Below are 72,089 nucleotides of genomic sequence, written 5' to 3'. Positions count from 1 at the left end.
TTATGTAATTTAAATTGCATGTCTATTATTAATAAACTAAATGTTTTATTCATGATATTTAGATTTCAAGTAGACCTGATTTCGCTAGGATACCTTCTACTTACAATGATTGTAGGCTTAAGATGGATGAGAATGTGTTAGCTAATATGCTATTAATTCTAGAATATCGAAATTTTCTAGTGACAGAACGAAGGAGAGCTGAATATCAATTGAAATGCAATTAAATAGCATTTGTCATCAAGTAACACTTTTCCACCTATACTGAAGTACGATATAACTATTAATATTTACTAAAGTGGATTGGGCAATTAATGACTTACAAAGATTTTAAGTTCGTGCATTTGTCAAAAGCTTTGCCATCAATAATGTTGACATCAATTTTGCGGAACATGCTACGTCAACATGAAGATTGGATTATGAAGAAAATTTATTAAATATTATTAAATTTTAAGCAGTCATTATATAGTAATCAGCAGTACAAATCGGAGTTCTGAAATTTAGAGCAAATGCAGTATTGCAATTACCGTTGCATTTTCCGTGGCATCAAACATACGAAAACAGTATTAATACTTACATAGATTGATAGCAGTGACAGGAACTGATCGTATCCAAATAGTTTAATTTCACATTCTGAATCATTCTAGATGTAAGTTATAGGTTTAATATCATTAAGTAATTTAATTGTTCACGGAATGTAATTTCATATTTAGCAAAGCCAACGAGTAATTTTAGACTATCACAACAAAAGGATAAAAAAACGTAGTAATGTTTGACACTAGAATTAATGGTATTTCCATCTGGTATTGCATAATATACTCTAGCTATATAATACTGAAAGATTATTATATTAAAAACAAGGTAAAAAATTACTTAAACTATGCCTGAACATTCTTGCTAAGCGTATTTAAATGTTCGCTGATAAACTTGTGTATCTAAAAACTTACAAATGAAGTAAGGTATCCGCGTTAGAGATATTTCTTCCTGCATCAGAATTGTTCAAAGGTAGAATATTCTGACATATTAAATTATTTCCATCTCTGCAGCATTTATTTTTATTCGTGGAAACTGACTTGCACTGGTCGTGACCATAAGTGACTATAAAAAAGAGGAATTAGATAGATTGATCCCAACTTAATTCGAAATCTGAAATAAGCAATTCGAAGTTATGGTCCAGTTTAATCGGTAGCCATGGCACGAATACTTTAATGCTAGATAACGAGGATAGCCTTGCCGTTTGTAATTTGTATCATAATTTTTAAAGTTTGCAATATCAATTTTGTTTATTCAGCAATACTTAAATATTCAGCATGTAATAAGGTTACCAATTAGTTACAATTTCCAGGGTATATACTTGTATACTCGTACGGTGGACTCATAGCAAATCTACAAAGATCTGCGAATGAATAATTACCACAAACCAACTCTACGATTACATAGCGAAAAAGTGAAATCTATAAATAAATTTTCTCCTTAAATTATTGTACTTGTCAGGGCATTAAAGTATATCTAAAAGTCAGTTGGGAGCACTTATCCCTAATTCAGTACATTCTCAGTGATTGGTACGCCTTTAATTTTACGTTAATTAAATACTACAATGAAGGTAAACTTTATTGTAAAAACAGTTGAGCTTATGTATGGTACCTTATTTTTGCGGTAGTTAGAACTTACAATTAGTATCGATAGCATTTATGTAATTAGGAAGTGAATTTATACCCTAAGACCTAATTAATATCATACGAGGCAATTTGATTACAATATGCTTACTCTCAAGATCGCCAAGCCATAATATACAATTGTTAAAGAGCTATGCTCCGAAATATTAATTGTTATATTAATTAAAATATCTCATTTAAATTATTGTTTGCTCCAGTAGCTTGTCAGATATTAATGTTTATTAATAAGTACTTCTTATTGCCAAGATATCAGAAAGTTCAATATTGTTGACGTGTCGGAGCTACCACGCTTAGTCAGTAAACGTTAATTAATAACACCTTAAGTGTAAAGTCAATTACTTTGTAGAGCCTTGAGGCTCTAGTTGCTATGCTAGGATATGTATACTGTACAGTGTAAGTCGCTATGTCAAGAATATTCACAAGTGCACCATCGGCGTTGGACGAGACTATAAAAAGCCGAACACTAGCTTAGCTGTTTAGTTCCAGTTGGTCACTTGCAGGATCTTTTGACTATTATTGCTAAGAATATTCGTACGTTTTTCTTTAGTACATTTTACGACTAAGTTTAACGAAAACAAAGTGAAGTATTTAAATCTATTACTCATTAGTAGCTTATTTGTGTAGCTGAGAGTTAGTTTAACTACGATAGGTCCCTAAGTTAGTTGGGAACACGAGTACTAGTGAAGACAGTCTTTAAGACCCGGTTTCTTGTTACAAAGGAGATTTTTAACAATAATCGAATATGAATTAGTCACGTACAATATTACATCACTAGACGTATTAGCTAAGAAATTATAATTAAGCACTTTTATTAGTACAATTAGCACAATAAGTGTCTTTTAATAATTAACTATAATTCCAAATTAGTTGGAATTAGTTACGATTACGTATTACAGTACAAGGCGTTTAAAGTATAAAATGTTTTGTAATGTAATAAGTAAACTATTTCGCTAAGCATCGCGCATTGCGGTGAGATAGTATCGGCGTAACAATCTACTTGTTAAAGTGGGAATTGATCAACAGTAATAAAAAGTTTGCAGCAACAGATGCGAAAGCATCCGTTGTATAAGTTTCACTAGAATTAGTAAGTTGATTTTACAGCCTTTTGAGAGATTCAACGCTGTATCCGTATGCATAAGTCAACATATTTTACTAGTATTAAGAAATTGGTTAATTAAATGGTAAAAGTTTGATTTCTCTGCAGAGATTGCCTAACAGTTTTAACGCTAAAATTAAATCTAGGGAAGGTATCTCAGATTAGGTAACGTACAGCTGGATGAAATATCTTTCTTGAGCAACTCTTAGATCTGATGCACTAAGGTATTAATTAATTTTACTATAAACCCTGAGATTAATTTTAAGATTGTGACTATGTCGGTATTGTTTTGCTTCAAGGTATTCCATGATTTCATCATGAAAGCCAAAGTTAAGTCAAATAATTGCGACTATCTCGACATTGTTTGCTATAAGATATTGAAAAATTTTACCCTAGATACTTAGATTAGGTTTACGAACGTGACTACGAATGTATCGCCATTGTTTGGTTTTTTGAAGGGTATTTTAATAATTTAGCTGTAAATATGGAGTTTTAGTCTACAATTGAGACTATTTCAGCTTGCTCGCTAACCAAAATAACCTTATTACCTATTCCATAATTACCTTTAGGAGCGAATTTACAGGTACAGTGTCTTATTACTCACTTGTCACTGTACGCGTATTTTAATCTTACTTTATTCAACACGTCTTAAAAATAATTTTCTTTTAAGTTCAGAAAATCATTGTGAAGAATCAATATCAGATTAAGGACTGTCGCTAAGGCATTAATGCCTATTTATATCAGATGAGAGAATGTTGAAAGTTGTCACTTTAGCTTCTAATGTTAGACTGATTCTATTTTCGGCTGTTGATAATGAAATTTCAGCAAAGAATTGAAATAGTCAAAAATAAAACAAACGAGACATTTCATCGGAGAATAATGCTTCAAGATGATAATTTAACCGAAGTTCTGGTAATTGTACCTCTTATAATTGCAGTTTAATACAGACAAAATCAATTGACCGGGGTTATTCACCAAAAATGTTTCTAAAATTAAAAGTATTATTAACGTATCAATATGTTCGGGAGGACTTTGTTATTTCCAGGTATTCACTGCGCAGTATCATTAATATATAAGAATTCATTATTGGCGATATTGACTACGATATAGCAGATAAACCCGCAGTGAAGGTGACGGAGATAGCTACCAGTATTTCTAAAAATTTACAATCCGTAGAATCGATAAAAATGTTATTCATCAGTTACTATTTAAATATGGAGGAAAAAATTTTTGTTTTACGGTAATTAAAGACCTGAATATAAAAACTAGTAATTTGTTTGCGGATTAAATGGTCCAAATAGATTTAGTTTAAATAACCTGAATTAGCGATTGTGTTTGTCTAGAATCGACGTTCTAGTAACTGCTACACTTCCTAACTTTAGTAATTTACAACATTACCGTATGGACGTCTTTGTCACTCTATATTTTATCGCCATGAATGAGAACCGTTTAAAGACTATACTTGTAGAACAAATTATTAAAAATTCATGTGGAATCAACTTAGACGAATTTTTCTTGAATTATGACAGTGATATCGATATGATATTTTATAACGAGATAGATAGAACATTAAGTATGATGATGCTATATATGGTGTCTAATTATACTAGGCGATAAGAGTTTTAAGAGTTTAGGATGCAAAATGAAAATTTCTTCATGATGACTCTATTTCTTGGAAAATGTATCTTATGATAGATGTTAATACATAATTTGATTCAGCGATTTACGGTAAACGCCTTTAAGCTCGAGTATGCTTCATAAATGCGAATAAAAATCAGCGAGATTAAAATGGAAGTAGTTAGTACAATAGAATCGAAACTTAAAATGGCGCAGAATTTATTTCATAAAATCAAAATGGATAAATTTTCTAAATTATACGTATTAAAGATATTATAATAAAATTGTAACAAAATTAAATCAATTAAAGTCAGCATTAGAGGTAATCATTATCATGGCTGATCGAATCTCCTAAATAGTTGAAGCCGAAGGCATTGACATCAGCATAACATTTTATTATTTTGCGAGATGATTATTATAATACTCCATTCATTAATAAATAACCAATTTCGAATGATAGAACAATTGTTAGAGAGGCAGTAAGGTTTAGAGTCCCTGAAGCATGGTGTATTAATTTCTTCAAGATAAAGGCACTAAAAGTTTTTGTTCACGCAAGGTCTAAAACGGAAAGTATTTGAAACTTATACTATTATTTCGCTGTCTGCAATTTTGTTCATAGGCAAAAATCATTTCGTGCCGTATTCTTTATGCAAGACTAGGCTATTACCTATGTGAAATGAATATTTCATGTTCCTCCTATTAATAACATTCACTACAATGATCCTGTTATGTTTTGGTGTCCGAGTCTGGGGCCCGATTGCTTCCTTACAAGATAATGACTTACAAAACATTTTACCAGGAAATAAATTTCATTTTAGACATATTTTTCTCAGTTGTTATTTTTAAAAGCCTTGAAGTATGTTAAATTTTAAAAGGTCATTGAATTATGAGAGACTTGTCTAAGAAGAAGACATAAAGCATATGGATCTTTTTTTCTCAATATTTACTGGTTGATGGTAGTCTTTCACCAAGCTACTGTAAAGCTTAATTTAGTCGCTCTTCCTATACTTTAATTTGAACGGCGATTTGAAAGAACCATACGGTTGATAGAAATGTATGTTAAGTGCACAAAACGTAGTTAAAGCTATTAGAACATTAAGTTGTTCCGATGTTATTAGCAAGAAAACACTTTTAAAATAATTTTAAATTAAATGAGGATATTATAATTCGAGAAGGAAAGAAAAAATTATTTAAAATGTTGTCTGTATACCAAGACTAACAATAGTACTGATTTAGATATTTTAAGCCATTAATAAAATATACAAACTAGTAATTTATCTAGTGGAATTCAAAATTAATGTGAATACTCCTGCCTGTGAGTTATTACCTTATTCAGTTAATGATTTAGTAAGCGATATTGGCTTATCAATTACAATTTACAGCCGATTGGCTCAAGCCTAAGAAAAACTTTGGTGATAGATTCTCAGAGTAGTCAGAGAGAGAGCTAGATATCAAATGCTTAGACAATACTGAAAATTAAATTTATTATATTACAATAGAGCAAAGTTTAATAAATAAAAACATAATTATTTTTTTCTTCGTATTAATTTCATCTTATTATAACTCGAAACCTATCACAGTAAATATTAACTTCGAATTGAATATTTTCTGCATTCGAAAGGAAAAGCTATACGTTAGACCTATATTTTGTTGACTGTATTGTAAATTCGAGAAATATAATTTTACTTAACTTGAAAATTAATCAGGGAATCTTTAGTAGAAATACATATGCTGATTTTGATTGATACTTATATCATAATTAAGTGTTATCGGGAACCATTGCTACCTATACCTTTAACTGTAAGCGTTGGAATTCCCCTAAGGTTTTAGTGGGTCTTAATAATGCTCACAAAATATGGCAGAACATTTCAGTTTGAGCACTTATAACAACTACCTTGCCTATTGGAAATAAACTTATCTATGTTGCGATTTTAAATGTTATGTAATAGATATGATCATTTACAATAAGCACAAGTAAGCTGCTGTGGAGCATAAACAAATTTAAAATTATTCTTTCGAGAGCTTTAACTAATAGATCTGGAATAACTTCATTACGGTATCTGCATAACGGAAATAGTTTTTTATTTCCATTCTTAATATCAGAATTTTGCGTCAGATAGTTTCTCTATTAGCGTCTCAAAAGCATTTATCGTAAAGATATCTACAATATTTTAGAAATATAAAGAAGACTGAAAAGCATGTTATGTATCTTTAATAATTAACTCAATCTTTAGTAAAATATTCGGTATTCTATCGTAAATCTTCAATTGTAGCACCATATTTTGAAGTATATTACCGGAACATCCAGCTTACAACTATTGTGTTTTCCACACTATGAAAGCAATTCTAGAGTATTTATCTTGTCATATACTTCTAATACCTACGTGATACGGTTACACGCACGTTTTACTTTTATTTTAACATAGTTATTTGACTAGAACAAATCGTTTGTTTAGCCGTATCCTAAAATGGTTTTTCTAACGCTAACTATAATAAATATTACTATTTCCTTATTAATAATTAATCATTTGTATGTTCTTGCCGTTATAACGGGCTCCTAATCTTCCGAAACGTCAGAATTTTACGACAATACGATTTGTACGTTGCTATTGGTTCTGGTTATTTACCTTAGTATTCATCGATAATTTTCATCATTCGTTTGTTGTAGAATAGTAAGATATAGTATATACTTAAGTAAAGCCAAACTTAATAGACTGCTATTGGTGATATTGGTAATTACTTATTAAATGTACTATCAACTACATGTAGTTTAAGATATAATTTAATTTCTTGCTTTGTTAAGACTTTTGTAAGGTTGTGAAAGTGTATTAACTTTGTCTAACTCAACTGTTATTATCAAATTGATTTATTATACAGAAAAAGAATACCCCATATATATACATAATGGATGAATGGTTAACGAAAAATTAAATGTTTAAAATGATCCCAATGAGTTTAAAGTTATCAATAATTCATAGTAAATATTCATAGATGCGTAACAGCATTATACGATATGATTATTTTACTTAGTAGTACCTCTACAGCTTAATTGATGTAATTATTATTTTTTTAAGTGGCAGTATGCAATTCTTACTATAACTAAATAATTGAAAATAGATAAATGTTCCAATAATTACTAAACGTAACTTTTAATCAAGATACAATTACTTTATAGGTAAACAAGCTCCATCGAATTTAATTTAGAATAGGAGTATCTCAAATAAGATAGATTGGGAAATTAATTAACTAATGTATTGTCACAAACTAGCTTCGAGACAAAGATAACGTAAAACAAATCTCTAAATTACTGTAGTCTCCGGGATTCAGTATCCCTTAACTATCTCACAAGAATTTAGGCGCCTTTCTTTCTACGTTAGGCAACTATAGAAATCTGCTTTATTTAACTATCTGCCGAGCTTAAATACCCTTCGGCAGCTGCTATCATGCATGAGTCATGACAGTTCATGAAATTTAGTTCATATTGGATAGCTAAATTAATACAGAAATTATTCATAATCTTAGATATGTACTGAACGATTCTAGATAATTAGATTACAGTATGTCCATACACAGAATTATATATAGTATCTTCTGTAATTGAATATCTTCAGGATATTTATCATAAGCGTTACAAGACGTAACACTATAATCAATTAACATTAGTTACCTTATGAGAACTCTTTCTACAGTGTAGCATAATTTACTGTAATAAAATACTAACTACCGTACTTCTTACTGTTAGTCATTATTAGTTATCTCCATATATAAATGTTAAACACTAAATTTAGTCATTTACTCTTCACGGTAGTTTGCACTGTGACAGGTATTAATGATTGTTAAAAAAATTTGTTTTAGTTACTTAAAGCCAGTGGTATGTATCGCGTATAATCGAGCGAATTAGATAGTTATAGGTCCATGCCCGATAGTCCCTTTATTATAGTGAATAATTTTAGCTATGGATTAAGGTAACTTTTTCTCCTTTTTTGACTACTTCAAGGTATGTTATGAGCTTAACGCAAGTGCACGTAAATTGGGTAATTTAATTTTTTTAGGCAAACATTATTTTGATCACGTTACCTACGTAGCTTCTACTATCGGCGCTTAAGCTGTAATCGAAATAATGAGCTCATACCCAGGTTTAATGAATTAATAAATTTTTTAAATTTTTGAAGCCCTAAATATTTTTCAGTATATTTTTTCCTTGCAGAATCTTACGGAATAGAACAGATGCTAATTCAATTTTCTTATTTATTAATAAATATAAAGCCGAATACTACTGGTGCAAAATATTCTATGTTAACAAGCTCATTAATTGCTGGGTACATGAATTAAAGTGAGGATTGGTTAAGATACCTTCGAATTAAAAATATCTTTCAGATGTTATTAAGAGTAATAAATGAGCACAGTGATTAATTATCAATAGTTTTGAAAGCTAATATTTAAGGATGTTAATGAAAAATAATTAAATGCAGAAAAAGCAGCTCGAATTATCTTCAAAATTCCTGATTGTATCTAAATTGTTGGAATTTATAGTCTAATGTCGATCTTAAGGCTAACGCTCATTAAACATAATGTAGTCTGCCCATGATTTATCAATATACCAAAATTCACTGGCAGGTCTTCTCAAATTAACTTTAGATAGTAAAAGCGGGGAAAAATTTCTAAAGTGTGTCAGTTTTCAAGAAATGTTGTTACGAATATTACTAGAAATTGATAAAGTCTATTGTAAAATAAATAAATTTTTAATAAGTCGATATTAATTGCAAAAGTCGAATCTGACCAAAACAGCTGCTTCTATAATGAGCTACTAGTAATAGCAACAGATTAATTTAGTGCATCAAACTAACCGTAAAAGAAAAGATAGCACAGCAAGAAAGTTTGGACTGGATTTTGTTGCGAAGTCATCTTTAACACACTTGCGAGGATTTTGCATGCGGTTGCTGGTAAAGATTCTAACGATAAGAGTTAATTTAACAGTATTGTGGATTTAAATGAAAAGAAATAGCTCAAATATCAAGATACAATGACAAGCTGACAGAAAGAGTCTAAATTAAAATATGAATAGATCTCAGACCTTTTCAAAATTTTGGAAGACTATTGATAATTACAGCATTCTGCTTCTCCTAGAGTTTAACCATGAAGCGACTGTTTTAATTTAATATCAACTAATTACTTCGTATTTTTAATTTTAGCTTCCTGTGACGAGGAATAAATAATTTTGCATTCAGATCTAATTCTATTCAGAACTTAGACTGTAAAAAACAAGAAAATTCGGCTCGAACAATAGCACTATCAATAACAGTTTATTGTTTTTACTTTATTGATTTCATTCAATTCAATAATTTTAGATTGTGATATATACCGATCACGAAATTCCAAATTTTAGAAAAATAAGGGCTTTATTGAATCTTAAACAAAGATTAACTACACACAGCTCTACTCTAGCCGAATACTACCACTAAAGACTTCTACAACGAACTAACAGAATAATCTAAAGTTGCATGCTTTCATACTTTTCGTAGCATTTGCAGCTATAATCCGCACGACAACCTTTTACCTTATTTTACACATAGTTAAATTATTCTTACTAACACTATTCTACTGCAGACCATCATTAATCTGATATGAATACGACTACAGCATTTACGTAGACATTATTCACACCAGCCAAAGTACAATGAATTAACAATATCCTAATATATGATTTACGGTTCTATTTTTACCTATAACCTTATTAGTAACTCAACACCTTACTGTATATAGTCATCTGTAGTCGAGTATAGAGTCTATATCACTACAGTCTATAGTTATAGCTACCAAATATCTTTTAGGATAAATATAGAAGTTACGCTACCGTACATTATACTGAACATGGCGAACACTCTACAATCACAATACTAAGTTACATTACATAGATATTCATAATTTTATTGGTAATCAATTCTTCGTACTTAAGTAAAGGCCATCAATAAGGTCCAAAAATCAACATAGGATATTAGACCAGTATTACATCATAATAAGTAGTTAAGGCAACTTAAATAGAATGATCGTATTGTTTTAGTGAATATAAATTTATGAATTGCGGTAAATTAACTATCCAAATCACTTTCTAAAATACAAAAGGAATAGTAACAAAATTGCTCTTACTTGTATAACTATATTTGTCCTGAGTCGATTGGTTTTTTGTAATAAAATTGATTTTCTTCTTAACGAGTAATTTTTGATTGCAATTTTATCCGAGTATTATCACATGCGATTAATTTGGCTCCCTGATATCGATTTATAATTCAGAGATACGCGTAAAAGAACACTACGATAATAAATATTGTATTATCTATAAAATCCATTACTCGTTAAAGATTTATTAATATTAAAATAGCCACAATATCCGGTACTAGAGCTGAAAGAACCAGTCTAGATAATATATATATAAAATGTAAATGTGCTATTGAAGCTTTAGGTGACTTTGAACTGATAATCATAAAGCTAATTAAGTTCATTTTCGAAGAAAAACTTGCCTTTTATGTAGAATGGTAGATAAAAGCTTTAATTACTTAAGCTAGACTAATAATGGAATAACTGGACCGTAAATGTTAATTACGGCTTCGGTAAAGTCACAATAATAAAAGTTCAATCCTAATTTTATCAATTTTTATTGTTTTCTAATATCTTCAAGTCTGGCAAATTATAGTATAGTAGAATATGGTTAACTTTAACTTATTACCAATGCTATAGCTTATAACGAAGTTTTCATTGCCATGAATCTAATGTGATCATATTTAGTTACATCAAGTTTGAAACATTTGCTTTAGATTTCTAATAAAAATTGATTACACAAATAGGGGTAATCTTTTGTCTACTAAAATATCGTACCTACCGGTAAAGGTTTGCACTACATTAAATGCTGTTAGTCGATCATCCAATTTAAATTAAAAATTGTCTACTTAGTAGTGCTTAAGTAGGAACAAGATTATTATTTATAGATTACATAAGTAGATTAAAAATCGTCGGGTCAATCTATACTTAAAAATTTACATAACTACGTAGATGTTATCAGCTGCGAATTATTAACGCAAACTTGGTACAACCAGTAAACTTGTTGACATCAACACTTATAGAATTTCATTTAGCTAGGTGACTCTCTTTTCAAAGGTAGCATTTTTAGATAATGACTTTAGGCATATTATTCCAATTAAAATATCATCAAAATACGGTAGCGACATATAGCGAGCTTAATGATTAATTTGAATTTGCTTATAAATAATCACCAATTTTTCTTACATTAGTACATAAATGTATTTTAATCACTTTGCTTACTATGTTTTTAGTTTAATATTACTGCATTATTAAATGAAAAGTAATGTCACAGTTGGATACAGATTATGGTATATTTCATAAAACTGTGACTATAATTAAAATCCTATCGCTCTTGATTTTAGCTCCAATATCGTTAGTATTAAATTATTGTTAAATACAATTATGTGTTAAATTAATGGTCAATTGTTACAAAACAACTTTGCAACAAGATAACGTAATATACGATCAATACGACGATTCCCTGAACCACGTATTAGGGAGCAATATTTACTCTTTTAGGAATACTTTTCCTATACTAGTAGACTATAAGCGGATTTAGACGCTTCGTATCTTACGTTAAACACTAATCTTAAGAACTCTCGTTATTTATATGATGTATCGCATTTTATACTCTTTTACAATAGCAAAGGCATCCTAGTTAGTAATATTATCGTTGAAATCTGCTAATGAATCAAAAGTTTCTTTTATCTTCAGCTACCTAATGAAGACATCAGTATTTATGAACTTAGAAATCGAATGACTAATACAAATTTTTTTAGACCACAATATGTCCTTGTGAAAGTGTTATATACTGTATTAAAGTAGAAATATCTATGTTAGGATAAATTTGTTAGACTATCTTTATTTAGTTAACTTCTATTTTGGATATACTGTGTTTTAATATAGCACTAGCTTTCTATGACAGTGACATTTATGCATATACTGAAATTAATAGTTATATTAGGGAATGTGAATTATCTACTTCCAGTTCGAATCACTGTGATTATAACTTACTTATAGTAGATTGTAAATTATCGTGGAAATGTACTATGATAGGATATATCGTAATCTGACTATTCTCAATTAGTTATCAGATGTCTATGATCGTAAATACTGCTGTCTACATTAGGGAGTAGTAGCTAAAATTAATGTCTAATTCAGTGATTGATTCCAAAGTTAATCGTACTATCTATGACTCATCAACTATTGAGGAAAATATACTGTATAAACGCAATATATCTTTTAATAAAGTTAATTCTTAAAATTAGTGTTTAACGTAAAATACGAGGCGTCTAAGTCTTTGTGTAGTCTGTTAGTAGAGTAAAAGTTATTCAGATAGAGTAGATATCGCTCCTTGATACACGGTTCAAGGAATTGATTTATTGATCGTACATCATGTTATCATGTTGCAAAGCTGTTTTGCAACAGTCCTATCACGAAACATTTTTACGATAATCTACAATTTACCATAAGTAAGTTACAATCACAGTGATTTGAATTGAGAAAAGATTTAGATATTATAGCGTGTAACACTGTTACAGCAATAAATATACAAAACAGACATTGCAATATAACGAGACTATTTTAATTGCTATATTATTACTTTTATATATGTTACGGACTAAAATTTCTGTAAGTACAGTGGCACAATGAGAAAAAATACTTTCTCTTCTATCACTGCTACTGCTACACCGCTACGCCGACAATAAAGACTAGAACCAGTCTAGGATAAGTCACCTAGGCAATCTACTGTAAAGGAACTACGCTTCTTTTGGCGATCCCTAGCCAACTGCAGTAGTTAGTGTAACAAACAAAAAACTCGGAGGAATCACTAAAAATGCTTTACTCATCAGTGTGCGATCTTAAATAGATTTTAAATATTATGAGAACTGCGACCACATGCAGAGTTATCATTTTAGTAACTTTTCTAATAATGGATGCCAACGCATCCAAAATGTATCATTCAGGATCTGTTAAAAATCTGGGCTAGTCCTGTTGATTAGAACACTTATATCACATGAATTACTATTGCAATTTAAATTAATTTTGTATTAAATATCCATATTTGATATTTAACTTATAATTAGCAATATTGCGAAATAAATTATGCCATCGCCTGCGAACAATTCAAATACTGTCGACAGACTATTTTAATTCTTAACAAGTTCAAACATAATCAACGCTCAATTGACTATAGTCTCTATTAAAAATTTCCTATGAAATCGAATATGAATTAATGTTCTAAAAATTAAACCTTGATTAGCATTTACGGTATTGTACTACCTTGAAAATATATTAATTTTATACATGTTATTGAAGTTTTAAATTTTACCTGTTATTATCATCTCAATTCATCATCTTTTAAGTAATACTAGTTATGTTTGGATTAATGCGACAAAGTAGGAGTAATGATAAAATTAATGCAGTTAATTGATGTTATAATACTCTGAGTCCAGCTAAAGAAATCATGTTTGAGGGAATAGAATTGAAATCCATATTTTTATAGTTTTCTTTTTTTGGGATGTTATTAATTAAGAAATAAGCTTGTATAAGATATTGTTTGAAATTTTCTATGGTTTAGAGTTGAGAGATCATCTTTTAGCTTTGTGAATAGTAATATATTGGTCATAAAAAGAATAAAGGTTAAATATTTCTAAAACGATATATATATATTTCATTACCGGTGCTTTTTCTAAAAAAAAATAAGACGTTATGGAGCTATTTATTGTTCACTGAACGATTTGTATTTCTTAATGAATAGGCATCAATTATACCTTCTTTCTTGTCTTTGTAATAAACTAGATTGAATTTAATTGTAGGTGATACTAACTGAAGCCTGGCACGTAATTTTATTTCTATTTGGTATCGCAAATAAAATCTGGACTAATGATTATCGTGGAGGTTGCATCAATTGCATGCTTTCTTTATTTATTTTAAACTCTAGTCGTAAACTTTAAATATTTTCAATGAAATCTATTTAGTTATTTATCATTTAGTGATTAAAGTCAAGGATAAGTAAATATGGTTCATGAAAAGTAATTGTCCATTATTTCCTATTTGATTAAATTTAGGAAAGAAATAGAAATACTCTTAGCTAGCTGAGCGTAATATCATGATTTTATACATTATTTTAATATATCATAATGTATTTACCTATGCATTTTGTTGAAATTTTCGGAAGATTAATTGCGAATTAGCAACTCACGATCTTTAATGATTAACCGATACCCGTTGGCTTTAGTTTCTGTCAGATTTAATTATCACTATATATTTCCAGTTTGTGCCAATTTGAGTATGATGAGAAACGCAATGATAGGCTACATTATTTATGGCTACATCAGTTAGTCTTTGATAGTTATAGTAGATTCCTTACTGTATTTGTAACTATGCATGAATATTAGTGTGTGCCAATGTATCAAATCATGTATCGACAGCTTAATAGACCGTTACGGTGCATGCGAAGCTCCATAAATGTTTAGTACTTTCCAGATGCTAATTGACTGAAGCTGTATACAATTAATTAATTCTATATTGCTAGAAAACAACTCATGATTGTAATTTACTACTTTCATTATTTATATCTGGGTTAATTGACCATGCTTAATTGTGCCGAACGCTACTTTATTATTGTTAATATAAATTTCTAAGATGGAGAAAATTGTTGACACTCAAGGTTATGAGCTAATATATATCGTGTTGAGTGCCAAGTACTAATTAGTTCTTAATTGATTCATAACTAATTTCAAATTCATTAAGATTTTTTACATTCTATTTCATACTGAGACCTTATAGGCATCACTTATACTATAGTAGATTGATTCTATGCTAAAGTTTATCTGGTATGCACCAGGATACTTTTACGAGAGTATAAAAGGAGCCGCTGTTACGTGCTAAGAGGTTCTGAGTAGTCAGTCAGTCATGAATGTTCTTCCGATCTGATCTAGTGTCACTGACTTGAGTTTATATCAGCCTTAGTTATCAAGGTCTTTACTGTGTTTGATAAAGCTTTATTATCACTTAAGCCAGCTAAGGTGTGCTACTTAGATTGTCGTTAAGGTTAAACTACGGTATTCAGTATTACATTAGGCTAGTCAATACGTTAGCTGGTGCTCTAGAGTAAGATCTCGTGTTACAATCTAAACCAGCTTATGACTGCAACATATACATTATAGTTATCGCATTTAAAATTTGTGAATTTTAAAGTATACGGTAAGTATTCATTAGCGCTAGGCAAAATATTTTAATACTACACTACCTGATTTATAAACGAAAATTTGATTCGATGATTTAACTTGTTAGCGTAAGTTTAATTTATTTTATCAGCTGCGGTCTTCTTGTATGAAATTTAGAATAGATTATGAAACGTAACTTCAAGGGATCACAAATTAAAAATGCATTCTTTGCATTCTACAAATCAAATTATATAATTTGAGGGGAATTAATATTGCATGATGGATAGTAGGAAATTTTAAGATATCTATTAAATGCAATATAAGCGTTAAGATACTAAGTATATCAATTTGGCATTTGGCAATTGCGTAAACCGACTTAATGTCACCGGAAGGTCCGTTAATGTACGTCTGTATAGTATATCACATGTAGGTTATTTTGAATGGCTAATTTCTATCAAAACTTCCTGATGGACAAGAATGACTGATAATTTAATTTATCAGACAGTAATCCCATATCTACAATCATTCATCCGCGGCCATTGTGATAGAAAGATACTCTATACTACCGGTCCCTCATCATATCGTTTGGATTTAGCGTTGCTAAGTATATTTACTAATTAATCTGTGAAGATACGATTACTTTTTGCCATGCGAAATTCTTGCGGACGTTTTCTGTACAACAGTATTAATTAATCATTGCGAACGTTATAAAATAATTATATTATGGAAGCCATGCTAAAAGGGGATATTTATTGAAATTTCTTATTTTGTAGATGTATCATTAAGGATTCTGAATTTTCAGTCTCGTTCTTTCAAAATAAAGATACCTAAATAGTATAATTGCAATCATATACCATATACTATCATATATTAAATGAGTAGCAATGAAGCACAGTAATAAATTAATTAAAAAATTATCCTTGTACTGTTCACGATATATTAGATATTACTTTAAAGTTTAAAGGTTTAATATAACGACAAAAAATAATTTATAAGATTACTATTTCTGTTAGTTTGTAGCAAAAATACTATGTTGTAATTTATTGCTAGTATTTTAGGCATGAATTTTTGAGGTATCTATTAACTATCTAGCATTAATGTCAGGTTTATATTGCGTGCATTACTTAAGCCAGAAAAGAAGATTATATATTAGTATATAGTAGCATCTTGTATAAGTTATGTTAAATTGTCCTCATAGAATTTAAGCTCCTTTAAAGTCGAATAATGATAATTTATCAATGTTAGCCACCGACGAAAGGTATTTAAGCTCGGCAGATCATTGAATAAAATCAGTTCTCTAGCTTTGTAACGAAGAAGCAAAGGCGTCTAAGGTCTTGTGAGTAGATAAGAAATACTGAATCCGAAAACTTCGGAAATTTAGAGATTTGCTTTTACGTAAACTTTGTCGCAAAACTAGTTTGTGACAATCATATGCAATCAGTATTTTCAAACAATGTCAAGTTATATTATCGACTGAATATGAGGCAAGTCTTCTCATCGAAAATTACTTCGTAATATTAGATACCAGTAATTTAATTTAGCCATAATTTTGTGTGTAGCAGTACGACAGCTTTATGTATTTATTTCAGCTAAGCATATCTCGAAAACAATTAACATTTACGATTTGCCCACAATTCATTGTGCAATCTCTGATGATTTCAGTTGACTTTACGTCTTAAGAGCAGGTGTAGCTCCTGCCTATTTGTTGCTCAGCCGCGCTATATTAGATTAAATTAGGAATCGATTGTCGCAGAAGTATTAGGTTTATTAAGTAATGATGGGAAAGCATATTTTATGACTACTCTGAAACCCAGGTAATTATAATTGATACCAACTTATATTATGGGCAAACGCCACTTTATTTCAATTTACGCAACATTTCTATAATAGTGCTAAATTTTTACAAGTGAGGACTACATGATAAAATCCTGTAGATACTTATAGTAAGGTAGAATAGGTTAGTCGTATAAGTTTACCTCGTATGTTAAAAGAAATAACTAACTGGCCTAAATTGCTATTATGATAGTATATAAAAGCTCAGCATGAGTGCACTACTTGTTACCGTTCAGTATATTTGACGTATTGTATGAGAACTACGCCTTTGCGGATGCGGGAAATTCTCAAGGTACTCCAACTAATGTACTAATTGGACTGCTTCTACTGAAATGATCAATACCTGACCGATATCTGTTAGTCCTGGGTTACTCTTTATTTGAGACTAAGTAATGATCCACAACGACGTTGAATATTATTTGACCTTGCGGTCTAACTGAGATAATACAGATCCTGATGAATCTTACTACTGAACGTGACTAAATCGAACAGCGTACACGATGGCGCTTAAACTTCTCAAACAATTATAATTACTTATAATTTACGATAACTGGCAATTACTAACTGCAATCCTGATGAGTTGACTGACTAGAGTCGAATCACTAAAACAAAAACCAGCAGCTGTACCGTTGTGCAAGTCTTTAAATATTATGAATACCGATGTACTGGATTACTACGCGCTAGCGCGGTATGACTAACTATCACAAACCGATCCGAACTGTATTCGGTCAAAATTATAACACTACTAATAAATAGGAAAAGCTGTTAGAATATTTTTTTAAGTTAAAATATCTTTTAAGTAGTGATAAACCCAAATATTTAACACGAAGCAGTACTAGTACAGCTATTTTAGAGTGATATGGTAGACTTAAATTACTTTACGCCATCGTTTTGCTAATGCAATTATTTTAGACTATAGTATTAGTAAACAATCTAGGATTTAAGCATATACGCTTATAGCGCCTTTGCAAGCCAGCTTTACAGCAAGAATAACGAAGAAACAAAACCTTGTTTATCGCATTTTGGTGAGTTGCTTGCAGTATCATTTAGCATATAATAAGTCTTGTAGTAACTTAGATGCTTCTACCTTCAAGTAAAACGAAATTAGAGAACTAGTTTTATCTCTCAATATTTGCAGTTATACAGTCTCCTGTTATAGCTGTAAGTGAGAGTATCAGTTGTCTTCCCATAAATCTGAAGCCAAATTTACACTTCGAAACTTAATTTATAAAGAAGTACTTTTTCCTTTCATCAGTAACCTTTATTCTAATAATGTTAATTCTATGCAGTTAATTTCTGGCCATTCGAACGAGGAAAAGTATCTTTTAGTTCGCTTACGCCGCTAGTACGCAGTGGTGTTTGGTCGTCGCTGCGAGGTTCAATCCTACCTAAATGGGTGTAGTTATGGATACGACGTTGAATTAATTTAATGATACGGGGACTGGTTAACGTGTACAGATAGGGATTAATAGCTGAATTAATAGGCAATGCTAGTATGACTGCAAATTGTAATACAATAACACCAGATGATGTTGGACTGATTAGAAGCTGAATGGTGTAGAAATAATAAGGAAGCCAAGATACCAAATCAGTTACAATGATCGCAAATAATCGAATAGCAATTCGCTTTTCACTATCAGATGCAGTAGATACAGTAGCTTTAGCAGTCTTGTGAATTGCTATAAACATATGAGCATATAAGCTGCATGTGATTAGCCAGGATACTAAGGTAATGGAAACGTAAACAATAATCCATAAGCGATAGTAATAATTCTTAACGTTGCTTGCCATGCAAATGCTAGTGTATCGATACAATCTGTGGTTGCCATCTGTCTTCAGACCGTATGCAGTTGGTATGCAAACAAATATCAAGCAAAATAACCACGAAATCACCATAAGAACTTTGGCATAGTAAGGCGATAGTTTAACAGTGGAATAAGGAAATGCAATATAGATATACCTATCAATGCTAATAATAAACATCATTAACACTGACATTAAGCTAGCAAAACAGCATAAAAAGCAAGCTATACCACATGTTATACTTCTTAGCCAAGTTTCTGCATTATATGCATAATGATCGTGATATATTATGTCTGCAATACCGATGATTAGCATGTAAATAGACATTATTAGATCTGACACTGCCAAATTGGTAATCAACAGCATTGGAACAGGTTCACTTTCGTTAGTAACTTTAAAAAACTGAATGTAGATAACCATTAAATTTCCAATAAAGGCAAGACATCCAATTACCCAGACAAATAACTTGAGAGAATAATGAGATAAAATATCTGAGCATGTTGTAAATGCATCTTGTTCAATATATGGCTTGCAGTATCCAACTGTAGCTGGAACGATGCAACATAGATATTCTCTAGTGGATGTTCTATGTTATACATGTATCGTTGAAGCGCGATGTCATAAAAAGTTAAATAATAGTTTAGGATTAAAGTATCAGTTATTAAGAATTAGAGACTGACTTAGGAATAGACAATTGTAATACTGATACTTATTTTTAATACAATTTTTAATAGAGACTTCTTTGGAATAACAATTTAATTTTAGATTCCTGTTATACTTACATTTCTTTTAGTTCCGGGGTTAAATAAAAGGAAGAAGCAGTGATCTGAACTAATGGATTATCTACTAGAGATCTAATTAAAATAAGAGTAATGAGAAATAAGCAATTATAGTCGATCTTTTCGATGATACATTATCATATTGACGTAATTAGATAATAGTTATTTTAAAGAAAAGAATTTAAGAAACGACATAAACACATGTGATACTCTGCCTTTAGTTGAGTACTTTTTATTTTATATGCAGGTAAAATGTTTCGATTTTACTTCTGTTCCAAACTTATATTTTAATGACGAAAATGTTAAGCTATTTTAGAAATTGCATACTATGAGTCTACTATCAGGATAGTCCTCCCTGACATTAACCTACAGTAGGATTCTAAATATTGACGATTTCCTATCATCAGGAGGAACAGTAACAAAACAGTAGTTTGTCTCAGACATAACTGAGCCTAAACTTTATTGAAAAGTAAGTCAATTTATTGAAAATTTTACGTAAACATTAATTATTAGTTTATAGATAAATATTAAAAATATATGCAGTTATCTAATAAAAACATGTAAAGCATCAAAGATAACCGTTTGTAAATATATTCCTAAATAAATGATCTAATGAAATCTATGTTACGATAGCTACTCAAAAATTACTCCGTAACAACTACTTACAAAGTTTTCAATTTTGTAAAGGTTTTAAAACACCTGTTGGCGAGGATTCTGACATCATTATTATCTAGTAGTCTAGAATTAAATATGTAACATAGTACAAATAAATATCGATATTTATGTACAGTAATGGCAAATTAGGTTTTTAGTCGTCTAAGATAGGTATAAATGTTAAGGAAGATGCTAATTGTAGTGTTTACTTCTAAATACGGTATAGTCTATTTTTAGTAAAAGTCAATTTCCACTAGATTGTAGCATAACTCTAAATATGTATAATTTATATTTAACAAAATACTCTGTGGAAATCGCTTTGAATCTAGCTGAATTATATCGTAGCCCTGTCTTAACATAGAAGTAACATATTCTTATTAGTCATTTATGATTTCCTCCTGCTGTGCTTCATACATTATAAAAGCTATCTTCTTTCACCTATCTCGTTAGTTAGTTCTGCTAGTTACTTGGTAAGCTTGCACGCTTTACCTATGCTACATTACTATAGCTATTCGACTAGTCACGTCGTTATACATGCTGTAATCTCACACGGTCTTTCCTTTGCACTAATTCCAATAAACTCTATTCCTCTACTAAATTAACTCTGGTAATTTACTGTGATCATGACGAATCCACAATCTTCCGAAACATCACACTAATGTCACAAATTTGATAGAAGTACATCATGCCATTAATATAGGAAAATAAATTATGACCCTTAAAGTAAATAGGTAAGTTTATAGAATCAACGCATATATGTGTATTAAACTGAGTGTTTAATTTATAGTCATAGAAAGCGAATATTATTAAAATTTAATTAATTTACATCAATTCGTTACGAACGATGAAAGATTTGCTATACAGTTGTCACGGTACGAACTACCGTGAAGAAATAGCTATCTAAATTTGGTGAATATAATATAATGATAATATATTACAACTAGTTACCTGCAATAGGAATTACTCTAATTATAAATGTGTTACAGTAAATTTAATGCGTGCTGTAATGTGCACTGAAATGATTCTGTGAATGGACCTATTGTAGTCCGACTGTGAAAAATTAGTTAGTAGATGTTCTCACCTAAGTATTTTTATAAGATGACTCATGAATGTTAGCTGCTGTAGAAGGGTATATAAGCCCGTCAGATACTTGAATAAAGTAGTTCTCTAATGTCTAGTTGAATTTAACGTAGAAGCAAAGGCGTCTAAATTGTTGTGAGGTAGTTAAGGGATACTGAATCCCGGAGACTATAGTAATTTAGAGATATGTTTTACGTTATCCTTGTCACGAAGCTGGTTTGTGACAACAGTACTTACAGAGTTCTAATATTAGGCGCAGAAATTGATATTTGACTTTCTTGACAAATATTGGTGATCATGTTGCCGTTGAGATCACTGTTAAAAAAATATCAATTAAATCTCCTACATCTTACTCGGGAATTGTATTAGCCAAGTTATGGAAATACAGCAATCATATTAAAATAATTAAATCGAATCTGCTTTAAATGTTCGCTACTCTGGCAAGATAAAACAGTATCTATAGGATATTAGAAAAGATTCTATACAATTTTTAAACAGGTTTCCAAAGCATGAAGAAATATTATTAACTTACAGTAGAAGTAGATTATTCATTTGGTATTTTTTCCTGGTAGTTATTGTTTTTAATTTATTATTAGCCAAATAGCTTTTTATAGAAAATAAACATAAAAAGCATTCGTACTTTGAAAAAGCGATCGTAATTAAAATATCTTAATTCGAGTTTAAGCTTAGCTAAGATACTGACATGAACTCAATACTTCTCACTTACAGATTTTGTAGAACATTATTAGTAACATTGAATAAATCAGCCACATCCAGTTGGACTAAATGATTATCACTTAAGTATCTAATGTTAAGATATTAGTGTAACGTATTTAATTAAATAAACAATCATAGTATTGGATATGAAACGTTGAATTGTTTATGAATAAGAGTCTAAAAATTATCTCTATGACGCTGTTTTATCACTGTAATGTTTTAATTTTTGTTATTTAGCAAGACAGAATCTTACAATGCCCCCAAACTATCGTGAATATCTGCAAAGCTTCCATGGTTTAATTTTGTTAAATAGCTACCGCTAAGATCACTGTAAGAAAATAGTTAGAAATTTGTATTAGTAATCATGCAAATGGAATTTCTAAGTAATCATGTTAACGATTTAGAGAAAATGGTATCTTTTTGAGGAAAAAAGAGGCTGAATAGGATTTACTAATCTAATTGAGTATTAACTATACTTATTTAATTTACATGTTATTACTATGAACGCTATCAAATTGAAATATAACTTTATTGATATTCTAGAAACGATAAAGCGAAGAATTCTTGATTAGAGATGCCTTATTGTTCTATAATATTAACATCTGAAATTTAAATTTCTCTGTTGCTAAGTATATTTTCGTTCATATCAGCTGCTTTGCTGTAAAGATTGACGAGGCATTTAAAACTAAAAAATACCCGAAAATCGTTACTGCCATTAATTGGCATTCTCTGGATGCATCGATCTATTTTTGATAAAGGTTAACTATGCCTAATTATTTATATGTGTTTGCATAAAAATGTTTATGGTATCGGCAAATATAAAATCCTACACCGTGATCATGTTAAAATAGCTAAATTGTAATGCCTAAGCTTATGATTAGTATAGTGAGTGGGAATACATAATTTAGTAGAGGGCTAAATATCCTGTACAATAATTATTAAGATGCATGCTATTCATAATAACTGGAGATGAAAGAAGTCTTAAATACTTGATTTAGTGGCATATAAATACTCTTACATGGAGTAGAATTTACAGATTAGTGGTACTGGAGTTTGGAGGCAAGCTAAGTAGTTAAAGTAATACAATCCTTCGATGAAATTAGTGATAGTCTTTCTATCAACGCGATTATACCCAATATTTCTGAAAAGGAAAGAAATAAGTACTGAACTTCATAAGTGTTTAATTAGCTTTCTTAGCCGGCATAAAAAGTAGAATAGCATACATACATGGCACGTAAGCTGATCTTTGTTAAGCGAGTGATTTCTTCCGGAAATTTCGTGATTTGATTACTACCTATATTTCTAATGGAGAATAGGTTCTATTACCAAATCAAATTAAAATGACAGGTAGATAAGAATTAGCTTTAGTACGAATATTTTATTAAATGAAATCATAAATTAATTTGAATCACACCTTTAATAACAGACAAACTTGTGATAAACTGAACTTAGAATGGACTTACAATTCCGATAGAAATTTCAAAACAGCTGTTCTTTTAAGTAAAGCAGCAAATCCATCATCAAGTCTGTTATTATTTAAATTTCTAGTTTTGCGTTGAAATTGTAGTTAGAAAATACCGTACTCATAACAATTATACATAATTATAGTGACGAGAATCACACAGTCTTGGATTTACATGAGAGATTCTTACATATAAGCACTGATAATTTGAGTTGTGTATAAACTATTAATGCATGAGATTAATCAATTTTATTGAGTACTTACATTCCTTCTATTCTGGTATAATCGCCGGGACACTTTGTATCTATAACTTTGCTTATTTTATTTGACTGAAAACTTCTAAAAGTATATCACAATTGAAGAAAATCGGAATGATTTAGTCATTTCAGCTGGCAGGTTAAGCTTGATAATTCCCTACATTCAAAATTTAACGCAAATTGTGACGAAGACTAATATTTCATACACTATCGTGGTTCTTTTCTCACTATTAAGTCAGAAAATCTAATGATTTGAAGTAAAGATAATAATTTACAATTATTTTAATAACGGTAACAGATTATTATACGTCACATAAATCATTACTTCATATTACTGTTAGATTTTAAAAAAGATATTAATGTACTAGTGTAAGCAGCTAAAATCATCCCAAGTATAAAGATAATTACTATTAACCACAAAGCATATTTTAAGCTATTTTGTCAAATTTATACAGGAAAGGATTGGGCATTATACAAAATGACTGATTTCGCATCCGGCCTCGTTCATATACACAATTGAAAAAGGCGGTAGAATATGTCTTTTCAGCAATAGTTTGATTGCATAAAAATGCACGGGTTACATATCCACGTAAGACAATATTCATTGAATAGAATATTGATCTTATAAAATATTACTTTTACTGTCTATCTTACAAGAAGGCTATTTTTCTATTTATGCAAAGTATGCCGCTGTCAAACGTCGATAATTGATTTTCGTCAGCCGTACTATAAGAAACAAAAATTTCTATTTAAGGTTTCTAATGCTCTATATATTTGTGTTATACTGCAGTAAGTTACAATATGCATGAAAGTTAATTATTTACATTTTAAATAAATTTTGAGCTAATGAAAAAACTTTGCTGGATAAATGAGAGATCATATTTTTTGATAAATCCCTATAAATCGAGAGTGATAGTAGAATTATTTAAAATGCAAGATTAGCTTGTGTATTAATATGGAATTGAGTAGTATATATTATCATCTATTGCAAATTTTTATCTATAAATTCATTAGTTAGAGCAGCTATAATTAACTAAAATATTAAAATAATAAATATCTTGCTTATATTATAGCACTTACAATAACTGTAACGCAGTCAAACCTTCAAAGGATTCATTTTCAAGTTTCAATATTTTATTATTTCGAATAATTCTGCAATTATATCCGAAAATCGGCTTAAATTTGAATTTAAATAGGTTAAAAATTTTACCATATCTTATTTAACTGAGTTATTCTTATGTTAGATTATGTGAAAAGTAGCATTGTTAAATATTTCCGTAGTTATCAAAGACAATAAGGTCATAGTTTGAAGTAAAACTTACAGCTTAGTTAATTTATCAAGTTTGGTCATATTGATCTGGCTTAACGATGTTAATCCGACATTTTCAAGATATCTAAAATAAAGAATAATGAGAACTGAGTGCATAAGATAGAGAAAATATTTCTGTATTTTTATTTCTGCTTTGAAATTTCTATACAAACAAAATAAAGATATAAGAAAATATTTAAAGCAATAGCCACAGCAATATTATAGTCTTAAAAAAGTATTTTACAATTCTGTCAAATTAGAACAATTGACGAAGGCTTCAGAATCGATTTTCTGCAGGTGATTTGAGGATATATCTCTGACGTAAATATCAAGTAGGGATAAAACATAGTAATATGTAACTTAAACCAAGTTGATTTTGTCAACGAATCATAAACTGTATTAATGCTTAATTCTCAACTTTAGCTACTTTCAGATCTGATAACTTACAGGATTTTCAAGGAACGGAGTTGAGTAAATACATATTGATCAAGATTAAGAATGAAATTGGACGATGCATTGCTGAAAATACAAATCGATTTCAATAAAAATGACTTGTTCGGATATTAGATGATACTTCACCATAATTTTATGTACAGATAAATTTTATTTAAATACACGTTTTGAGTTTAGTACGATCAACAGCTTTAAAGCATTTTATTGCCGTTTCATAAATATAGTATGTAAAATTTCTTGCAATCTGTAGCTCAAATACTTACTAATATAAATCAACAAAATTTATGAGATGCTTATTATTTCTTAAACTTACACTTCTTCCAGACTTGGAATCGTTTGGAGAAATCTTAATTCCTGTAGCTTATTATTATTAATATAGCTATTCAAAATAAATGAATTTAGTTTAGGAAATGTAGTAATGTTGGCTTTGTGATATTAAATTACAATCGCTATCAGTTCAAACTGACTAGCTATCGGCAATTCGTAACTTGTGCATGACACATTTGAAATTTAAATTAAGAATCATCCACCATTACATAAAGTTATTGATTAAAGCAGACAAGCATTGGATATCATAGAGGAAACCTCAACTTACATTACTTTCAAATTTTCAGCATTTATGAAAGCTAATGGATCAATCTTATACAAACGGTTATTGGCAAAATCCCTGCATTAAATGTTATTTAAAGTAGTTTTTTATCCGCTATTTTACGAAATAAAGTTTGTTTAGCTACATAAATTTGTAAAAGGGGACTGTCGGATCTCCGAAAAATTCGCTTTATCATTACTTATTTATGTATTACTTATCACTGGCTTGTTGTTATTCTATGATTGCCTTTATTTTATAGCTATTGCTGTTAATGTTCGAGAATAAATTAATTTTGATCTGATGATAAGTTATTTCGAGCATCATTGATGAAATTAAGGTTTATTTGCATATTATTTTAACTTAATTAGGCACTCCTGATATTATAACTATTCTGGTTTCAAATTAATCACTAAGCTTTTTTTAGTTTTATGCATACAGAAAAAAATTTAAGCAATGTCCGTATTTAACGTATAATCAAGCATGATTTACATTAACTATGTAATAGATTCGTTAATCTCTTTCATAGCAATAGTACAGGATGATCAAGCTATAAGTTTTTATATTCAAAGATAATACGCCATTCAAATACTATAAATCCGAATTATAACCTACAGTTTATTGATAGTACTAATTTTTAGAGTTCGATGGATATCTTTTGCCTCTATCTTTCTTATAAGGTTGTAGTTTAATAATCTAAAAGGTAAATTAGAAAAAAAATCTTATAATAACTGTTACTACTATTACTAAAACATCGAAGGAGAGTGATTTTTGAACTCACAGTTTTGTCAAAGAAGTTAAGTTTTGAAGATTTAGTTGCGACATCGACGTTAATTGATTATATGATAGGTTGCTATTAATGGTAAATAATCGCTAATTAATGACTTTAATTATGATCCCAGGATATACGCAATGCGACAGATGATTATAATTATTGCAAGAAATTAATTAATATACGTATGACTTCTTACAATGTTCGAACAGAATTTAGTAAGTTAAAACCCTTTACAACGGATATACTATTGAAGGAAAGATCTCTGGAAGGATAATGGAAAATTGTTACTTGTTACATTATTTTATCGGTCACTATATATTTGCTGTTTACGATTATGGAATAAGCTTACACGATGGTGATATTTGTAGAAATTAATCCAGGTGTGTAGTCAACAATCTTAATTTTATTCCTGTACATATTCCTAGACCATAATAGAAAATAATACATTCTATCATGTTTAGACTACATACCTTATTGATATCGACTGTTTTGTTTACTATCAGCAAAAAATGAATTAATAATACTGTCTTTAATACGAACAGCTTTTTCAGATTTGGAATTTGGCTTATCTTCAATTTATCTAGTCTGTCAAGGTAAATGCCTCGTAAATCCCTATCATGAATTAAGTTTATCAATTCAAAAGTGTTAGGATTACAACTGAACGAATAAAATATAATGATAAATCTGCATAATGTCCTTTAGCTTAGCACTAGATCATTAATTTAACTAATTTTTTATGAAATGATGAAATGATTTTTAATAATTACTAATTCTGAGATAAAAATTTATATACTGCGATGTCAAGGCAAAGTAAAATATCTCACAAAGTTTCCAAGTTATTGAGACCATTTAAACCATCCAGTTCGATCATCTTCGCTGGGTTACTTGCTAAATTTCTGCATACAAATGTAATATTTTGAAATGGATTAGTGGAAAGAATTTTTGGAATATCCGACTTCACAGTGTTTGGTATAGGCTAAGTAATTATCGTCATTTCTTAATTTTACTTGAATCAAATAGACAGCAAGGGAATACATACCAATGTATACTAGAGTAATTATAATTTAAGAGAACTTACAGATGTTGGAGATTTGTTAAGCCTCGTATTTGATTCCCCGTAATTTTTTCGATTAAATTTTGTTCTAGGCGTCTAAAGTTTGTGAAAGAATGGAAATATAATTTATGTTTACATTTCGAAAGAATGTTGCGAAAGAATGTTGCGAAAGAATATTGAGAAAAGCACTGATGAAAACAGTTTGTAATGCCGATGATGGGCGTAAAGGTAGTATACATCAACTTTGAAGGCTTTGCTATCGGATTTATGATTAGCCTTACAAATGAATCAATGCATCCATTGATTGGAAGGTATCAGGTAAGATATCGAAAATGAAATTATCTGCAAGGAATCTATTGCCATAGAGAATTAGATAAATTAATTAAGTTATTTCAAATTAAATTAAAAAATTTTAAAATTATGATGGTAATAAACATAAAATAACATGCTCATGATCTGTAATTTGCTAATAAATAAATAATTATGAGTATAATCTACGCATAGGTATCTTAAAAATCAGCAATATTATGATACTATTGATAAGAAACAAAACGTTCAGTCGCAAAATTTTGTTAAGCATATTCAAGGAAATGTTATTAAGTTGCTATCGATATTTAGAGAAGTTAATTAAATTATTTATTGCTTAACTAAGGATAGTCTTTGCATAAGGGATTATTTTAGAAATATGAGTTCAGCATTTTAGTGGAAATTAATTGATCCGTTGTTGTAGATCTAGCTGGCTAGGTTAAAATTGTAAACGTTAACCAGAAAGTTGTATATAGGTGTAATGACCGAGTGATAGTCTCCTGTTATTATTGTAGGGTCACTTACTTACGTAACCCAAAATTTGAATTAACAAAATTGGGTAATTCCCTTATGTGATACATGAAGGTCAACACCGAAAAAATAGTCTTGAATAATAACGTTTATTGATACATCCGTCTGTCGGAGAAGATTTTCAATTTCTTCTCCTCATAAGAACAATTGAAAACGACTAAGATATACCGGATAATACCACTTAGACAAATCTGCACAAAAGTACATCTTATCTATATACAAACTATACCCAATAAATGCTTCTATTCTATAGTAGACATAATAATTCGAGACTGTAAAAGCTTGATTTAACATCTTGCTAAGATTAATAAAATAATTATACTTTAACTCTTTGTAAGACAGTGTAATATTGCATTCTAAGTTGATGATATATTTAGTAATGTCTACCCTAGGTGTTGTGTTCAACATGTGATAGATATTCTCGTTAGAGGCTTAAGTATTAAATGGAGCTCGCTTAGTAACTGTAATCCTTTTGAAGAGGAGTGCTGCAGTGCTCACGCTAGAGCTTCAAATGAAAGATGTAAACTATCCTGTATTTGAGATGCTAATACTGAAGTGTGTAGTAAGTAAGGTGCTAATACTGTAAACGCGGAAAAGTATAAAAGCGAGTAGTTTAGTATGGTAAGATAGTTCGTTCTTGTTAGAGGTCCTCAGCTAACCGATTACGTTGTATCTTCGTAAAGGAGGTTTTGTTCAATAAATCTTAATTTTCTAAAGTTTTAAAGATTCTTAGTCTATCAACCTCACACTCTTACATGGAAGGCAGTCTACATGGTCCTATATTTGGCATTAGATATGACCTTAACTAGAGAACCCCAGTCTTATACTAGAAACAGTACATGTGGGCTGTCTCGTCCTTTTAGCCACCTACTGTACTACTACAGTTAACTGAAATCAGTACAATAGGACAAGGTAGAGCAATACCGATATTATTGGTAAGGAAATAGGCTTTGGTAGAGTCATTATAAGTAATTGCAAGATATGGGTAAAATTTACTAAATCGATGAAGGATAAAGGCAGTCACTTCCATACTTTTCTTGCACCACAATTTCGATTGTTACAGTAAAAACAAAAATTATAGCTGCTGTTGTGTTTGCTATCTTAGCTAACTTTACAAGCTGCTAGGCGTCGAAGTTACGAAAAAGTAGTGAATTCTTGAGGATATGTTAATTTGCTTTTCTAATTTATAGAAATTACTTAGCTTGATCGGCTTTTAATAAAATTATGGCATCGATTATAGACAATCTCATCCTTCAGAATTTCGAAAAATGTGTAAAGAAAATGGTGACCAACTGGCTATAATTGCTTATTAATTCAATTATTATCACTTATAATTTATCAATCATTATTATCATATTACAGAGCTGTGACTGTGTTATATACTGTATTAGAGTAGAAATATCTATGTTAAGATTATTCTGTTAGCTTATCCTTATTTAGTTAACTTCTAATTTGGATATACTGTGTTTTAATATGGCACTGACTTTTTATGACAGAGACACATATACACACACTGAAATAAATAGTTATAACAGGGAATGCAAATCATCTACTTACAGTTCGAATCTTTGTGATTGTAACTTACTTATGCTAGATTGTAAATTATCGTGGAAATGTTCCGTGATAAGACATATCGTAATCTGACTATTCTGTATTAGTCATCAGATGTCTATGTTCGTAAATACTGTTGTCTGTATTAAGGGATCAGTAGCTATAATTAATATCTAATTCAGTAAATGATTCCAAAGTTAATCATACTAACTATGACTCAAGGACTATAGAGGAATAGTATGTAAATGTAGTATATCGTACAATAAAGTGGATTCTCAAATTTAGTGTTTGACGTAAAATACGAGGCGTTTAAGTCTTTGTGTAGTCTGCTAGTAGAGCAAAAGTGTTTGTGATAGTGCAGATATCGTTTCTTGATACGTGGTTCAAGGAATTGACTTATTGATCGCACATTACGTTAACTTGTTGCAAAGCTGTTTTGTGGCAAGAGCATAAATACTAAAGATTTGTCTGAGGGCTATTACTAGAATATACGAGGTATATGAAGGCTTCTATTTAAGAATAAAACTAAGGCTATTCAGTGTGCTGTATTAATTGTGAGCATAATTTAAACTACAATTTCAGTTTCTAGAGTGTCAGAAAATTATTACTACGTTCATAATGGATTACGATACAGTCATAAAAATAATAGCTATAATAATGCACCATACACTAGTATTGCATTCGCTTTTAGTATAGGTTGTGTTCAGATTTTGTCTAAGAGAAACTAGTGGTTAGAGATTACTGTTCCTCCTGACGATAAGAAATCGTGAATATTTAGATTAGATACCAGCATGTAAATAGGTGCCAAGGAAGACAAGTATGACGATAGACTCGTTGTGCTTAGTTTTTGGCAGTGATTTTAATATTTCTGACTTTTCAGGTTTCAATTCGTGACAAAAATTTAGATAGATAAATTGGGATAAAATTAAGAGTATAGAGCTACATTTAAACACAAAGATCTAATATACTGGGTCGCATTATTCTTTACAGCAGTAAACTGAACATCATCCTGTTTGTATAACATTGATAGAATAAAGTACATCAGTGTGAATTTGCATAACATGTGAGTCCCTAGTAAGGATCTAAATGATTGGTCGTTAGGTGTTGCAAAGTATACTAATCAACTATTATAGTGCATTGTATGAGTATAAAATTAAAATTCTAGCAGTTTACCTGTCAAGTATTTTCTTATCGTAAAAAAATACTAGAAATATCATTTTCCAATACTTACAAATATTTCAAGTTTCTTAATCCCCAAAAGAGCCTCTTCTCGAGGAATTGTATATTATTTCCTGATAAATCCCTATTAGAACAAATTAGATATTTAAAAAAACGTAGACTATACCATTGGTAATACATTGATGTGCTAGTCCTGATTTTTAGAACGTTGTTATTCAGAAATGCTTGTGTTAGTACATCATTGTATTTATTATTAGGAGTATTGGGTTTAATATCAGTTATTGAATACTTTACCGAAAAATAGTCTACGATTGTTATAATGTTTTGGTGCGATATAGTAGCATTCTTTCAACATTTTTGTAGAGATATTAAATATTTTTAATGCTTTTTAGTCAGGATTACGATAAGTTAAGTAGTAAGAAATTTAAATTAAATTTACCGCAGGCTATATTTTGCATAGAGGCAATTGCGTACAATTTTATAATCTACTTTTGAGTGTACATGAATAATACAGGTCATTCTACTATATAACTAAGTTTGCTTTCTAAACTAGTGAGAGTTAATTGGTATGTTTCGTGAAATGATTAGTAAACAATGTTTGATTAACATACAGAACTTCCAGTTTCTTTAGATTACGAAACGGTGATAGACCTTTATTAGAAAAATTACCAACGGAGTTAAGATCCAAGTATCTGTCGAAAAGATTTCATATTTTTTACAGTAATGTGATCAGTACGTTAGCTACACATTGTAATCTATACTGAATGGAAAGCTCAAACATACAGTTCTTTCAGACTTTGTAAGGCCTCAAATGGTTGATTTTTGATAGCAATATTGTTCTTACTAAGCTTTCTGTAATGCAATAGTTAACAGTTTTAAAAATTATTTAGTAATTGACGCACAACGGTGACATTTATCACACTTTTCTAGCTGTTATCGTTAAAGAAATATTGTGCCAATATGAAAAAGTTACAAGTAATTTTCATATTTGGTTAGAAAACATTGCAACATGTACCCTGATAGTTAATATGACGTTATCAGTACAATTTTTATGACAATGCATTACCTAAATTAAAGTATTTAAGAAAGTATGGTAGCTCACTGTGCAGTGTTGCAGTGTTATAGTACAGGAAATGCTATGATTTGTAGTACTTACAACTACAGGAACTAATACGCTATAGCAAATCAATATTACTCTGGTTTAATCTGGAAAACGAAAGCTATGCATGCTATTTGTAATGCGATACAGCTACTAGCCAATAAGGCTTTGTAATAACGTCGGTAATTTAGATAAGATTATTCTTTTTAAATAAGTTTATCTTTATATCTAATTATCCATTAAGGGATGTCTGGTAATTCTTTGTTAATTTAAACGTTTATTTATGAGTGTATTTATTGGTTTAAAATAGTTGATTTTGAGGGAGAATAGTGAGTAGTGAGTTTACTAAATAAAGCTTTTTTGTAGATTATGGTACTGTGTGTCTACTGATTGCGAGCCTTTTAGAAGGATAGTTCTTAGGCGTTGCAATAGAAGTCCTATATTCTGGCTAAATCTTTTGGTCGATTAGGGCAATAATCTGTAGAGGTAACTCAACCTAAGGGCTTTACATTAGACTAGTAACCATATCAGGAAGTAATCCGTGACAACGATCGATGGTATACATCTTAAAAATGCGATGCTAACTATTTCAGTAGAACTTCGTTAATCACTTGTACTCTGATTTAGAAATTGTAGTAGGATTAACTAATAGCAGTAGATGATCATTTTATAAATTTCTAGTTTTAATTAGTATGGCGATGATACCTTAGTGCTTTTGCCTGTTATTTAATTAAAAGTGTTTGCAATTCGCTATAATGGAGTACGATACAAGAATTACTTAGGAATAGAAGCTGCCAGAAAGGAGTTGATGTGACATTATGTAGTTAAATATTTGAATAAAATCTAGCAGAAGTTACCATACCTCAAAGGGTATTTACTTACAGTTTGGATAAATTTGGTAAATTGTAGAAGGCGTCTTCAGCGATGTCGGATATTATGTTATTTTGTAGTGAGCTACAAAAACACAAAATCTAATTAATTTCTAGTTTCAGAAACATCTAATATAGAATATGGAAATGATTGTCCTAATTAGTAGAAATTAATCTTAATAGTACAATAGTAGCTGTTATCAAAACTTGAGATAATTTAAGTATGGTAGTAGAGTCATAAAAGTAGGAACTCTCAAAGTCTCAGTACTTACATCTCCGTCAAATTAGGTAGATGACAAAAGCTACATTTCACCAAGCTCTTGATAGCATTGTTAGCTAGTGAGCTAATAATAAATCGTGATAGCCAAATTCAGTAATAAAGCATCAGTTATGTAGCATGGTGTCAAAAGAATTTGTAAAATTTGTAATTACATGATTACAACATTAGTCAAATTGGACAATTCGTTCTTTCCCAAGACTGTAATGTTATTATTATCGAAGTTTCTAAATCAAAATAATCCAAGATTAGCTTTAAATAGTTAATTATGACGAACCAATTGTTGCAAATATTGAGTTACAGAGTAATTGTAGTGTCTTTTTTGCATAACAATGCTTCTATGACTAAGTCTGAATCTAGAAATGCTACAGTTGCCAATTAATTTATCGTCCTATCAACCGTAAAATATATGAATACATTCTGCACTAACAGTTCAGAAAGGAAACGTAAATTCTTTATCAGACCATCAGTATCTCCAGTAAATTGATTATAGGATAATTTCCTAAGACGAAATTACGATCAGTTTATTTTCAGAAAGTGGCATTAGTAGCATTAAGTAAAATTTTATTAGTTAATAGTATGCTAATGCACACTGAATAAAATCGAAAGCATGAAAAGGTTTCTACAAATTTATGATGGAAATGACTAAAAGTAGTGTTGCAGCATTCATTAATTAATGTCTATATTGTTATCATACATAGTACGTATGTTAGAAATTGGTCGGAAAATATCATGGCTGCTCTTGCTGATTCTATTATAGCCTAGATTACTGTTCATAAAGCGAAGATTGACTTAATAGTTAAGTATCTTAGAACAGTTATTGATTCCTATAACAATTAGCAAGTCTCTTATTCATACAGATATGTCAAGGAGCTTAATCCCACAAACGTTTGTTCATGAACAGATAATATGAAATTGCTCTCTAGGTTTCTATTTAATGAAGCAACAATTAAGCAATGAAATTTTTGTTAGTGAGTAAATCAGTTTTTATCTTAGAGAAGTATATCAACACGTCTGTTTGATTATATCGGAATGGAAAAATTTATTCCGTATCATATTACTGATATTTAAAGAAAAGATTAATGGGACTTAAAGTCTATGCAATTATGCTCTTTACTTACAACAACTGTAACTGTTTCAGCGGTTTAAAAGTCCCATTCTCTATTTCATCAATTTGATTTCCAGTTATTTTTCTGTGAGAGGAATGAAATGAAATTAATATCTATACTTTATTATATATCTCTGTAATGTAACTAGTATTGTGATTGTAGACTGTTAGCCATGCTTAGTATAATGTACGGTAGATATTTATCCTAAGAGATATTTGGTAGCTATAACTATAGACTGTAGTGATATAGACTCTATACTCGAGTACAGATGACTATATACAGTAAGGTGTTAAGTTACTAATAAGGCTATAGGTAAAAATAGAACTATAAATCATATATTAGGATATGCTTAATTCATTGTACTTTGGCTGGTGTGAATAATGTCTACGTAAGTACTGTAGTCGTATCCATATTGGATTAATGATGGTCCGTAGTAGAATAGTCTTACTAAGAATAATTTAACTATGTGTAAAATAAGGTAAAAGGTTGCCATGCGGATTGTAGCTGTGAATGCTACGGAAAGTATAAAGCATGCAACTTTAGATTATTCTGTTAGTTCGTTGTAGAAGTCTTTAGTAGTAGTATTCGACTAGAGTAGAGCTGTGTGTAGTTAATCTTTGTATAAGATTCAATAAAGCTCTTATTTTTCTAAAATTTGGAATTTCGTGATTGGTATATATCACAATCTCAAATCTGCAAACTTACAAATTCTTTAGCCTAGATAAGCCAATAAATGTTTCATTAGAAAGGTACTGAATCTTGTTTTTGTCTAAAATTCTATGCAAAAAATTAAAAAATGTTAGTTAAGTTAATCTATGCCAAACTTTTTACTTACATTTTAATAATGTTTTCATCGAACTGATTGAAATTTTATTGAGCAGAATTAAAGCGCATTTCGTATTAGAAATTAAAATTATTAATTCTCATTCAGGACTGCTCAATACAGACTTATATAGATAATTTGCTGATATTTTCTCAATTCTTGTTCATAAATTTTAATATTTGATTGCTATTGAAGAGCTTTATCCATTTCACATCTTTTGATGAAGATTGCTAACAATTTTTTGATTAAGTTTACTCGATCAAATGCATACGTAAGGATAAAATACCGTTATGATGCTTACAATGTCTGCAACATTTGATAATTTTGAAACGTTCCTTGACCTAAGGAAGTTAAAGAATTTCCGGATAGGTCCCTAATGGCGCAAGAAGTATTTTTAAACGGTTCCAAAAAGGCAGTAATATGTGATGATGTATTCTATGATCACGTAAAGACTATGCAACTTTTATTCCGATTATGCTACAATTTTTATGCAATATTATTACATATGGTAGCTTGGTATTGATTATATAGAGTGTGATAAGCCATAAAACAATTAACATCTAAAATTAACTCTACTCGATTAGTTTTATAGTCTCTTATATTAAGCATAAATAGGAGCGATTTCCTCACAAAATGTTAATTTCTTTTTCGAATCTTCGCCAACATAATTATCCAATACAATACTCGATATTTTGATGTACAGTATAGCTACTAACATTGATAGAGTAACAACTACTGAAAGAAGAATTGCAACTCCGTTTACATTTAGATTAAAGTGCAGAAAAAATTATTTATCATTTTGCTAATTAATTTACAGCAGAATCGGTACTACACAGTAGAGTTCACTGGCCATGTTATTCATATCAGTTGTAATACTTTAAAAAATTGATTAAGGATCTTATTAAAAACTTTATTAATACACTTACATTGTCACCAACGATGTAATATTTTTGTTGATTAATAACTTGATATCGATGTTGTTATTACCAATGGTGTTATAGTCCAAAGTACTGAAGCCCAGGTAATAATACAAATGATAACTTTAGTAGCTACTACATGTAAAAGCAGTAAGGAATTGAATCAGCGCCTTACACTGTTTTCAGAGCAGGCAAACGTCCGACTGCCCTAGCGAGATTATTGCTACCAAATTGACTCCTAGTTATTTGGCTACCATAGTATACGGAATGGGACATATAGAAATGATCATTAAACAATTTATTTGTAATGCAATTTTGGTAATCATCGTATTAATTAACGCTGTAATTTGCTTACATATGAGAAAGTTTCGAAGAATTTGCGAATAAATCTTCCATTTCAGATGTTACTATCACGTCAAGGAATATTCTAAAATATAGTGATACAGTACTTTTAATAAGGGAAAACAGACTATAGATTAATCATGTAATTTTGGTACTTATTTCATTCATTATCTGTACTGCATTAGCGCCTGCAAATCTATGTATAAGTATTTGAATACTCGTAAAAGGCATAAGATTTTTAATTATCGCATACGTATAAATTAGTCATATTGCATATTCAAAGTAAAATAGTGGTATATAACATTTTCTTATTGATCTTTTGGATTATTGCAATGAATTAGCTGTCAGTAAAGAAAGAGGATTCTCTGATTTAATATTTTTTATAGCGTGAGCTAATACATAGAATTAAGTTATTGGCTTTAACTGCGCATTTTCGGTAACTGATTAGGCATTTCGCAAATTACAATATATTTTTCAATAAAGAAGTCTTGGAATTGATTAACAACCTAAGTGACTTAACATGGAAAGGCCAATCTTTTTTATCCAACCAAAAACATCGAGAATCAAAATTAAAAGAAACGTCATTTTAAAATTAATTATTAACAATCATTAACATAGTAACCATGCACACAGTTGAAAATATGAAAGTGTACTATTATTTGAGCTTTACTGCGCTGTATTTGGGTCTATATAGGGAATTAACGTAGCCAAGGTATTCCGGCTTAATATCTGTCAAAATCAAGCACTGATGTCGTTCGATATATTGAGGCCCTATTCAGTTCTATCTAAAAGACTCGTGATCATACGAATATTAATGTACTAACTACCATGAAGAATTAAATGACTAAATTTCGCGAATTTAATATTTCTAAATGGAGATTACGATTAATTTCTTACTGCAGTAATCATTAACAATTATATAATTTATAAAGTATTATAGTAAATTACACTTGGTACTGAAAAAAAATTCTTATGTAGTTGTGGCTGTAATTCTGACTAATAGTTGACCGTAAGTGTACTGAAATGATTCTGTGAATAGATATCTTGTATTGTAGTCTTACTATGTAAAATCAGTTAGTAGATGTTCATATTTAAAACTATTGTTATAAGATGATTTATTAAAGTTAGCTGCTGTCATAAGGTATATAAGTTTGGCAGATAGTTGAGTAAAATCAGTTTTCTAGTTGTGCAATGTGGAAACAAAAGCGTCTAAACGCTTATAAATAGTTTAAGGATAGTAAATCTCGGAAGCTTGGGAATTTAGAATATGTTTTTATGTTATCTTATCACAAAGCCGGCTTGTGACAATGAATCATAACAAATAGAAGTAAAGATAGCGCAATAGTCCTCCAAATTTGCTTGACCGTGAGAGCATGGAATATGCTACCTTTATTATTTTTATTGCATGATGTATTTTTTTGTAGGTACTAGCACAATGAAAGATATACGATGCATAGCAGATAATATGGCAGCAAGCAGTTTCATAAAGATCAGCATAGGGAAATTTCTTTTGTAGTACTTACAAATGCTTCATTTCACGACAAGCCGCAAAAAAATTTGGTTTTATAGTTTTAGCTTGAGAGAATCGAAGAGTCCTGTTAAGATAAGTAAAGGGAGCAAGATAATTATTTCCTACTTTGTAGATCTTAATTGATTTGTAAAAAATGACTGCTTTCGGTTTAGCGAAAACGGTAAGAATCAAGTACATACACTTCCTGAAATACACCACAGTCTACTATTGGATCTAAAAAATCGGAGGTAACATCTTGAATTATTCTAATTAAAAGTAAAAGGAAAAAATTAGCTCAATTTATGGATTGCTTCTATTTTATTTACAGCAAGAGCATCATTACTTAACTTCATGGTTTGGAAATTAAATTTACTATTTGATATTAATAAAAAAAAATTTATTTAAACCTTATATGCAACGTTAACATGATTTGTAAGCATAGAATAATTCTATTTAATCACTAAAATAGTCCCATTCAGATGTAATAGTTGACAGTGGGTAATAAAGCACAAATTGTTAGAGCAGTTTTGTCTTCTTCTGATCAAGCGTAGACATCAAATATCTGTTTTTACATGGCATTATTACATTATTTCCCGTAAATGCTCCATTTATATTTAAGATAACTTTACGGACACAATTAGAAGGGAATAATTTCTAGTTAATTAAATCAATTGAGGTCATAAGAATACTTGGCTATATATATAATATATCTAATAAATAATATAAATCCAATTCAATTTTTCAATTTAAGATATAAGTAGTAACTTCGACAATTAATTGAATTAAATTGTCAATTGTTTGAAACATAATATATAGTTAAATCAAATTACGAGATAGAAAATTATGTTAATTTATTATAGAGATACGATCTAAGACTATCTTGGATCTACAAGGATCTTAGGAAACTAACATTTATTAAATGCCCGTACTGTAGCTGAAAGTCAACGAAGTATAGCTTTAAATAATTAAATATAGATTTGTTTCAGGCATTTCTTTTCGTAAATTTTAATTCAAAATGTTAAGCATCCTTAAGAGATCGGCGTGCATAATAATTCAGCATAGCTTGATAAATGATGGGTTATGCTTATTTTTTATTGGCACTATTTGACAACTACGACGCAAAATTACGTCATTTTTTGCCTTTTAGAGGTCGCAAGCTTAAACTTTTACGTTGAAATTAACGGGGTTAACCTACAATTTCGCTCAAAGATAAGGCTTCAAATTTATAAATTTACTCTTTATACACCATGAAATAGTTTCATAGGTATTGTTACATATTAATACTAATCACGTTGTCGTATTATGTTCTAACTTGCGGCTTTCGGCCAAGTTAAGCTCAGATTCGGACCTCCTTGCTTGAATACAAAGAACTGTCCATTTATTTTATATGGCGTCCGTCGACAATTATCGGAAGCAATCATTAATTCATATGACTGGAATAATGTTATAATAATAAAAGGTACCGTATTTCTCATAGCAAGTGAAATTAATAAGCTCTCTTAAAGTAGAAAAAAGACGGTCACTATAGTGTCTACTTCTTAGTAAAAGTTAATTTTAATTATATTATAGTATAACTCTATTTACGTTCTATTTATACTCTGATCCAATTGTATTATGGAAATACATTAAGATCGAAGTATGTCAGTCTTATTACTCGTTCGCGTATATGAATAATTCTCTCATAATATGATTCTTGTGTTATATGAATTATCTTTCTGCATATATCTCTTTTATTACTTCTGCTAGTTACACACGGGAAGCTGGCTAGCTTTATTGACCGCTATTCTATTTTAGTATATACGCGTATGTTGAACATATATTATACAATGAAGACCAGTATTTCTCTTATTCGTTTTTCTTGTAATTTCTGGAGAATATAGCGGACTCTTAATCTCCGAAAAATCACAATCACTATGATACTTAAATCATTGTTATAGAAATTCCGTCCTATAATGTCTGTTAAATCTAATAAAATAGCACACGTACATATAATTAAAATAAAAATTTTACGACGCACAATATTAATTTAGTCGAAATACTGTAATAGTTACATCAGTACATTTTTTCGCTGAAAAGCATTTACAGATGAAATTTTACTAACAAAGCTAATATAAGGGGGTCATTAAAACAGTTTTTCAGTTAGTGTTATTTTGCTCCTTTATGTACGCCAATGCTCTAATCTAAATAAAAGCTTGAAAATCCGTGTAACGCTTTGCAACCAGTAACTAGAAACTACCCGAACGTTTTGGCAATATGATTCTATTTTGAAAAGTAGTATTGTATTAATAAATATTATGGATGCATACTACCTAGAATTACTCTAGAATTTGCTTAAAATCGATTAAGCCATAGAAAATACGGATAGGAAAATTTAAGCTCGCAAACTTTAGTATTTTTGGCAATCAAATTATTTAGTTTTAGCAGAGTTTTCAAACATTACCAACTGCTATAATATCTGACTCTATATGGATATTTTAAAAGCAATATAAGCAAATCAGTTTTTAAGCAAAGGCGATGCAGAGATTTCAGAGACTGCAGCATGCTCGCTTAGAAACTATGCTGGCTTAAGCTATCGACTTACAGTTTTGGTAATTTTGACGATATATTAATGTTGCCATTACTGTCTTGTGGAAATCCATTGCAAATTAACCAAGTAGATCGGCGATTAATGCAATTAATTTTTGCCGATGTAAAGTTGATATTAGCTGTTAATAAATAATGGAATTAGCATTAAATGCGACAAAATATTCTGTTTTACATTTCCTAGTTGTGCATATTTTATGAAATAAAAGGGAATTTGCGCTATCATATAATCTGAAAGGGTAGAGATGAGCTTCTTTTTTCATCAAATATCTAATATAGTTGGATATTAAAGAAATTTGACCTTTAAGATCTACCCTTCACGCTACTTTGTCACAGAATCGATTTATGATAAATTTTTTGGGCGAAAGTTGTACTTGAATTAAAATATTTAAATTGCAATTAAATAAAATTTGATAAACAAATCTATAACGTGAATGCCATCGGATTGATACTGATAATTTAAAAACGTTAAAGGATTACTGGTTGTTGTCGTGAGGTTAGGTATAGATATGCATACATGCATGTATATGCTTTCGTATATCGTAATCAAATTGTTCGCAGTATGCACGTAAAATATGATCAGAGTTGGTGACAAACATACTTTATTGTGCTAACTAATAATAATTGCTACGGTTACAGGAATATAAGTAAGTAGGCATTCAAGCATTAAAATTCAATGATAAAAAGCTCTTAAGTTTTTGATACGATTAACATTATTCGACAATGCCTAACATTTCTAAAGCAACAATATTACATAAGAATCTAAATTATGTGATACTGCAGTCTATGAAGATTGATAGTGCAGTAGCGGAAGTGATGCTATAAGATACTATAACTTCTATGGTATCGTTCTAGTTTAATATTTCATTAACTATTAATTACGTTATCGAAAAAGACCAGGACGTCGAAACAGTTACAATTCCCTGATAAATTTTAAATAATTATTTTATACATTTATTACCAATAGCCAGTATTAAACCACAAGTCGTTTTAATGACGGAAAAACTACAAGTGTACTAACCATAAAAACACATACTTTATTGTAAATTTTCGCATTAGTTCAGCAACAATTGCTATACTTAAATCTAAAATTAAATTACTTGTAAAACCAAATTATACAAATAAATAAACAATTCTGATTCGCCTTATGAAACTTATCCTTATTTACACTGTGAATTGTTACATTACCTTACGGAACTTAAATTAAATGGATACATAACTAAGCATGAACCGTCTGTGTAACTGTTGAAGGTAAAGATTGTCAAATCAACGGTGTGATAGTTTTGCAAATTTCTGATCAGTAATTAGATATATCTATTAAGGTTACGACATCTTTTATTGCCAGCTATCGAACTACTAAATTTATTACTGGCCGAAATTTGCTAATTTCAACGAATGACTAACAGAACTATCAAAGTTTATCATTAAACGTTACAGTTTTTAATTTAACCCTACTTCCTAAATATTTTTAATTCATTGAAATTATAGCTTTAAATGACGATCGCTAGAGAATGAATACGTAATGAATTTTAACTCAAATTTTGCTAAAAGTAAATCAATATCTGTCCATTCGAACTTAAACCAAACTGACATCGAGTATTACTGTTTGTAAAATCTTAACTTTATTTTATCTATGGTGTAGATGAAGGGCGATCACATTTTACAAGTAAAAAAGTATCTAGTTAATATTTTTTAGAGTTATGGGGACGAATGACTACAGTATTCATTAATGTGAATTTTAGTATTATCAGAGAATTAGAAAATTTTATTTGCAAATAGCAGCTTAGCCATTTCACTCTGGCATTAGATGAAAATGTGAATCTTTAAGACTTTAGGTAAGATTTTAGGTATAAAAGGATGCAAAAATTTTGTTGCAGAATTTTATTCGATTACCGTGATATTTTCTTACCAATAAAAATTAGAAGGAGAATTCGAACGTCCACAATAACCATTTCTTGTATCTTCATGTAGACAAAAGGTAGTCAGATATCGTTAATTAGCCAACTTGTTCGTTATCTTTTTTGCTAAAGAATAATTCTCTTCCTTTAAAAATTAGTTTGCAGTTTATTTGAATAGATAAATCTGTATTTCTTGATCTTACTAGTTAATTTATAGAGCTATGGAAAATTCTAATAGATGTTATCTTTTCTTTCGATAAATAGATTGATTAAGCATTTTTCAACGGGATATACTACCAGTGTAGTAGTATGTACAATATTAGATTGCAATGTAATAGTATGTAAATTAAGCTTTGAATCAGGATAGCTGCTTTTATTCATTATTCAATAGAAATAAAATTTGTTATTTTGATTGTATTGAAAGTTAGAATGCTATTACTATTTGACCTTATTATCTTGGCACATATGTATTTAAATTATTAAAATCTTACTTAGCTCTTTTATTTTTATCTCATTTTTTGTTAGCCGGATAAATTTCTTATTGAAGTGTCACATAGCTAGCGCACCAGCAGAATCGTACCATGTTATTTTAAATTCATAATTACTACTAATTTAGAAGGAAATTAAACTTCTGAGTTATAGAGATGTAAAAATTGTTTATCATATTGAGAAAATTCTAAATTATCTTGGATTAAAAATTATTAATCTGAATAATCTTTCATATCACTGGCTGTTTGTAAAGTTAAATACAGTATCATAACATTTTTATTGCTATTAACTAAGCAGAATCGTAAAGTTACAGTCTTCATCGTGTGATTTTGCCTTAGCAATTTAAACTTTTGATTATTGATATTTAAATTTGATAAACTCTTTAATACATATGTGGAATAAAAAATGATTGAGATCGTCGTTTTATTTTAAGAAACTCAATTCCCAAGGTTCTGACTGTCTAGCTAATATTAGCTTTTCTAATAGCCTTCGATGGTCATAAGATAAAGAGCTCTATTCGTATTGGAGGGTGTCAATGATACGGAAATTAAAAGTAAAAAAATTACAGAATTATGACTTTCGTTTTAATATTTGTTAGCAGGTGAATCTTAAATAGGCCAAAAATAAGTATTACTTATGACATTATGTTATTGATTGATCACGTGTGCTGAGATCACAAATAAATCAATCCTGTATTAATTGCTGTAGTTTACTTCCATAAATATAATAATAAAATGCCGCATTCGTAAATGATGCAACGAGAGTCTTTATTTAAATTGTCTGCGAGCACCTAAAGAAAGATAGAATGAAAAAGGTTTCATTTGTAATATAAAAATTTTACAGTATCTTGAACGTAAAACTGCAAGTTACTAAAGTTTTATTAGAATCTATCAAATCAAAATAGATTTTGCAAATGTTTCTACTTTCAGTTTTTAATACGTTTGGGAAATAACTAGTTATCCTCCTCGAAATCTTAAGAAAATTTAATTAAATTAGGTGTAATACTTCGCTCAGAATTGATACTGCATCTTATTGGAAAAGAATTGGATTAAGAGGAAAGTATAATATATATTGCGTAAATACAAAAAAAGATGCATATTTTTTTGGTATCGTAACAAAAGTAACTAATATGATTAAAGGATAGCCGATTTTTTCCGTAACAAAAGCAAATACTATATTTTACTCAATAGTTTTGTCAATCTTATTTAAAAGTTTAACATCGTAGGCTTATTAGGAGTTATATATTACCAAAGAACAAATTTCATGAATATATTTTTCAATCTATGCTAATAATTGAGGGTCAGCATCTGATTCTTATGGTGGTGCTGTAAAAGAATATTTATAATGTTGTCACAAAACAGCTTTGCAACAAGATAACTTAATATACGATCAATAAGTCAATTCCTTGAACCACGTATCAAGGAACGATATCTGCACTATCACAAACACTTTTGCTCTACTAGCAGACTACACAAAGACTTAAACGCCTCGTATTTTACGTTAAACACTAAGTTGGAGAATTCTCTTTATTTCACGATATACTGCATTTATATACTACTCCTCAATAGTTCATGAGTCATAGTTAATACAATTAACCTCGGAATCATTTACTGAATTAGATATTAATTATAGCTACTGCTCCCTTAATGCAGACAACAGTATTTGCGAACATAGACATGCAATGACTAATACAGAATAGTCAGATTACGATATGTCCTATCACGGAACATTTCCATGATAATTTACAATCTAGCATAAGTAAATTACAATGGCAATGATTCGAATTGTAAGTAGATGATTTGCATTCCCTATTATAACTATTAATTTCAGTATGTGTATAAGTGTCACTGTCATAAAAAGTCAGTGCTATATTAAAACACAGTATATCCAAATTAGAAGTTAACTAAACAAGGATAGTCTAACAGAATTATCCTAACATAGTTATTTCTACTGTAATATAGTATTTAACACCGTAACAAATGTACGTAAGAAAAATACAACGGAAGGACAAGATATTGTGCGTGAGAAACGTGGAAATGTTGAAAGAATTTTTATTAGTCATCAGAAATATACAAGCTGGTATATCAGTTTCAGTGCATAACAAGTATCACAAATTCATAACCATTATCTAAAATTGGAAGTTGGATATTTTCACTTTCTAAGATCATCGAGCCGATTGATAGACCATAATTAAAATAATTCAAAACTAATATTTCAGGCTACTGATTCCTAAGTTTAGAATTGTTTATACAACAATTTACATCATTCACTGAAGCTTCAGTTAATAAGATCGAAAATATCACTAATACGTAAGCATACATTAAATTTATTAAGAAAGTAATCTATAATACTCACGTTTCTGTAATTTACTCCCTGGCGGAATAATTGATACGGAACTGAAAAAATTAATTACTGTAATTAATTATAAAAATGTCTTATGAACTATTCTAGTTGTTGTAAAATTACTAATATGAAAAGGAGAATATTTTTATTAAGCATTCATATGATTAAAAATTACATTAGAATTTTATACTTTGATTATAATTTGATAATATAATTGTTACAACGGATTGAAGCCAAGTCCATCATGTGTACCTTTACGTAAATAAAGTTATATTTTCTCTTTTAATTATCTTGTTGCGTTCTTTGCCATTTACTTTTTCATTTTTTCACATCGCTATGTTGTTTTTTTTCTATTAAAAAGCACCGTAAGATTGTGTGTTAGGATGCTTTGTCTTTCTATAATGTTCAAGCAATTGTATCATAATGCATAAATTTTATGTACCAATTTGTGGGTGAGTAGGAAAATGCGGACAATTGGTCAATTTAACCTAAGACTAAGATTTTTAATTGATGACGAAAACCTATCATTAACGTAACGAAGATTAATTTTAGCATTCTTCTTCAAGCTTTACAGTATATTATTTTAATAAATATTGTAGATTTAAAAATAACTTAGTTTGGCTAAATTGCAGTAAATTTAATTTAGAATCATAACATATTGTAAACTTGACTTCTTTATTCGGTTTAGAACTTGAGAATAGTAGGTGGCATAATTTTTGATAAGAATTACACGATTTTAGATTGTAATTTATTTGATATATTTAGTCAGTATAATACTCATACTTTAGTGATGATGAAACGTTATGACTAATTTGATAACGAAATGAAGTAAAAGTCATATTACTATTTTATTGAATGCAGTGTAAACCCAAACGTTTTGATGTGGGTTCTAAGTTAAGACTGTTCTGTCTTCGTCTAATTTGTGGTTATGTATTATATATGCAAAACATATACACTTGAAAGTACAATTTTTAGATTTGTTAATATCGGAAATCTATGGTACAATTTATCTGATCGTATTTGTTTAATTGCTATTTTTATTTGGAATGCTTTATAATGGTGATATGATAGCCTACGATCGCTAACTGCTCTGTGTAGCATATAAAAGGTGGCATGGTTCTATAGAAAAGCAGTTTAAGTTTTTGTTCCAGTTAGGAAGTATTAAGGAGCTCAAGATACCGTGAAAAATTTTCTTGATAGTATGATTGGCTGAAGCAGCAATTCTGCCCTTGTTATATTTTTTAATTGATTTTATAAGATATTTGCTAAAGTTTAAATAAAGTAGGGTTTTCCCCTTGGTCTATGGGGAGTTTTTTAAAGTGATTGCTTGTTTCTTATATAGTATACACTTTGTCATTATTACTTCATGTAAGATGATAAATAGAAGTAGGTTTGGTAAATTTAGATGCTGATGAAAGCAAGCACCTATCCTCGGCTATAGCAATTAATGAAATTACGTAAATTAAGATTTTACCATGATAACTAATTAAAATGATTTCAGCTAGTTGTAGCAGTACAGTAGGGTGGCTAATAAGATGAGATGGCGCACTTGCACTGTTTCTAGTATAAACTTTCACACGAGCGATGAAAACCCAGCGACCGGCGACGAGCGTCGCGCGATGCGTCGTTTGCATATCATTTGCAAATCGTTAATTTCCGCCGACTAGACTGTGATTCTCCTATTAAGGTCGTATCTGATAGCCAAATATAGGATTATACAGACTTTCTTCAATATAAGAGTTACAGTATAATCATCCTGTTTATTTCTGCCAGGTGTTAAACCGAGCTTTTACATTCGCGAATTTTTGTGTCTGCTATAGAATGGAAGCATTTATTAGTTTGTATAGAAGTAATTTGATTGTAAATTTGTTCAAGTGGTATTATATTTATCGTAGTCGTTTCGACTGTTCTTATGAGGAGAAGAATTTGGAATCTTCTTCGATACACTGCCGTATCAATAAACCTTATTATTCAAGGCCATTTTTTCGGTGTTGACCTTCGTGTGTCGCATTTTAGAGAATCACTCAATTTCTGTAAACTAAAATTTTGAATAACGTATGCAAACGAACAATAACAGCAAGAGACTATTATTACTCGGTCGTTACGCGAATATGTTAAAAACGTTCATCTTTTGGCCTCTAGCAAAAAAAAGCTTTGCAACAAGATAACGTAACGTACGATCAATGAATTAATTCCTTGAACTATGCATCAAGGAACGATATCTGCACTATCAGGAACACTTTTGCTCTACTAGCAGACTACACGAAGACTTAGACGCCTCGCTATTTACGCTAAACACTAAGTTTAAGAATTTATTTTATTACACGATTTACTGCATTTATATACTCCTCCTCAATACTTTATGAGTAATAGTTAATATAACTACTAATTCCAGTATATGTATGTATGTCATCGTCATAAAAAGCCAGTGCTATATTAAAACACAGTATATTCAAATTAGAAGTTAACTAAATAAGGATAGGCTAACCAAATTATCTTAACACAGATATTTCTACTCTAATACAGTATCTAATACTGTCACAGCCTCCTAAAGGATGGTTCATGTAATAAGGTATAGCAAACTGCGACGTATTTTATAATTTTTGTTAGTTTTATAACACATCTTGTATAGAAATTTTAATGTACGTGATTTACGTTTAAACTTTTTGCGATTAATTACATACTTGTTTGTTACGGTGTTGTCTTGTCGTTAGGATAATATAGTAATTATAGTAGTAGATAGTATAGAGAATATCCATATTTGTAGTGCTAGGTAAGTTAAGTAATGCCTTAACTTGGATGTTGTTTGTAATAGTTCATTACATATTTGATAATGATTGTTATTGTGTGATAGATAGCAGTAAGGTGATTGAAGTTCTAGTGGATGATAGTTGAATTAGACAACCTACGAGCTTAGATTAAAATTAAGTATGAGTAAGAGATTCAAAATATTTACTGATAGAAGAGCTTTGTAAGGAATATCTCAGTTCGAGATGATTCTCCTAGTAAGGTATAATAATAATACTGTTGTTGTTTACAAATTAGACGGTTCCTATATAAAACGGGAACGTTTGAGTTGAGTGGTGTGGTAAAAAGTTGTAGATGTATCTTTGCTAATAGCTTCATCTTTACAGTTTTTGCTGTATGAGTTTAACGTTAAGTAAAACGGCGTTTAAGTCAGTAGCTACTTATAGACATTTACTGTACGTTACCTTATCGTAGAAGTGAAATTGTGACAATGTTATATATGTTGTCACGATGTTAATTCTTGTTAAGTGTAAATTAATTTCTAGTTGGGAGTGATTATGGAATATGACATGATTATGTTTATGCTATTTGATTTAGCACCAACCTTACTTATTATTGAGTAATTATTAATTTGGGTCTTGTCACAAACCAACTTCGTGACAAAGATAACGTAAAACAAATCTCTAAATTACTGTAGTCTCCGGGATTCAGTATCCCTTAACTACCTCACAAGAATTTAGATGTCTTTGCTTCTACGTTAAAACAACTATGAAACTCTTATTTCATTCAACTATCTGCCGAGCTTGAATACCCTTCGGCAGCAGTTATCATGTATGAGTCATAACAGTTCACGAAATTTAGCTCATATTGGATAGCAAAATTAATACAGACATTATTCATAAATTTGAACTTTTACTGAACGATTCTAGATAATTAGACTACAGTGTGTCCACACACATAACTAATTATAGTATCATCTATAATTGAATATCTTCAGGATATTCATCACAAGCGTCACAAGACATAACACTATCATCAATTAATATTAGTTACCTTATGAGAAGTTTTACTACAATAAAGCATAATTTACTGTAACAAAATAAAAACTACTATGGTTCTTACTGTAAGTCATTATTATTTATCTCCATTTATAAATGTTAAACACTAAATTTAGTCATTTACTCTTCACGGTGGTTCGTACCGTGACAGGTCTCTTAGATGATTTTGTGGTGCTAATTCTCTAGGTCTTAATTGATCGTTAATTGATTTATATTAATTAAGGTTGTTTAATGTTAGATTCTATAGCGTATTATATTATAAACTTATCTCTAATTCTAATACTAATGTAAGTAAAATTGTACAAACGGCATATTTCAACAATGCCCCATTACTTTAAGGTAAATGTATATGAGCTATTTGTAGCTTTTAGTATGTAACTAGTATTATTTTACTATAGAAAATACCTAGAAAGTGATAGTCTCTTTAAGTTTTACCCTGTCAAATCATAATGTCGCCATCTTTTCTTCTTCATTATTTTACAAAGTATTATATAGATTACTATAGAAGTAGCCCGAAAGCAATTGCCTAATCTAAAGAAAGGGCGTTTGATCGTCTATTCAAATTGTAAAGGAATTTGACTTAGTAACAAAACCTTATCCTTAGAGAAAGGGGATTTATAACATGACGGTAAAGTAATGTAATGTTGTCTATAATCGTACAGTTACCGTACAACCTGATGCTAAAACATCAACTGTCAATACTCAGCGATACTAATGTCAGAAAAGTAGTTTTCTAAAACGGATCTTAAGAGCGATTGATTAGCAAATGTTTAGTTTTAAAAACCTCTGACGGCTCTACGAAGCCTATAAATGATAGTGCAATTAGAAAATTTAGAGAGAGAGTAGAAGAAGATTCTTTTGAAGAACTTGTTGAATTTGAATGGCTTCGGGGTCGAATTGTCGTAAGTTAAAACGTTCTTCTTTTTGAAAGGCTGTTTGGTCGTTAACAGTTTTTAAGTCTGTCACTCATTTTATTAATACTTAAAGTTAAGTATTTGTAATGTTGTTCGGTTTATACATCTCTCCATTTTTGTTTAGAAATAAATTGTTGTTCGATTATTTCCCAAAATTTTATTTGGTGTCAAAGTTTCGTTAAGTCGACCGGAGTGCAACGAAAGTAGAATCAAAGTTTGTTAAAGTTTTGTTGCTTGATCTCTACAGCTTTCATTTCATTACAAAAGACTCTTAAAAAGCTAAACAAACTTCTAGCCGCTTATAGTACTTGTGAGACAGTAGATGGTCTAATTCATAGTATTACTTTATCTCCTTAGTTAGTAGGAGTTCTTTAAGTAGCTAGTAAAATAGTTTAGTCGATCACAAAGACAAGTTTGTGGCACATGTTAATTATTTTGATAAATAGGCAGAGCAGATTATTTAAATTAATCTGAAGGTAATAGGTTATTGAATGGTTTGTTTAGATGCCTTTAAGAACTTGTTACAGTACTACATTGTCAAAATTATAAAGTTTAAGAAAGTATTGTTGCTGACAGAGTTTCAGTATTATAGTATACTGTGACGAAGTAATATTTCGTCCTCATATATTTGTTATTTATTAGAAGTAGGGCTCTCACCTTTTATTAAGATATTGTTGTTTATAAATTATTGTTGGTATATGAACTTGTTGTGATAACAGTATTGTATTGTATGACTTAACATTTTCGGTAATATTTAATATTGATTACTATGACTTACTAGAATAATCTCATACAAATCGCTTAGTCGTAATCATGTGTAATGTGGTATCGAAGTTTTTTTTGTTATTGTTACGTTCGATTACAATCGAGCATTATATAAGCGAGAGTGTAGCTCGAGTTCAGCAGTAGGAAGAGTTGGAAGAGTAGAGAAGTTTCACTAGTTACGCGGTAATAAGTTGAATATCCCTTACTATTCTAAATTACTTATAATAAAATAAGTAAACCCTAAGCTGATCTAAAGGTTGTATTACTGTGGAAGTAGTTAGTCTACCATCAGTAGATCACCTAAGTTAGTTGGAGATAAACAACTGTCGTATTAGTCTTAAGGACCGCTCACAAAGTTGAATTTGTGACATATACTAATGTCAGCGTCTTAACAGAATTACTTCTATACGAACTGTTAGACACTTACACAATCTTACAATCTAGCGTACGTTTTATCTATTTCCGTACAATCCCATAATCTTAGTCTTTAGCTTATTAGCTGCACTACCGATGTTAAGACTAAACTTCGCAATAAAATGATTTAAAATTACGCCTGTTGTGGGTGAGCTCAGCCTATTACAGGTTACTTAATATCATACCATGATGCTTTAACTCAAAACTTCTAAAATTAATGCTTGTTTTACAAGGTGATAGTGAAAACCGTACGCGTGCATGCAGTGAGTCAATAAATCAAAACTAATTGAATTATTGTTAGTTACTTTCTAAATCTAACTATTTATTTTTCTTGCATATTACGGCTATTTCGTACAGCTTACATGGTAACCATCATTACTTTGCATTTTATGCATATTATAGACCATTTTACAGAAGGTGATAAATATGCATGTGTATGAAGATTCTACTTGCTTAAACAATCTTTAGTGGAAGCTGTAATATTGTCGTTAGACTTGCTGCTAAATGTTCGCAATCCAATATTTTCGTCTTTATTAATTCCAATTTCTATTTCTTTAGTATTATTTGGAACTATTCTTGTTACACAACCCCATTTTATGATGCGATGTTTAGCCGATCTTATAAATGTTGGGCTGCTGACGGTGTATAAATATGGATTAATTGCAGAATTAATAGGCAATGCTAATACAATCGCAAATTGCAAGACAACACTGCCAGCAATGGTTGGCTTAACCATAATCTGAGCCATATAAACGTAATATGGTAACCACGATATTAAATCAGTGATAACAATAGCGAATAATCTAATTGCAATTCGTTTACTATTATTATGAGAAACTGCTGAAACAGCTTTAGAGGTTTTATAAATTGCGATAAACATGTGCACATAAAGAAAGCAGGTGATTAACCAGCAAATTAACGTGATTACCACGTAGGAAATGAGCCATATACGATAATAGTAATTGTTATAGTTGCTTGCCATGCAGATACTCGTATATTCGTATAGTCTCATATCGCCATTTGCATTAATACTATAACCAACTGGTATACTGACAAATACGATGCTAAATATCCAGAGTATAGTAATGATCCATTTGGTTAGGCTTGGCGAAAGATTCTTGTTTGAATATGGGAATGCGATGTAAATATATCTATCAATGCTGATTGTAATCATCATAAATACTGACATTAAACTTGCTGTACAGCACAGAAAACAAGCAAGGATACATGTGAAACTGCGTAACCAGATTTCAGCGTTAACGGCGTAATAATTGCGGTAAAATAAATCTACGCTGCCAATAATTAAAATATAGCCGGCCATCATTAGATCAGAAAATGCTAGATTGGTAATAAGCATCGCTGGAACAGGTTCAGAACTCTTCTTGACTTTAAACATTTGAAAATAGATAACTATTGCGTTGCCAACTAATGCTAATGATCCAACTACCCACACAAACAACTGAAGAGATTGATGGGATAAGATATCTGAACAAGTCGTAAAAGCATCTTGTTCAATGTAAGGGGTACAGTATGAAACTGTAGGAGGTACAATACAGCATAAATATTCTCTTGTAGAAAATCTATGAAAATAAATTAATAGAATTAAGTATCGACTTCTATAATTAATTATTCTGATTATTTTACTTGTTGATGTGAGTAATTTATTATGATACAACCGATCGAAAATATCCAAAAATTGTAGAAAATTAGAACTTTATTAGATCTTATACAAATATAATGTCTGTGCAGTTCTAATCTAGCTGAATACAACTAGTAAAAGCTAGTAGAAAAAACTTCTAGAATAACTCTGGTTGCCAGCTTATATACTTTAAGTAGTATTTGCATCTATATTCATTACAGCAACGTTTTATTATATTTTACACACGTTATGATTAGTATAACTAACTAAATTTTGCAGTAGACCATCACTAATCCAATATGAAAATTACTACAGCATTTACATAGGCATTGTTTTTACCAGTCAGCACGATGAACTAACCGTATCCTAATATTTGAGTTATAATTCTATTTTACCTCTAACCTTAATAGTAACTCGACACCCTATTGTATATAAAGATCTACACTCTAGCAAAGCATCTTCCGCTACAGTCTATAGCAATAAGCTATTAATTATATATTAAATTGTATATAGCAAGAGTCGCACTATAGTAGATTATACTAAACATAGCTCACAGTCTACATAGCTAATAATAAGTTACATTACAATTTTGAATTTATTACGAAAGATAGAATTCAGAATCAATGATAAAGTTTTTCAATATTACAAACTATAATTTAGTATTAGGATAGGGACCCTGTCTATCTGTATTAGAAACAGGAATAACATGGATTTGAATAAACTATATAAAAATGATTAACTTAGCTATTCAGTAATAGGACCTTAAAGCAGCTCATAAATATTTTTCAGGATTACTGTTAGCATTTCGCATGAAATGTAACGATGCAAAATTTCAGTTGTCTCAATTTACGGGCATACCTTATTTTTGTACAAGAAGTATGCATTATTAATCTTAAGACGCTACTTATATACTTACACTTGTTTCAATTTCGGTGTAATAAGGAACGAAGCTGTACTGACTTGAACTAAGGGATTCTTAATTAACGATCTAGAAGGAATAAGATTTAAAAACTGTATTACAGTGTTAAATTATTGTTAGGATAGCTTAATAGTATAATATTCGCAAATATTAAAAAATACATATATTTGTAGTGTTAGATGTGATGTTTCGGAAGGTTGAGAGTTCGACATTAGTCGCAGTAAAGTACAACAGAATAGTTAACGGGAGAGTAACCTTTATTGAGCTAGTGTAAGAGAATAATCGTATAAGATTATCGTGCAAGTAACGACGTTACTAGTTGAACAACTATAGTAGTGAAGAATAGGTAAAGTGTGCAAGCTTACCGTGCAACTACCAGAACTAACTAACTAACGAAATAGACGAAAGAAGATAGCTTTTATAATGTCTGGAGTACAGCAAAAAGAAATTATTTATAGGCGCGAATGATTCATGAAAATAGGTTACTGTTGTGTTAAGCTAAAGCTAAGGTATAAGTTAGCTAGAGTACAAGATATTTCCACGGAGTAAATTGTTAAATATAGATCATAGATATTTAGTATTATGTTATAGTCTTAGAATTATGCTGCAGTCTAGTGAAAACTAATACTTTTACTAAAAATAGACTATACCGTATTTAGATGTGAACACTACACTAGATAAGATAAATAATGCTTTAGTTAAGTTACAGTGAATAATATTTATGATAGTTTATTACAAATTTGATATTGATTGCTATTTTGTGTAGATAGAAGTAAGATGATTAAAGTTCTAGCTAATGATAGTTGAATTTGGACAGCATACATGCTCAGATTAAAATTAAGTATGAATAGTAGATTAAAAATATTTACTGATGGAGAAACTACATAAGAAACTTCTCAATTCGAGATGTTTTTCTGGTAAGGCATAATAATAACACTGTTGTTGTTTACAAGTTACGCGGTTCCGATATAAATGGGAATATTTTGAGTTGAATTGTGCTATGAAAAGTTGTATATATGTCTTATAGTTATAAAATGTTCTATCTTTATTGTATTTGCTGTGTATATTTTAAGTTTAGTGAAAGAGTATTTAAGTCAGTATTTACTTATAGAGTTTTACAGCATGTTTCCTTGCTTTAGAGTTTAAGTTGTGACAAGCCGTTTCAATCATCGAAGCAAATATGATTATCTGCAAATAATATCTGTTGCTAAGATACTAGGTTTCTTTCGTAAATTATAATGATATTGATTGTATAGTAGAATTCTTTACATTCGTGATATAGTATAATCAATAAATTGCACTGTTTCGGATGCATGAGGTAAAATTAGATACTTACACACTGTACAATTTAGTATAGCCAAAAAAGCAGTTCGATCGCAATATTTTTATACCATTGTTGTCCACTTGCCTATAGTTTAATAGAGCATCAGTTATTTATTTCATTAAGTCTAACGAGTTTTTTTTACCTCTAGCAACGAAATTTTAATGACTTTAATGAACTCAGCAACTAGTAGTATTCTATAAATTCGTTTATAAAACGGTAATACTATTCTTTCATGTAGTTGTATAAATTGCAATCAACTGCTTAAATTTCTCTTATGGTATACGAGTCTGATATTTGCCATAAGTATGCTATTAAATACCGGTACATAATCAAGCTTACAAATTCTGAACGTTTGGTGCACCAGTAGACAACGAGCTGCCCCAGCAAATATCTATTATCTTGTTATTTATTAAGTTTCTAGGGATTTTGAATGTGAAATTTACCGAAATTTTAAGCAAAATATCGTTATTAAAATGGTTCTGATACAATTAAAATGGATACAAGTTTGTATACTTTTAAAATTAGAACATCTACACAGACATTAAAAGACATTAATAAAATTCTTACAGATGTGATAGAGCTTTCAATTGTATATTATTCTTGGTAGTTATTGTTGTTAGATAATTATTTGCTAAGTGCCTAAAATCAAAATTTAGTATTAGAAATTCTCCGATTTATCTATTCTCACCGACGTTACTACTGTATCGGTAATGACATAAACTTCGAATCCATACTAACAGATGCTTTAATATATCGTTCGTAATATTCACTAAATCCGAGATATCTAGCCTTTTTAGCTTATTATCATTCAGATTCCTATATTTCATTAATTCAATTTTAAAAATTTTAAAACATTAGTCATTGTAGCTCTCTTTAAGAATCTGCTGATATATATTTATACGCTGTGATATATACCAATCACGAAATTCCAAATTTTAGAAAAATAAGGGCTTTATTGAATCTTATACATAGATTAACTACACAGCTCTACTCTAGCCGAATACTACTTCTAAAGACTTCTACAACGAACTAACAGAATAATCTAAAGTTGCATGCTTTTATACTTTCCGTAGCATTCGCAGCTACAATCCGCATGGCAACCTTTTACCTTATTTTACACATAGTTAAATTATTCTTAGTAAGACTATTCTACTGCGGACCATCATTAATCCAATATGGATACGACTACAGTACTTACGTAGACATTATTCACACCAGCCAAAGTACAATGAATTAACCATATCCTAATATATGATTTACAGTTCTATTCTTACCTATAGCCATATTAGTAACTCAACAGCTTACTGTATATAGTCATCTGTACTCTAGCATAGCGTCTCTACCACTACAGTCTATAGTTACAGCTACCAAATATCTCTTAGGATAAATATCTACCGTACATTATACTACACATGGCTAACAGTCTACAATCACAATACTAAGTTACATTACATACGCATATTTAAGATACAATGTCCTAGTAGACGTTACAAAGTATCGCTTTATTAGCTTATAAATACAGGATTGAACCTCAGATGGAAATTAAACTTACAATGCTCCCATACTATCTTGAATATGAGCAAAAGTTCCTGACTCTAGATAACTTAAATTACTTCCTGCAATGTTGCTGAAATGTAGTAGTTAAATGTACTTAGTTCTTATATACTCATTCTGACCCTAACTACTCTGTTAGTGATGACTACTGTACTGTAAGTTATTTTTAATGATTTATGTTTCAGAAAGTATCTAGAAAGGTATATTAGACCGCTATTACAATTTAGCAAATGCAATTATTGTGAAGTTACTAATACTTACAGGGAGTAATAGCGACAGATACGCCTTTTATTAGTCTTACACTCAATATAGTTAAAATATTGAAAGCCACTAATAATTTTCGTAACATCTATTCTGCCAATCTTATTAAAGCCAATATTTCTAAAAATAACGTTAAACGAAACAAATAATAAACTTCCAAAGTTAATCTCAAATCAAATATTATTTAGATTTCAAGTTGCCACACTTTCTTGTATTTCTTTAACTACTGATTACACTTTAAGCTTACATGAAACGTAAATTTGATTTAGTAGCGCGAAGAAGTACTTCCGGGAAATGAGCAATCTTGTTTCGACCGATATTTCTAGTGCAAATACACAATAATTCTTCGAGTGTATGTTGCTTAAAATGGGTAACGTAATAGTAGGCCTGAGTATGAGAGATATCTTACAGGTCATATAAATTTATCAAAACTTCACTTTTAATGGCATTTAGTGCTCTACTGAATCGATCATCCAGTGAATTATTGTTGAAATTTCTATTTACAAGAATTTAGAAATTGTTTTAGATCAGTTAGTAATCTAACAAAAATCTTGCAGTATGCAAATGAGCTATGACTGCCATCATTGCTAGGCGTATAAGATACAAACTTGATTAATTTTCAAGTTTATAGCTGAAATAATTGCCCAAATAAAATAAATTAATTGATTGATTTATTGCATTTATAGGTTGATTGGTAGTACTAACATAATATTTAATCTTTTATATCCGCCAATGCAACTTTTATCTACCATAGTATGAATCTGATTTGATTGAAAACTTCTAAAATATAAAATGTATTAATGAGTCAGATGTGTTACAATTTAGACAAAAAATTGATGTTAAACAAACATATCTGACATGAAAATTAGAAAGCTTTATTTTGCTTTCCGCTTAAAAAATTATTAAAATACGCGATAATGATTACCATATAGCGTTTTATCATGAATTCAATATGCATTTGAATAATAAAGATATGTGGTTGTTAAAAATTTGTAATGGCGAAAAGTTTTATTATCACAGAAAACTACCACTACGAGCCTAGTGTAAGGTTTTTCTCACTAATATCTACCCACAATATGAATCTAAATGCTAACGATTTCCTATAGTCAGGAGGAATAGTAACCACTAGCAATTGTTAAGGTAAAACTGAACCTGAGCGTTATCAAAAAATCAGTTGATTCATAGTTGATTTACGTAAACATTTGTTAATAGTACTAACAGAACATTGTAAAACTTAGTATTTATCTATAAATGAATGTATGACATCATAGATCTAAGGTCTCTGAGCTAAATTTTAATTATATCTAAATGAAATATCGACTGATTGGTATTCTAATTTATAGTCATAAAGATTCAAAACACTCTCAATCTTTGTTGCAAGTTAGGATTGTTTCTTGCTCTTAACAATTATTTTTAGTGATTGAATTAATATTCATTTTAAAAGAGTTGTCAGTGCTCGATCAATATAGAATTTAATATCGTTCACATTCAATCTACCATAAGCATCTTTCAATAACAGTTAAACTAATAACCCAAAAGTTTTCTGCATTGAAGCACATTAATGCTAGTAGTTACTATATTATTGCTGGTGGAAAATGGTTTAGCAAGCGATAATATTCGTAGAACCTATAAGCCTAAACATAATGATTTGCTTACAATTCTTTTATGTTAGTATTTTCACAGATGATACTGGCATCAAATTCTGTTAAACGGTTATCGTCGAACAGCCTACGCAGATATAAATTACTTTAAGCTCCCAAATTGTTTATAAATAATAAAATTACAAGTTCATGAAGTTTCTATCTTAGCACCTTGCTGTAGTTATTAATAATAATTATGATAAATGTGAAATTATTTTATATTCCCTAATTAATGTTAGTACTTTATAGCAGCTTAATGCTTACAGCGTGGTTAAGTTCTTAAGAGGTACGAAGGTGTCATTAGGTATGTATGATATTCCATTTTTCGATAAATCCCTAATTAGATTTTATTAGAGTATTTCAAGCGGGTATTTATAAACTATGATTATGGTGCCATTTTTTAGTACTCTTTAATACCGTACTGAAAAGTTAGATATTTATCTCTTGCTTATTTTAGCTAATTTCATCAGTGCCGAGCACATAAATTAATACCTCAGGTATTAGCGTTTTTACGAATTTATGCGGACTTACAGCAGTCTTAATTCCCGTAAACCTTCAAAATTTCTACGCTGCAGATCAGTTATTTCGTTGTTTCTTAATATCCTTACCGAATAAAAAGTTAACGGCGTAATAATTAATATATTTGTATTTTACCACATGTACAAATTCGTAGATGCTATAGATCTTCAAGGTAACCGAATATTCATTAATTAATTAATCATAATGAACAAATATCATAACTACTACGAAAATACGACCTACAGTGACTGTAAGTTGCTTGAGTTAGTTAAATTGATTTGATCTAATCTTCGTAGTCTAATATTTTCTAAATAACTAAAATAAACATAAAAGTTAGTTCAATTAAATTTGTATGAGAATGATGGACTACGTAGATCCGGATGATAATAATTAGGAAAACTAACATACGGTATATTCAATTAAGACATGAAAACCTTACAGATTGTATAAATTTGATAGTTTAGAAAAGGCTTCGTAACTTAAATGATGGATAGGATTTGAAGAGACATCCCTATGATAAATTTAAATAGCTTGATTTTAGCTTAAATTATCGTAGAAATTGTTAGAGATTGGCAAATAAATATAGCTATACGAGTAAAATAATTAAATTAAACTTTTTAATCTATTTCTGAACTATAGGTGTTAAGAAATTAACTAGCACGAATAAGTTAATATCAAAATACTATCAAATAATAGAGTAGAGGCTCATTATTTAGTTATTGAAATATAAGCATCTATAATTGGTAGAACAATCATTCTACGAACGGAGTTTAACTCAATTTATTGGTGTATTTAGTCTAAAATATCTTATCTATCCTATTACCATTTACTTTTACATAATTCATTGGCACATCTAAGCGCTTACTCTACTGAATTTTAAGAACAAAAGTAAAATTTGTCTGAAATTAGGATTGATTTTAGACTTACAAAGTCTTCAAATTCTTTAGCGGATTAAAAATTTTGTGACTAAGCGTATTAATTTTGTTCGATCTTGCTAACCTAATTTTAGAAACGTAAAAAGAAGGCGTTCTTGTCTAGTAATCTCGACCTCTATTATTTTCGATTTACTGTTAGTAATAAATTGCTTTGTTAATTATAGCAAATAATTAGTAATATACTACAGTGCATATAGGTAATATTATTTTCATAACGTTACAATCAATGTGAGATTATGAATCAAAAGTACGGTTCTTTGACTTGTATTATCTAGACATTTAATCTTATCATTCTGAGCTTGTGTAGAATAAAGTTATATCTAAGATCTTATTGCAAACTTACAATTTTTCCAGGCTTGGTACAAATTTCAAAAAATCAAGATTTTTAATTCCATTATTATTTATATACCTAGTTGAAGAATAATAAATTTCCTTAAGTAAGTACATGCAATGATTACGTAGAGTCAGTGCGTGAAATTACTATTAAAACCAGGAAGAGTAATTATAAAGTCAACCATCAGATTTAACGAGCAAAAATATCAATAAAACTGATAGCAAATTGGCCTACGTAATAACCAAAAAAATAATTCTTCAGTTAAGCTGTAGTAATAGCTATTCATGTTTATTACAATTTTGACCGAATACAGTTCGGATCGCTTTGTGATAATTAGTTTTACCGCACTAACGCGTAGTAGTACTGTACGTCTTTACTCATAATATTTAAAGATTTATACGACATTACAGCTGTTGGTTTTGGTTTTAGTGATTCTACTAATTCGACTCTAGTCAGTCAACTCATCAGGGTTGGAGGTAGTAGTTGCCAGCTATCTTTAATTACAAGTAATTGTAATTGTTTGAGAAATCTAAGCCCAATCGTGTGCGCCGTTTGATTTAGTTACGTTCAGTAGTGAGATCTGTTGTGATCTATATTGTCTCAGTTAGACCGCAAGATCAAACAATATTTAACGTCATTTTGAATCATTACTTGGTCTCAAATAATGAGTAACCTAAGACTAACAGATATCGGTCAGGTATTGATTATTTGTGTAGAAGAAGTCCAATTAGTACATTAGTCGGAGTACCTTAAGAATTTACCGCATCCACGGATGAATTAGTTCTCATACAATACGCCAAATGTACTGAACGATAGCAATGATACGTCTAAACCGTAGAATTACTGATCGAGTGGTTATTGCTGCAGTTGATAGAGGATTCATATAAGCAAATTAGATCAGTAAAAAGCCTAAAGTTTGATAGCAACTAAGTTGCAGCTGCTTGCAATTATGACCGCTGTGCTGATGCAAATAAACAATGTGAAGTAATTATTCTTTTCTTTTTTCGATCCAATATCTACTTTATAGCTTGCTATTAATTTGAAATATGTACCTACTGAGCTGTTATACCCTTCAGCAGTAGCTAACATTAAACGTAATAGCCAAATTAATACAGAAGTATTTCTTGTCTTGGATATCTAATCGATTTGAACTAATTCTGGATGATTAGACTGCTGTATTTCCATTCATAGAATCATTTAGTACAACTAAGACCTGTTGTAAGTCAAAATTACAACCACAACAGCTTGTACTGATGTCGGAGACGATATAAGAGATATTGCTATAGCGCAACATATAATTTACTCTGGCATAATATAACTTTAGTGATTTATGCTGTAAGTATTTAATTATAACGACGGTACATAAATATTAAATTTCACCAAATTTAGTTATTTAATTCTTCACGGTAGCTCGTACCGTGACAGGCTAAACAACATCAGTTCTTTATTTTTACTTAACGTAAAGCCATAAGTGTACAAATTATTGTGAATTTGTAGATTTTTGATCTCGGTGTTATCTTATCGCAATGCTGGCTACTTACATATTCTTCTGTCGCTTATTTTGCAGTAATATTGTCATTCACTGACCTTTATCTTACAGACTGTCACGAAAGTAATGTTCGTGACTGCGATATATACCAATCACGAAATTCCAAATTTTAGAAAAATAAGGGCTTTATTGAATCTTATACAAAGATTAACTACACACAGCTCTATTCTAGCTGAATACTACTTCTAAAGACTTCTAGAAAGAACTAGCAAAATAATCTAAAGTTGCATGCTTTTATACTTTCCGTAGCATTCGCAGCTACAATCCGCATGGCAGCCTTTTGACTTATTTTATACATAGTTAAATTATTCTTAGTAAGACTATTCTACTGCGGACCATCATTAATCCAATATGGATACGACTACAGTACTTACGTAGACATTATTCACACCAGCCAAAGTACAATGAATTAACCATATCCTAATATATGATTTACGTTTCTATTTTTACCTATAGTCTTATTAGTAACTCAACACCTTACTGTATATAATCATCTGTACTCTAGCATAGAGTCTCTACCACTACAGTCTATAGTTACAGCTACCAAATATCTCTTAGGATAAATATCTACCGTACATTGTACTAAACATGGCTAACAGTCTATAATCACAATACTAGTTCCAATACAGTGACGTATACTTTATTCCTATGTTACCTTCTATATATGTTTAGATCTCAGAAATGTTTTACGGTCTTCTTAGTTGTAAATTTAGTGGTTAACAGTTGATATCCTTAATCTAGGATTACATAGTCTATTATAGTAATTGCCAACCAGCTAAACTGGATTATATCTATCACCTCCAAGTTGTTAAGGTTCATAGTACAATTCCCAAGTTTAGAGGAAATATCCAAGTAGAATAGCTTTATATGTATCTGTTAAACTGTTTATAAGCATTTTTCTAATCTTGTTACCGTAAATTTAATAGCATTAGACTGTGTCTAATACGTACAGATAGAATCTCTTTAGGGTATTAATTCGGTTAATTTCTGATAGACGAGGTGACTTGTGTAGCTATAGCGGTTTTAGGTATGAAACCTACATAAACGGCGAGTTCGCCGACAGTAAATTAGATTGTGATTTTCTAGTAAGTCTTGAAGGTTTCCCTACGTTAAACCCTATCTGCCTTGGAATATCAATTATCTGGTATTCCAAGTAACAGTAGTAAAGGGTAGAATCACTCTCTCAATCCTTGTTGCAAGTTAGGGCTATTCCAAGCTCGTAACACAGATATATATTTAATCAGCACATAAACTTTTGTTTATTTAGCTAGAGCTGTAATCCCTGCTAATTTCAACACCAAACAAAAAATTTCTATTTTATGAATAATCCTTACATAAAAATTATCAATAATGAATGAGCAAAGCAATTAAAATTTTAAACAGTATCAACAAAAATGACTTAATAATTAATCAGAGATTTTGCTAGCGAAAAAAAGATATTGGTATAAATCCTCTGCTAACACTTGAAACGGCTAAAATATATTGATGATTATTAATATACTTTTTCGCATAACAGTTAGGTAAGTATCTATTACTACGGACTGTACTTACATGGTCTTTAACATTTTGCAGCTCTTAAACGATAATGGATGCATATATTGGAGGCGATTGTTAGAGATGTCGCTACAGTAGTTAAGATGCAGTAATTCTCCAGTTTAATAATCACAAATTGTTTGTCATTAGGAACATCAATGGTTTAATTAATAAATTTCTCTTCGTTATTTTAATTTGAACATAGAAGCAAAAAACACTCATGACTCAAATGTTTGGTACAATTGCAGATTTACTTGATAAGCATAGGGCATGTAATGTAACTTAGTATTGTGATTGTAGACTGTTAGCCATGTGTAGTATAATGTACGGTAGATATTTATCCTAAGAGATATTTGGTAGCTGTAACTATAGACTGTAGTGGTAGAGACGCTATGCTAGAGTACAGATGACTATATACAGTAAGCTGTTGAGTTACTAATATGGCTATAGGTAAGAATAGAACTGTAAATCATATATTAGGATATGGTTAATTCATTGTACTTTGGCTGGTGTGAATAATGTCTACGTAAGTACTGTAGTCGTATCCATATTGGATTAATGATGGTCCGCAGTAGAATAGTCTTACTAAGAATAATTTAACTATGTGTAAAATAAGGTAAAAGGTTGCCATGCGGATTGTAGCTGCGAATGCTACGGAAAGTATAAAAGCATGCAACTTTAGATTATTCTGTTAGTTCGTTGTAGAAGTCTTTAGAAGTAGTATTCGGCTAGAGTAGAGCTGTGTAGTTAATCTATGTATAAGATTCAATAAAGCCCTTAATTTTCTAAAATTTGGAATTTCGTGATTGGTATATATCACAGGCACTTTTAAAGATTATAAACATAGATCTCTAATTACTGTCTTGAAAAGTGCCGGTATCGAAGCCTCACAGTATAAACTATCGTGTAGGATAAATTTCTAAATTTCGTTCAGGGGACATTCTAATTCTTTGAGATTAAGAATAAGTACTTAGACTAAGAATCATTATCGCTAATATTCTGCTTAAGTAAATTGTACATTGCCATATTGTATAACAGCTAGTTTTCGTATCTGATAGTTGAGAATAATTAATCAGCTGCAGGACGGGTCCCATGCGATCATAATCCAAAACGATAGTTGATAGCATGTTATTAGGTGTACGATCCCAATTATGTACACAGCAAAATGATTATCTAGAATAAGTCACCTAATGCTTATGTCTATAAATACTACTGTACTGACTAGGAATTAAGTACAAATTTGTCTTCTAAATTCATGCACAAACTAAAGATATTATCATTCGCAGCTGCTACTAATGCTTTCTAATGCTGGACAAATCTCATAATAAGTTATATAAATTTAGTTACAGTAAAATGAAATGTACTTATATCTCAGTAGACTTGTTAGTTAAAGGGTTAAATGCCATATTTCTTTAAATTTAGTTCACTCATCATTATCTTCGCATTGTCTATGTTTTTATTGCAAGTGCGTTATTCTTGTGACAAAATTTGTTTGCAAGGAAGGATTTGAAAATTAAATCAACTTAGCAAATTATGACGGTTGTGAAGAAATTTAAAATTACTGAAATTGTTGCTACTCAACTTTTAATATTCGACAGTAGCTTTAGAATAGCGGTAACTATGGCAATGAAATCATCAGAGTAATTATTGTTATCTTTATATTATGGACTACTATGCAAGATAGATACAATAGGTATTGAATATTGATTACAACATGACTGAACCAGCATAGTTTATTTTGATTTGCTTAGAGTAAAGAATGAACTTTAGCGTGAAAATAAATCAGTCTGTACAGCCTTAAAACAAATTTTTATCTACTGCAGATGTAACTGAACCTGAGCTCTAGTCTGGTAATGCTTAGTAACTCTTGTGTTGTGCTACTCGGTACCAAAGACTTAATTGTAGTTGGCTAAGATTATAAGTAATAAATTTGCGGTCTATTCTACTTCTACATCACCTATCTCTTTAGTAATCCTAAATACGATAAAATTTGAGGATCTTGTGTGAAACGAAGTTAAAATATATCTAAAGTACGATAAAAGGCATTTAATGTCACAAAAGTTTTTATGCAAGCGCAATCTGTTGGGGTATCGAATGTAAATATAGATCATAATAGCATAGCGCGATTTGGCTCATAACACATGAAATAGAAACAAGGTAATAAGCTCCTTTAGAGCTGCTAATGTTAATGGAATCATTAGCTAAAGCCCTCAAAGTGATTGATCAGATTTCTATTATTGCTTTGAAATATAACGCACGTGTTAAGGCTATTATCTAAAGTTAAATATTTTTAAATAATCAAGAAAAACTTACAGTGACCTAATTTTATTCGCTACCATAGCGTTTGAAACATCATTCTCTTCAATCTTATGCACCAGATTGAAGCTTAAGTGACTGAAAAATGAAGATGATTATGTTACTATGCAATAATGTTAATACTTCACAAATATTTACTGTAGTAAACAGTGTTAACTTTATTTTTCATTAATTCATTATTACCATAGAAATAACATACTTACATGGTTGTAAGACAAGTTAAATTTTTTAACTGTAATTTCGCTATTGATAATACTTGATTGAAAGATAAATTCCTGGTAATAAGATCATAGGAACAAGTATCTGAGGTAATGAAACACCGTTGCTCTATCTTGATGAATGAAAAACTGATACAAAATTCTATAAACAAAACTTAGTAATAATCGAAGGATATTACTGTGATATAACCGATTAAGAAAATCCAATATTTGTAAAAAATTAGAAGTTTATTAGATCTTATACAAAGATAATGTATGTACAGCTTTATCTAGCCTAATACAACTACTAAACACTTATAGAAAGAATTACTAAAATATTCTAAGTTGTAGCTCATATACTTTCGTAGCATTTGCGGCTACAATCAGGCTAGCAATATCTTCCTTATTTTACTCGTATTCAGATTACTATTAGTAAAAATTTTACTGCCAGCCATTATTAATCTAACATGGAAACTATTACAGTATTTTCGTAGATATTATTTTTACCAGTCAGAGTACGATGAGCTGTTATTCTACATTAAAGATAGGTATTATAAATGGGTGCGATACCTATCATAGCTTGGTATCAACAGTAAAGACATTTGGTATCGTGAGATAGCTGTGCCGAGATATGTGATTGAACTTATCTGTAGCTATTCATCAGATTGGTAATCATTGGATTGGTACTCTATGTATAGTGTGCAATCTTACGGCTGCCAGACCAGCTATAAGATTGTAACGTATAGCGTGTAGTTCTAAATTCTAATTATGTAGGTTTATGCGTATTTGTTTACAAAGTAAAGGATTTCATTGTTAAAGAAGAATCGTTAACACTTATCGTTCAATGTATTGACTGACTGGAGTACCTGACAGAGCAAGTCCTCTGAAGTTACACTACAGAATTACATCATAATGAATTAATCATATCCTAATATATGTTTTACGGTTCTATTTTTAACTCCATCCTTAATAGTAACTCGAAACCCAACTGCATATAGTCATATGTATTCTGGCAAAGAATCTTTCATTAAACTCTATTGTCATAAGCTATTAAATATGTATTAAGATATCTATAGAAAGTTACCCTACCGCACATCATACTAAACAAGGTCAATGGTCTATAATCTCCATAATAAGTTACGTTACAATAGCGAATCTTAATTTTTAGTTTCTTACAGCGTTCGTACTGAGCATAGTTGGTTAATGCTTGCAACAGAGGAAACACCATTCGAAGAAAGATCTCTATTTTAGGAATTTTGGATATAAATATTGCAAATAGTGAAGATATTTCGGACATTAGCTGTCAGTACAATTAAAGCAAGATATTTCATGTATGTTTCATTAGTGTTGGACCGTGAATTAAATATCTATTTACATAGTAGCGAGGTTGGCATCAACGAAACCAGGAGACCAACGTACGACCTTAATTTTGTTTCGATATAAATCTCTAATAGTAATAATAAAAACTTAATCAAATTTCTGAAAGAAAATGCAACCTATTATCGATTCCTAAGGCAAATAGTGGTTTATTTTATTACATAACTAGCTACTTACATTATTTCTAATTTTGGCAGATTATTTAAGCTAAGCTTATCCATACTATGTAAAAATGTACCACGCAGATTCCTTCCTCAAAAAATTTAGAAAATAAACATTATTCAATTTTCATTTACAATTAATAGTATGAATTCTAATGATAATTTCATACGAAAACTGAAAATTAATTAAATTGTAAAAACCTTTAATAATTTACAGAATGTCTACCAAGGATATATCTAAACTACCTATGTTGCGTTATAATTCTTTCGATTACAAATTAAGCAAATAATTCGACACAATTTAGCTAATGGTAATTGATTCCATATTAAAGAAATAAAGCAAAATGAAATTGTATCTATCTAATGAAAAGAATGAAGCTTTGCTAAGATAAAATAAAATAACTTAGAACATTAACTATTATTTCATAATGAGGCAATATTTGTTGCGGTTAATTAGTAGATTTACTTTCTAACAGATATTGATCTCTTACAGGGATCGTAACTGAGAATAGCCGTTAGAACCATTTAACGCAATTGAACGAATAGGATTCCCAGCAAAATTTCTATTAACCGACAATAGATAATTAATGAAAGATTTTTCAGCTTGCAAACAATAATTTTATTATCTATTTCCATACTTTAATCATATCGAGTAACTGTAATATATGATTGGATAATATTAATACTTTGACATTTAAATATTTTTCGCATTATAAGAACTTTACGATACAATCATAGCTACATAAAATGTAGTATTAATAAAGTTACTCCAGCTACTAACAATTGATGAACATTTCTTAAGCCTCGGAATTGATTGCCATTAATAGTAACCAATTGGTTTTGTTCGGTACTCCTAAAGATAAAGAGCTGCTTTCAAGAGGCGTAATAATAACCTAGCTTACATTCCTCTTAAATGGAATTTCGTCTTTTTAAAGGACTTACAAATGAACTAATTTCTCCAGATTTTGAAATGTTCCGAATTCAATGTAAGATATATGATTGTTGGCCAAGTATCTAGTATTAGTGTGGAATGAAGTATTAAATAAAGTGTAAAGTAAATTTAACGTTATATAACAAAGAAAGAAAATATTTCACATTTCTTACTTTTATAATTTTCTTAATATAATATAATATAATATAACATAACTATGACTTTCTTTCGTTATGCTTAAACTATTTTAACTACCTCAGCAACTACATAGCTTCATAATAATTAATTACGGTTATTTTAGCGTAGCATCTACCTATTACAACAAAATTTGTTCTACCAACTATAATTAGCGTGTACATCACACTAGTAATTTTATAACAACAGGTATTATTACTAATTCTCTGCCGATTGAGGTACTACATAATCAACAAGTTCTAACGGACCAGGAAAGCTTCTTACAATAGCAAATCTTAGAAATGAAGGACTAAGAACAATAATAAGAGAAAAGTGTAGCTGCTTAATTACGCTAGCTAAATTGTTTATAGCATAACGATTACGACCAACATCAATTAACTTTTACAGAACTTAGTCTGAAAATAAAATTCTATGATTAATATTATATTCTACGAAGCTGAAATCAGCATATTTGAATTATCAAAAACATCACTGTTATATACCTATTATTGTCAACAGCCCTAAATTTTTGTATTATCTTTTAAGTATATTTGATTTAATTCTACTTAATATTTTAACAACAATAGCCTATCTAACAGCTTCAATACACCCGTATTTTAAATAATTTGTCTGCTGAATTTTATTTAAAGGAGCATAGTTTATTCACACTATCAAATTTATACTCTAACTCATTAAGCATTTTAAAGCCTAGATATTTTCCACTAACATGTGGATCAGAGACTAAACTTATATATCGCATATTAAACTATCTTGTTGTAAAGCTGTTCTGTAACAAAGACTTACAAATATTTTAGACTATTTAATCCATAGAATAGTTTTTTATCAATTTTAGTGAGGCGATTTCCTGATAAATCTCTGAAAATATTGAAATAAGAGCTTTCTAATGTTTTTATGCAGAAGTTACGAATTAGGCAGTAGAAAGACTGCCACAAGTAAAGTCATGAAACCATCAACAGATTTTAAATAGAACGGAAAATATTATATTTCCTTATTATTTCCGAACAATAAGACGGTATTTTGGACAATAAGAAAATTTAGCCTTACAGTATTTCTAGTTTGGTAAGATTTTGAAACGTATACATGCTTCCATCTGTAGGATTGCTAAGGAAATTTAAATCTAAATATCTATAAAAGAAATTAAGTAAGATTTATTTTTGAATCTAAAGTATATTATATTTCTGAAATAAAAGGCCAAAATTAAAAAAGAACTAACAAAATTGATGTTAACATACAATTGTTTTAAATTAGATACAGCCGAAAAGGGTTGTCCCAAGCTTTTAATTTTATTCAAACTGAGTTTCCTGCGGAAAATTTAAATTAGAAAATATCAATACGAGAAAACACGAAATTATATTATCCCACACCGAAATGAAATGAAAAATAGCATTGAAAGTTATTGTAAGTGCTTAATGTGTCTAGTTCCTGTCCATAAAGAAGATAAAGGCTTTTATATTTAAAAATTGCTGTCGCTTTATGTCAATACAAGTACTACAGTAGCTATTTTCATTCTAATAACTTAAGTCTTGATTTTATGAGTCTATTTACTAACATATTATCTACCAGCGTGGCGTACTTTTATGTTAACTCAAATCTATTAAATAAAATATATTAGGTTAAATGTTCACTTAGCTATATTAGATTGGCATAAGCTATATCTTAACACTGTTTCGAACACACACAAACGATTTATGATCTCGTATAAAAAAGCCTTTCAGAAATATAATTTAGTTTGGTTAAATGAAAATTGGCAGCTGTTGTAATAACACTTACAGTGTTAATAGATTTGATAGATTAGAAAATGCATTGTCTTCAATTTGACCGATTCTGTTGTTTTCTAAGTTACTATGTAAGATAATATATTATATATAATATTACATATAAATAATAATCTAGAATTAATTCTATGGTATAATCTGAATATTACCATAATTGCTTATGAAGCACCTCTAAAATAGTCTTATGAAATATTTGTTAATTCTACTTACATTTTCTCTAAATTAGAGAGGTTAAAGAAAGTTATTTCCCGCAATATTTTAATCTTGTTGTTCGCCAAAGATCTAGACGCATTAAATTTATCAGCTACGATCGAAATTAATATTGACAGACAAATATTTGTGAAAGAAAAGCAAGTAGTATTACTATTCATACATACATTATTCTAGCATTCGTTAAATTATTAAGTTCAATGGGCATAATTTTCTCGATATTATTATTTTCTAAGTCTCTGTAATTAAAGGCATTAAAAGGCTACTTTATCTATTGGGCTTTTGTAAGCTCCAGTGTGATATAACAGATCATAAAATCTCAAAACCCGTACAAAATTAGAACTTTATAACATTTTAATACGAAGATAACCTGTGCAGTTCTACTCTAACCGAATGTAGCTACTAGAAAGACTTCTGGATAGAACTGCTGAATAATCTGAAGTTTGCCTGCTTATATAAATTTTATAATATATGTAGCTAAAATCAGCATAGCAACATTCTAGCTTATTTTACTATCATTCAGATTGTTATTAGTAACAATATTTCACATCGGGCGATCTATAATCCAATACGGTAGCACCAGCAGTATTTACGGTAT

The 72,089-nt window shown here is 29.9% G+C and overlaps 5 protein-coding genes across 5 annotated transcripts in view; all 5 read right to left on the bottom strand.

Annotated features, from left to right (window-relative positions):
- TRIADDRAFT_62196 (uncharacterized protein) overlaps positions 1-391 on the bottom strand; it is a gene marked incomplete at both ends in the record, with an annotated part of 6,088 nt that extends 5,697 nt beyond the window's left edge. The window contains one exon of the mRNA XM_002118116.1: positions 321-391. Within this exon, the coding sequence (XP_002118152.1) occupies positions 321-391 (71 nt within the window). The remainder of the gene's footprint in view (positions 1-320) is intronic.
- Positions 392-18,749: 18,358 nt separating this feature from the next.
- TRIADDRAFT_62195 (uncharacterized protein) lies at positions 18,750-22,083 on the bottom strand (the record flags this gene model as incomplete). The annotated part of the gene is made up of 4 exons (XM_002118115.1): positions 18,750-19,857; positions 20,054-20,125; positions 20,717-20,788; positions 22,022-22,083. The coding sequence occupies 4 exons, from the start codon at positions 22,081-22,083 to the stop codon at positions 18,750-18,752; spliced, it is 1,314 nt and encodes a 437-aa protein (XP_002118151.1).
- A 1,877-nt stretch (positions 22,084-23,960) lies between these two features.
- Positions 23,961-27,393, bottom strand: TRIADDRAFT_62194 (uncharacterized protein; the record flags this gene model as incomplete). Its single annotated transcript, XM_002118114.1, has 8 exons — positions 23,961-24,045; positions 24,228-24,302; positions 25,045-25,116; positions 25,301-25,372; positions 25,543-25,614; positions 26,296-26,361; positions 26,578-26,649; positions 27,350-27,393. The coding sequence occupies 8 exons, from the start codon at positions 27,391-27,393 to the stop codon at positions 23,961-23,963; spliced, it is 558 nt and encodes a 185-aa protein (XP_002118150.1).
- A 5,130-nt stretch (positions 27,394-32,523) lies between these two features.
- TRIADDRAFT_62193 (uncharacterized protein) lies at positions 32,524-37,334 on the bottom strand (the record flags this gene model as incomplete). The annotated part of the gene is made up of 10 exons (XM_002118113.1): positions 32,524-32,656; positions 32,748-32,816; positions 33,946-34,017; positions 34,205-34,276; positions 34,640-34,711; positions 35,331-35,402; positions 36,024-36,095; positions 36,443-36,514; positions 37,068-37,151; positions 37,234-37,334. The coding sequence occupies 10 exons, from the start codon at positions 37,332-37,334 to the stop codon at positions 32,524-32,526; spliced, it is 819 nt and encodes a 272-aa protein (XP_002118149.1).
- Positions 37,335-52,567: 15,233 nt separating this feature from the next.
- Positions 52,568-62,826, bottom strand: TRIADDRAFT_62192 (uncharacterized protein; the record flags this gene model as incomplete). Its single annotated transcript, XM_002118112.1, has 15 exons — positions 52,568-53,702; positions 54,678-54,749; positions 56,017-56,088; positions 56,572-56,643; positions 56,743-56,820; positions 57,557-57,631; positions 57,820-57,939; positions 58,067-58,141; positions 58,229-58,315; positions 58,525-58,599; positions 59,476-59,547; positions 59,724-59,795; positions 59,991-60,062; positions 61,257-61,322; positions 62,789-62,826. 15 exons carry the CDS (start codon positions 62,824-62,826, stop codon positions 52,568-52,570), a joined length of 2,181 nt encoding a protein of 726 aa, XP_002118148.1.
- Between the last annotated feature and the right edge of the window lie 9,263 nt (positions 62,827-72,089).

This window comes from Trichoplax adhaerens, genomic scaffold, assembly GCF_000150275.1.
Source record: "Trichoplax adhaerens TRIADscaffold_37 genomic scaffold, whole genome shotgun sequence".
Taxonomy (NCBI): domain Eukaryota; kingdom Metazoa; phylum Placozoa; class Uniplacotomia; order Trichoplacea; family Trichoplacidae; genus Trichoplax; species Trichoplax adhaerens.
This window is presented reverse-complemented; position numbering and strand designations above follow the sequence as displayed.